Raw genomic sequence first — 72089 nt, forward strand, 5'->3', positions numbered from 1 at the left:
TTAATCCCAGGAATAATAGTAAGATATCCTACTATTGCTCTGAGGCGATGATACACAGATCATTTTATTTTGTGATGTTTGACAAATTGAAATTATTGCATTCTGATTAGAGATTTTAAAATATGAATTGAAACTACAGTGGCGGACATAATTATAAGGCATTTATCTAATTTGACAAAAAATAGTGAAAGAAAATATTCAGAGCTTAAACATGTTTTATCAAATACGTCAAAACCATAAATTTATTCTGTTATCACACGCAATTGTTTTACAGAAATGATACCTTTTTATGGAGTTTGTAAAAAAGTTAAAAATACCATGGACAAAATTACAAGACACCCAAGCATTTTAATTAAAACACCTGCTTTCTTTCGAAAATGATGTGCAATATACAAAATTTCTGCACACTGTTATGACGTCAGCAGTGACCTAAAACAGACGATAACCGATTTCACCTTCACGCATGTACAAAACATGCCATAAGGCGCAGAATTAAAGAAAGGGAAATTCGTGAACTTTGGGGATTAAATGGAACGGGTGCTTCAATTAGTAATATTTCAAAAGTTATTAAACGCTCTGCAATTAGAAATGTTTTGAAAAGGATCGGTGGGGGGAATGGGGACTAATGGATCGAGATAATTAAAAGATCTGGACGTACTCTTGCTTGTCCTCGACAGACAGACGCCATGTGCTTTTGCTCGTTACTCACTACAGATCCACTACAGGCATTAAAAATCCTAGGAAACTGAATTGTTCAAGCAGAACCATTCTCAGGCTGTTGAATAATGCTTCCTATGCGAAATATAAAAATTTGAAGAAAAAACTACTTCTTCTAAGCCGGCACAAAATAGATCGTCTAAACTTCGCTAAACAAACTATGGCCTGGACCTCCAAATGGTACTGTGTTATTTTCTGATGAAAAAAAGTTTAACCTGGATGGTCCTGACGGGTTTCAATATTATTGACAAAATTTACGGAAGTCTTCTCATGTACTAATGAGTCGCCAGATGGGTGGAGGCTCAGTAATGGTTTGAGTTGGTTTTCTGCTCAAGGGAATTCTAGAATCAATTTCGAAAAGGATAAGAGTCTTCTTAGAGATCAAATATCCATATACGGAAAACTATTTTAAGCGAACACTACACTTTCCATCACAATAAAGCGCCAATTCATGCATCACACTAAACAAAAATGTGGCTTTCTGAGCATCAATGTTCTCCCGTGGACTCGTGGCCTTCTCGCTCCCCAAACTTAAAGCCCATAGAAAACTAGTGGGGGATCTTAACTCATGTGGTTTACCGAAATGAGAAGCAGTTTATTTGTGTCGAAAACCTATAAACTCAAACTGTTTCTACTCGCGGCACCCTTTGAAGATTTAGAATTTTCTCACGGCACCATAGGCTATCTCTATTATAATTGTTTTGTGCGTCTGCCACCCTAAGGTTCGCAAATTGATATTTCGCTCATTTGTGATTGAATTGGCTCCAGCTTTTGCATATTTGTCAGGAAAACTCATTAAAAAAAGGAAAAAATACGAAACATTTTAGCTTTACTTATGTTTTTCATCAGTTTTAACACAGAAAGGCGATTTGGCCTTATTAAGAAGAAGGGTCTCAAATAAGACCAGCTCTGTGTAAGTATTACTTCACGCAGAGTTAAAAGCAAAAAAAAAAAAAAAAAAAGCGCCGAAAACAGTAGTATAAAAAATGGAAAATTCTTTAAAATCGTTATGAAACATATGAAATTACATTCGAGAACCTCAAAAACATTACCGAAAATTCCATCTTTACTCTCACAGTTACTTCCATGGAAAAGAGAAAAGGCAATCGTCACATTCGAGAAAATTCGTTATTCTGTGTCTGTTGTGTGTGTGTGTGTGTGTGTGTGTGTGTGGTTTTTTTTTTTTTTTTTGTCACTCCCGTGCGTAGCTCGTGCACTTATGTGCAACATATGCAGCGGATAATATTATCCTCCACCCGATATTCCGGTGACATACTATATATAAGGACACTGGAGTGCTAATACGACGAACTATGGTCATATTGGGAAACAACCTACTTTTCTAGGTTATCAAATCACAGAAATGAATGATGGTACACAAAGACATTTTTCTTTTTGAGTTCGCCAACTACATAAAGTAGACTTCAAGAACAACAACTTTTTTAACAATAATAATAATAATAATAATAATAATAATAATAATATATATATATATATATATATATATATATATATATATATATATATATATATATATATATATATATATATATATATATAACCTATATATACACACACACACATACAGTGGACTCTCTCTATTCTGAACACTCATGGGAGACTGGATAGTGCATGCATATGTATTCTATTGCGTTAGTAGACTATGCTCAGTACTTTGCCCTCAGTTTAGGTGTTGAATTTTGAATTGGTGGCTAGTGCAATGTCTAATTCAACTCGGTAGGACTTTAACTCTTGCATTTATTTATTTCTTTTTTAGTTTCAAAAGTTTATAACGTAGTATTCAACATTAAAGTGTTACAATTCAGCCCCCGTACAATACCTTTTAAGAAAAGTTATTTTTAATTTGCTTTTGCATTGCGTTTTCTCAAGCAAGGTATGCGTTATCATCCAAGTGAAAATACTTCCGGGTTATTCTCAGCCTCAGTTTGTTTGAAGGTAATCATACTTTAAAGGTCTTGAAAACAATTTGATACAATGGTTGGATTTTCGAAATATAGTTCAGTGGCAGAAACTTCAGGCTCATATTGCTCAGCTGAATGATTTCATATGACGCAGTAATATTCAGAAAAATAATTTTTCTTCTTCCTCTATCTGTTTTCTCTTTGTTGCCAATCAATAAGTGATAAAATCGTGAATGTGTTTTAGGCTTTAAAATTTGATTCATAGGAATTCCCGAGTACCGATTGTGAACATGTTCAGTATATAAAGAGATAGATAATTGAAGGGAATGGAAAATAGCGTTCATAATACTGGGGTGTTCATATTATAGGGTATACAGAGCACAGAGAGGTCGGCCTATGTTAAGTCCATGGATTTTCGACGGGACCATCAAAATATGTTCAGAATATCGGGGTGTTCACATTAGAGAGTGTTCAGATAGAGGGAGTCCACAGTATATATATGTAAGGTTGCATAACACATGTGTAGCGTAACATGGGTAAGAAGGTGTTTATAAATCAATATATAAATAATTATCCAAATAAAAATTATTTACTTTCCTGCCGGAAGTTGTGTTATATTCCAAATGACTGTAGCTTCAAAATAGTTATAAAAAATGTCTTCTGTTGCACTTATTGATAGTTCATGGTTTCGTGAAACATCAATTTAAAACTTTTCACTTTTAGGAAAACTTTTAGCAGCATGGAAAATATTAATATTCTAATTGGTAGACAAATTATTTTTTAAAAGGAAATATTCTTAAGCAGTGAATAAAATTGTCTTTTTTTTTTCTCTCGCTTTTAAAAGTGAATAAAATTGTCTCTTTTTTTTTCTCTCGCTTTTGAAAGTTTAAAAAAATAACTTTTGGTAGTTTTTTGCTTGATGTGGGACCAGTTGAAAATATTGTATAGTCGAAAGAGTTTAAATAAATAAAATGAAACTGATGCCATGTTTGCATCTTTTAAATAGAGCTTAATAGTGCTTAGTTGAGAATACAAAACTTGCCTAGCAAACACTGGAACTGGGGATAGGCACTTGCTGTTCTCCCACTCAGGAAAAAAATTATTTTTATGAATGAGGTTGCATAAAACATGTGTATCGTAACATGGGTAGGAAGGAGTTCATAAAACAATATATGAATAGATATTTCAATGAAAATTATTTACTTTCCTGCCGGCAGTCGTGTTATAATCCAAATTCTGTAGCTTCAAAATTGTTCGAAAAAATTTCTTCTGTTGTACTTGTTGATATTTCATGGTTTCATGAAATATCAATTTAAACTTTTGACTAACAAAACTTTTTGCTGGGAAACTTTTTAAAAGAAACAATGTTTTTTGAAGTTTACGACTGCTTCATGGAAAATATTAATATTCTAAATGGTAGACAAAATATTTTTTTCAAAAGAAATATTTTTAAGCAGAGAATAAAATTGCCTTTTTTTTTTCACGCTTTTAAAAGTTTTTAAAAATAACTTTTGGCAGTTTTATGCGTAATGTGGTACCAGTGGAAAATATTATGCACTTCAAAGAGTTTAAAAAAAATGAACAGAAACTGTTGCCATGTTTGCATCTTTTAAGCAGAGCTTAATAGTGTTTAGCTGAGATCACAAAACTTGCCTAGCAATCAGTTGTGAGACTGGGATAGGCACTCTGTTCTCCCACTCAGAAAAAGTTTATAAAAAGTGAAGTGTATATTTATGAATGAGGTTGCGTAAAACATATATCGTAACATGGGTAGGAAGGTGTTCATGAATCAATATAAAATTAATGAGCAAAATGAAAATTATTTACTTTCCTGCCGGCAGTCGTGTTATGTTCCAAATTCTGTAGCTTCAAAATTATTAGAAAAAAATTCTTCTGTTTTACTTATTGATAGTTCATGGTTTAGTGCAATATCAATTTTAAACTTTTCACTAGCAACAATTTTAGTAGGGAAACTTATTAAGAGAAAAAAATATTTCTTGAAGTTTATGACTGTCTCATGGAAAATATCAATTTTCTAATCGGTAAACAAAATATTTTTTTTAAAAGAACTATTTTTAAGCAGTGAATAAAATTGCCTTTTTTATTTTTCTCTCGCTTTTAAAAGTTAAAAAAAGAACTTTTGGTAGTTTTTTGTGTGATGTGGGACTAGTTGAAAATTTTGTATTCTGAAAAAAGTTTTTTTAAAAAATGAAATTTTTGCCATATTTGTATTTTTTTTTAAATATTTTTAACAGAGCTTTTTTAAGCTCTGAACTAAAGATTTTTATCTTTAGTTGGGAACACAAAACTGGTGCAGCAATCCCTTGTGAGACGCCTTACTGCGTTAAGCGTAGAACTTGGGATAGGCGCTGTCTGTTCTCTGATTCAGAATAAAAGAAAACATTTAAGAAGATGAGGTTGCACTTGTGAATAATAATCTGGTGAGTACGACATTTGGAAAATAACAAAATATACAAAAAAATTCAATTGAAAATTATTCATTTTCTTGCCGGCAATTGCGTTATGTTCCAGATTCTACTGCTTCAAAATTGATAGAATGAGTTTCTTCTGTTTTACTTAATTGTAGTTCATGATTTCGTGAATTATCAATTAAAATCTCTACATTAGCAGAATTTTTTTGTAGTAAATCTCATTAAAAGAAAAACCATTTCTTGAAGTTACCACTGCCTCATGTAAAATAATTGTTATCCAAAATGTTCTTTCAAAAGAAGTTTTTTTAAGCAGTGAATAAAATTGTCGATGCATTTCTTCCGTTGTGCCTGTTGATAGTATAGTTTTTAATTGATGCTTCATGTAACCATGAACTAACGGAATTTTTAGTTGGGGATCCTGTTAAAAGAGATATTATTTCTTGATGTTTACGACTGGAAAATATGCATTCTCTCATCAATAACTTCACTTCTTCTAAAGAATGGTTTTCAATTAGTGAAAGAACTTAACAATTTATTTATTTTTTGACTTATAAAAGTGTTTTAAATTTTGTTAGAAATTAAGGTATAAAATGATATGAAAGGTGTCCTTCAAAACAATATTAAGGGTGCAGTTATTTTATTGTGTGGTGTAGGACAAGTTTAAAATATTGTATTTAGCATAGAGGTTAAAATAAAATAAAATAAAACTTTTGTTATAAATGTTGAATTGATAGTTAATGATCTTATGAATTATCAGGTAAATGATATACTCTACCAGGATTTTTAGTAAAAAATCCTATTAAAAGAAACTTCAATTCTTGAAATTTTCTACTGCCTCATGATTTTTTTTTCTTCCAAGAAAAAAAAATGTTTTGAAGTTGGGGAAAAATACTTTTTTGTTTTGTTTCGAAAAGTCGTCATCTTAAAAATAAAAAAGAAAAAAAAAGGGGCAGATAATCTTTTGTGTGATTTTAGGTAGTTAAAAACAGTGTAAAAACATAGTATTCCGAACCCAGATTTTTAAAAATAATGAAGGGAGACTATTGCTTTATTTGTAGCTTTTAAATAGAATTTAGAAGATTTTAGCTGAGAACACAAAATTTGTGAGACATAGAACTGTTTCGTAGTTTCTTTTTCAACAGTTGAATAAATATTACCACAATATTATTTTAAAGTGTTGCGTAAATAATATTTGTGCAATGTTTTATAATCTTTTTTTTTTTTTTTTTTTTTTGAAAAAAGCAAGAAACCAGTGTGTAATGTAAAAACTGTTTCACATAAACGTTTTTAACTAGAGCGTAGATGTTATCACGATATTATTTTCAACTGGAATTTTTTCCAAAAATCAAGTCTGTAAAAAAATTTTTTATAAAAAATAAGAAGCAGAAACAGAGAAACGTAAAATAAAAAAATATTTATTTATTATTAATTTAACCCAATGATACAATGAGAGATTCCTTCCGTTCAAAATCTTCTGAATTGACATCTGCAAGAAAAAGAGAATATATTAGCTTAAAGGGGAGAGTGTTACATAAAGGCACAGTAAATTTTATTCATCTTTGCATCCTTTGCTCTTATTCTGCAAACATTATTAATTAAGTTCAGTGAAATTCCGATACAAAGAATACCGTTACAACGAGATACCCATTTCAGCGAAATAAATTTTCAGTCTTATTTTAAATTTTATTACATTGCTTGAATTCCGTTGCAGCGAAATTCTCGCCACAACGAATGAAATTTACGATCCTTTGAAGTTCATTGTAACGGGATTTCACTATATAATGAACTATTCTCATAGTGCAAAATATGCCCTCTGGATAGGTATGTTTTGTTTCCTTGCTGAATAGGAAGTAGGGTGACTGAGGTAATTCTTGAGCAAAAAATGCAAAAATACTTAAGTGAAAAAAAAAACTGTTCAAGGTTTAATTTTAGTGTGAAAGTTTGATCACTTATGAGGAAAGTCTTAGGTAATTTTCTTTCCCTTGAAAATTAAAATATAATTTAAAATATTTCAAACTTTCAGTATTCAGGAATTGCCCTTGATCTACATTTTTTGATCATTTTTGAGGAAGTAAATTATCAGTTTCTTTCTTTCTTTCTTTCTTTTTTTTTTTTTTTGAGTTTATACATTTTTGAAATGTTTATAGAACAGTAATTTATAAATCATACATTGGGTGAAATAAATATGCCAGCTAATCTTTGCTAAGCAGCAGCCAAGACGATTTTTTTAAATTTTTTATTTATTTCATTTAACCTCAACACTCTAAAATCTGATCTTCAATTTCCTTTGAATCCTATTCCTTAACATTATACTTCTTTTCCGAATTAACTCAGTATTGTTAGTGTTTTTGCAGTGCTTGCGGATATTAAATAGTCATCCAAAAGAACTAAAATAATGAACACGTTATCTTGAACGCCATCATATTTGCAAAAAATATACATGATCAGCAATTACCCCAGTGATCCATAATTACCCCACATATATAAAGAGCAATATTTGGTATTTGTCACTCACTGAAATTAGCTTTAATGTTTACAGAAGATGTGGAGATACAACGCTAATTTAAAGGTAACAATCTTTTTAAATACAAAGTAAAAATAACAAAAGATGGGGTGAGGAGGCTGAATTTGAAAAGAAGAGAAGATGAGCTCTGTAAATACGAGTATATGCATATATACTCGTCTTTGAAATAACAGCTAAGTGAGCAGTAAAAAAAAAACCTCAATTTTATAAAATACTAGTGGTACCCTCACGGCTTTGTCCGTAATAGAAAATTAAAGGGTCTTTTGGTTCGCCTGTATACTATACCATACAAATAATGTATGATGAATTTTCTCGCCAATTGGCTTGTGCCCATGTTACGGTTCCACATTATGATAATGTGGTAATTTACTCGTCCATCATATGATAATTGTGTTCTTAAAATTATAATAAAAAAAGAACTACATCGATTTTTCGAAAAATCGCTTCGAGGTGCACTCTCATGCTACAAACTAACTTTGTGCCAAATTTCATGAAAATCGGCCGAACGATCCAGGCGCTATGCACGTCAGAGATCCGGACAGAGAGAGATCCCGACAGACAGAGAGACTTTCAGCTTTATTATTAGTAAAGAAAAAGCACTTTACAAATGTGTTTAAATGTTGTCACACTGAAGTAAAGTGTTTCAGTATTCTAGGCGATAGTTCATATTAAATTAGAATCTTATGTTTTTGAATAAAAATTAAGTGGTTAATTTTTATCCCAGACATGTTTAGGAGTACATGGATTTTTCTACTACTTGCGAAGTAACTGAAATCCGTAGTATTATTTACTGCTTGAAAAAACAGTTGCATTAGAATTTTTAATTTAGTTGCAATAAAAAAATTTAGTTCTCCATTCAATGGGACGCTTTTGCTGTAAACACATGATGATTTTGAGGGGACATGCTGTAACGAGATTTCAATTTTCCCATCGAGAAAATGAAGCTATAAAATTTGCTAAGCAGGGCACGAAAATACCCTCATTGAAAACTTAAATATGTTTATCCTGTTTTAACCTACATTTCCCTAAAAGTAAAAAAAGAAAAAACATTGATGTCTTATATCTATCCTGAATAAATTTGTCTCAAAACAAATTTTTATTGCAGCGTAATGTGACTTATAAAGGAGGAAAAATGCTGTATTTATTTCAAGGGTTTCTTTCTGCCAAATTTGATTTTAATGTATTCAAAAATTCAGTTGTATTTTGAAATTGGCACTTGTAAATTAATCACGTTTATATTTCATAATCATTACACAGCATCGATTAATAATTTACAGTTTCATAAGGACTATGAAAATCTTAAAAATACTTTGTACTATTTGTTACATACAGTTTTTTGAGTAATTAGTTGCAAGAAAGTTTCAACTGCAATTTCTGCGGCATATGGAACCTCGAATCTCTTGTATAGTATTCTAAAATAACGATGAATTTCTTTTAAGTTTTTTTCCCCAGTGCACGTAGATTATGCTTAAAAAAAGCAAACACAATGTGCATCTATCACTGATTGTCTGTATCTAGTTTTGAAAGCAAACCTTTGTTTATTTTTTTTAATTTCATTGTTGCTGCTTCTAAGATTTTGGCACTAGCACTTTCATATCAATTCGACTTGACTATCTTACAAAACAGAAATGAAGGAGAAACAGAATGAGAAATCAAGACATATTTTTGTACCTTGGAACCAGAGATAAAAGCTTGTACAAAACTGACAACTTTTCATTTTCTTAGCTATACATTTTTGAGAGGTTTAGCAATTGATTATAGCGGAAAACTTTAAACGAAAAAATGAACGATATTTATGCAATTATAATAGTTATAATTAACATTTATACACGGTCATTAAAAACAAATAAAATACAAAAATGAAAAATATATATAAAATAGCACCCCGCAAAACCTTTTGAAAGCAAAAATTGATGAAAGTGCTAGTATTTGTTTAAAGTTGCTGGAATGAAGTAAGTTTGTTTAAAATTGTCTTTACATACTTGCCAACCTTCGAAGGAAAAAAAACAGGAGATTTTACTAGAGGTATATATATGATTTACCATCGACGTATCCTTGCTGCAGAATTATTAAATTATGCTTTTAAATAACATGAATACTAAATTTAAAGTGAAATGTGGATTTTTTGCAGATGTAAGCAAATTGGTAGCAGCAAGAAAAATATACTGTAAAGGAAAAACTAAATAATAAAGAGTGAATTTGCTTAAAAATTCGTACATTCTCCAATCTCTACCAGAAAAGTAGCTACAAAAATGTAATTACTAAAATCCGAAAAAAAAAGGAAATCAATGTATAATGAAAATACAATATAAATTAAGTAGGTATAGGGTAGCACATGTTAAAATAACTTCAAACATACAAAATAATTGAAATAATTTCAAGATGCAAAAGGATTGAAATCTGCTGCAATATTCGGCAAAGCACATGCTTCGTTGAACATGCAATGTGGAAAACTTCTAAAAAATTAATTTTTACTAAATGAGTTATTAATTGGAAAAATTCTTATGCCCTGACATTGGTAGACTAGAAAAAGGGCGCCATCTATTGAGAAGAAAGTGAAACTTTTTGATGATTGACTGAAAAAACTGCAAAAACGGGAAAAAATCGTAAAAAACGGGAAATCGGGTGATGGAAGCAAAAAACGGGAGTCTCCCGTTAAAAACAGTAGAGTTGGCAAGTTCTTAGCATTTTTCAAAGACATACTGTCCAAATTTTCGGCACAACAAACCTCTGATTCTAAAACATCAGTTTTCTATATTTTCACTACGATGAAATGTTAATATTTGTTTTAAATTCAGTGATTTTTAATTCCTTAAAAAGCAGGAGAAATTTCTCTGGCAGCAGAAGACCAGAAATTGAACACTAAGGCAGGAGTGATTGCACTCTGTTAACTGAATTATTGAAGTGGCCTGATTACTGAATAGGCCAACTTGACCATGGTCTAGGGACCCAGCTTATTAGGGACCCCCAAATGGCTAAAATTGTAAGGTTCTACTACAGGGGGCTCAGAAAAAGTTTTTGGCCTAGGGCCTTCTGTTATCCTTATCGGGCTCTGTCCCAAAGTGGTAGATGGAATTTTTCGAGGGGTAAAAATAAGTACAAGGATTGAGTCATTGTTCGGTCACAAAACAAAATTATTAGAAAACATATGTATAAAACCTAACTACCTAATCAGCAATCAATAGTTGAATGATTTATAACTTACAAAAAAGGCTATAAACTTGGAGCTCCACTTGTGATGTGCATTAGCCAAAACTAAACAATATCAACCGTCTCATTGACTACTTCTTGATTAAATAACAAATTGCAACAAAAACAGGTATTTTCTTTATCTGAATGATTATTATTATTATTATTATTTTGGTAGTTTGGTGAAAACATAATGCGTTAGCTTATTTGTTTTTATACTGATTTTTTCTTTTAGGGGGTAGTTGCTCAAATAAATTTTCGCTTTATGGGTAATTGCCTCAGAAAGACTGGGATCCGCTGACTTAGGGTAATAAAGGAAAAAGCATTGAAAGAAAATGGAAAGTGTGTCCTCCTGACCTTCGACGGGCGAATGGGTCGAAAGGATTAGTCATTGTTCTATTCAAGTTCAAGCCAACAGCTCCGAAACGTCTGCAAAATGTCTGCACGCACAAGGAAAATCCGCAGCCCCACTCATTAGATAACTGCCGCGCAAATTTGCATCCATTTAGAAAAGTAAATTTTAACAATCCATTGCTCCGGGTGTGGTATTTTTTCGTATAAATTTGCACTTTAGTCCAGTAATTTCATACTTCGGCATTTAAGTTTTACATATATTTAAATATAAGTTAACGTTTATTGCGTTAAACTTCTAAAAAAATATTTTTGCGTTCAAAGAATATTAATTTTTTATATTACGGGCGTGAGTTCCAAGACCACAATGAAATATTGCTAGCAGCCATGCAAGTTAACCTTTAGAAAAAACGTAAACGAGATGAAGACAAGAAGTGAAAAACAGCAATAATTTTTTGTCTTTACAAATGCCCCGAAGAGATCTGGATTTCTACTTATTTAACAAACACACACTTTGAAAAATAGGAAACTTTGTTGTTTTTTTTATACTATGGAAATGATAAACGGACATTGCTAATTATGTACTTATACTTTGTGCTATAAAAGCTGGGCTGACAGACAACGCGCGTGCTCCGGGTGGTGTATTTATAACCTCCTATCATATCACCAGTATTCATTAGTTATTTATGCAACCAACAACATATATAATGAGTAACAACCCTTATTACAGGCGGAGGTTGAAAGCTTTATGAAAACATCGTTCGGTGAATCTATGTTGCCTGCCCGTTTGGTCTTATGTAGGACTACATGACGTCTTAATTATGTTTCTACAAAAATATTATATTAACTGAAATTTTTTAAACTTATATTTCCTGTGCTTATTTACAAATTATGTATACTGCAAGAACATTTCAAAAAGTCACAAATTATTTCGGACCAACATTTCCGAGATTTCAAATTTTTACCAGTTTCTTGTGAAAAATAAGCGTATTTTCAAAAAAGTTTCCTGAAATACTACACGTTTTGTGAATGTCGGTTTCTCAATCTTATGAAAAGCATTTATAGCTATCAATGTAAAATATATTCAGTTTCTCTATTAGGTGTTACTCCTTCAGTTCCGTTACGTTCAGCTCCGGTAGTTCTAGATTCACTGAGCCTCAATTAAGGGCGAAATGCAGTTTCTGGATATTGTAGCTCTGAAGGAATTGCAGGCAAATAAGCTGTTCCGTATTTACTTGTAATTCTGTCTTAGTTTCAACTATTTTTGCTTTATGAGCTTTCTTGGAAAATCAGGAAGATGCCGATATATTACTATAATTATATTTGTGAAAGTTCCTGATTTAATCCCGAAAGATGGATGCATTTTAAAGAGAAAGTCTCTAAATGCTTTGAAGACTCCATGTTAATTTCAGGAAGGTTACTGATTTTTAGCGGGAAATTTTCCTGTTTTTTTACTTGATTAGGTACACTAGCTGCCCATCATTTCTCAGGAATTTTTCGGGGTTCTTTTTTTTTTTTTTTTTCATGCAATGTACTTTTTGAGCAAAATAAAACTTTAACTGTAAAAAATATGAGAGTATTGTGTATAATGGTTATAGTGCTATAAAAGTAAGAAATCTGGTAAATGTCAACATTCACGTACCAAAAGCGACGAAAGATAGAATATTTCTGATAAATATTTGATGAGAGTCGACATTCTCCAATTTTAGTCTTTCACGGTAGCATATATACTTTAAAAAGCGCTTATAGCAAGGATTTTCTTATCTTATGAGAAAAAAAAAGAAAGAAAGAAAGGGGAAAAAAATTTAACGCCAAAAATAAAAAATCGGGGAAATTCATTCTGATTATTTTTAGTTCCGCTTTAAGATACAGGGGTGAGAAAACCCTTGCTTGTATTATTAAACGCACTGCACAACTAAAGAGTTTCTAACTCTTAAAGAATTGCAATACTACTATTTTTTCAAACCAAAAAAAATTCGTTTACAGCATCTAAAGATTGCAGTTTCACGCTTATCAGCGATCATCAGTCCAGAACCACCATGACAGAGCTGAAGTTGAAAAAACCCTATCGGGATAGCTGTGATTCTCTTCATACTGGTAACTAAAAAGCTATTGGTGGTTATGGTAACTTTCAGCTCATTATTGATTTTATTATTCAAGTTAAACTCTTCGTGTTATGCTGTAAAATGTTCTGGCAGAACTAGATAAATTTAGCAGAACTTACGATTTCTGAAATGCCTGGCCTTTACCCCAATATCGCAGCAAGAATATTATCCTTTGTGGTATCCGCCTCTGTATCCGCCATGTCCTCCTTTGTAACCACCGTGGTAACCTCCTCTATAACCACCATGTCCACCTTTATAACCACCATGACCTCCTCCACCATATCCTCCTCTGTAGCCGCCGTGTCCACCGCCGCCACGTTTGTAACCTACGGTGGCAGTTACCGTTAGGAGAGCCAAAAACAAGACGAACTGGAAAAAAGAAAAGAAAGAAAATAAGGGGCCGAGACATTCCATTTCGTTTATTTTGTATATTTTTGGCTTCTTTTCTTTTAAGAAATTTTTTTAAGATGTATTAAGCCGTTTTTCATGCTTTTTCTTTTCTAATTTCTTTTACGTGGGAAAGGACAAAGTAAAAATAAAAAACATAAAAATGAATACATTTATCATAATAAAAAAAAAACTTTTGTTTCTCGTTCTTTTGGGCAAAAGAAGTCCCTCAGCCAGCCCCCCCCCTCGTTGCCACATATATATTTTTTTTATTCATATATATTAGAAACGTATATCAGAATTCAACACAAATCAAATATTAAAAGAATCTCAACTACAAGTAAACAACCTAGCTTCACGATGTTTTTTACGATTTCGTCATGCGGCTTTTTATGTATGTTGTGACGGGCCCCAAAATTTCTGTGCATGCCCCTGCGTGTACCGATCAGAAAATTTTCTTTTTTTTTTTTAAACGGTATACTTCCCCGGCGGTCTAATGCTAATCAATTTTGGATTTGATGAAATTGATTGAGGGAGCTCTTAAAATATCATACTCAGATTTAAAGCGATTTTTACTTTATTAACTTTGTATTATCGTCTCGCTTATTGAACCGTCTTTAAAGATTTCTTTTGTTTAGTGGATACGAGGTGGTCTAACCTTACACTAAGGTTCCAAATCTTTGATTTTCCCTATTTGTTCTTTAGAGAAAAGTAATGGGTAAAAAACAATAAATTTCATGTTATTTCCCTCACGAACGATTAAATATAAAACCCATTGTTTAAAAAAAATGCCATAAAACAAAGGTATGTGTTTTCTTTACCCATATAGTTAAAGAAAATTCTAAAAAACATTATTATTAAGAGTAATAGTAATGAAAATTATGAATCAAGGATTCTTTGAAGCAAACATAAAATTCATTCTAATGGAATTTTTTATCTTCATCTATAATGGGGGCGTTTGAAAAACCATGCGACTTTCATCACGAGTTACATGACACGTATTCTTGTGAAATATAAATAACAATTTAAAATTTAACAATTTATAATGTTACAATTTATAATTTACAATTTTTCGACTTGCAATTTACAGTTTATTTGTAGTTTGGGAAACTAAACATTTAAATGGTTCTAACTAAATACTAAATCCAGTCTATACTTTTCATCAGAAATAAATGAGATGTATCAATTGTTGCATTTCTACTAATGCTCGTTCTTCGTGAGGTTTAGTTAAAAGTTTAAAGGGTTCTAAATCAAATCGAGCTATTACTTCAAGTCTTGACTATGCTGAGAGAAACACAGAATCAAACACAGAAATCAGTGTATGTTTTATAGATCGGTGTTTAGTTTAGTTGATTTTTGTACTGGAATTGTAAAATGAACTTCATTTCTAATTTTGAGTAGGAAATATTATGTAAGTGTAATTGGTTATTTTTTGCCTTTTAGTTCCTTGGTGTTTTTTGAACGCGGTTTTTTTTTAATTTGAAAGTAATTTTTCTATCTCAAAATAAGTAATAATAAACAAATAATGATAAAATGTCTTCTTAAATAAATAAATAATTTTCGAAAAAAATTTCATCGTTTGTACAGCTCTTTCTTTCTGTTAAAAAATAAAACTTTCCGAACTTTATTTTAACCGTTGCCAAAAATAAGATTAATAAATTAGAACTTCAGAACGAAAATAAAAGCAATTCATCTCAACGATCAGTGCAGTCGGAGTTGGAGTCAGGGCCGGATTGATTTTGATGGAGTCTATAGCTACCAAGAATGCGGAGTCAGAATAGGAGTCGGACAGATTTTGGGGCGCAGAAACCGGAGTTGGACTCAAAAACCCTAAAATTCAGAGTCCGACTCCGCGGCCATGGTAAAAATATTTTCGCTTTGAATTCATTTTTTTTTTTTTTTATTCAGTTATATCTATCTCTGACTTGCGTCAATGAAAAGTCTACGAAAGACAGTATTCAATTTTTATTGATAACTTTTTTCCTACCACTTGAGATCCGCACAATGTTTTCAATATATTGGTACCTTCCCGTCCCCCATAGGTGTTAACCTTGAAAAATTTTATTTGTTCAAGAAATATCCTTAATAGTTAAATCAAAAACCTTTTTCATACATCTTCTTCCTGAAGAATTTTTCCCAACAAAGTTTGTTTGAAGCAAATCCGTGTAAGTTCGGGAACTACGTTTGCCTGTAATTTCTCAGAAGGATTTTTAAAGTGTCCAAAATTTACGAAATTGTTCAAATCAGAAAGTGAAATATAGGAACGAGGTGTCTGTTCAGTTCAAAAAACTGTTCATATCGACCGATCCATTCAAAAGTTTTTATGTTTATGTGAGGGGGATTGGGAGAGACAACATAACCAACTTTCCATTTTTTTTTAATTTTTCGATATTTTAAAAATTACTTCAGATTATTTTTGACTTTTCTTGATTTTTTTTTTCGTTTTTTTTTTTTTTGTTTTTAGCGATATATTTTAGAAGCATTAAATAAAATGTGTTGAATTAACCTACAAAAAAATAAATAAATAAATAAATAAAGACCATGACATTGTTTGGAATAAGAATTTAAATCACGGCTTCATGATGCCGCCTGGAATTAGCATCTAGGCGTCAAAATAAAATACCTATCTTCAGTTTCTTCACGTGAAATAAATATACGTGATAAAAAGGACATGTTATAAAAAGTGCATAAATAGAAACAATACGCGTACTTTCGTTGTAATCTAAATTTTTAACCCTCCAATTTCTACTCACCTTTTGAAAATAAGAATGATAAATTCGGTGTAAGTTTTCGTGTAAAAAAAGAAAAAGCATAAATTTTTAAAAGGTTTCTGCATAGAATAAGTTTTACATGATGTTTTGCCTTAAATTAGTTTTTTTAATGCATATTTTTAATGTAATACAGTCTGTAACGACAGTAAACGAAAACTACAGTAGTTTTAGTTTTTAGAAACAAATAATGGCATTTTTCTGAAGTAGATTGACAGTCATTTATTTTTAGATTATGAAATGGAGCCATACCATAGTCAAAAGAAGAAAATCCACACAAAGCTGTAAAAGAGTCTCAAACAAACATATTTTTCCTTCAAAAAAATTATGAATTGCACTATATTTTGAACACTTTCATTTGCACGCATGCATAAATACAGGAAAATTTGGTTACTATTATTCAAAAAAAAAAAAAAAACTCGTGCATACAAACTGAAAATTTTAATCAATAATTCAACTTCTATGTAACTAGATTAGAGTCAGATGCATTAATAAGTTATAAATATATGTACTTTAATGATCACGTTGAATAAATGTTCAATATAAAACATTTACTGTAATACATTTTATTCTGTTTTTGATGTTTTCTCACAAAATACGAACTCTCTAAAAATTCAGTTTTGGACACTTTCGGACAGTTTTGGGTTCAAAGGGAGGGTTTTTACTGTGGTTTTCACATTAGTGTCTGAAACTTTGTCAACCCTGATAAAAACGTATATCAAAATTCAACACAAATCAAATATTAAAAAAAATCTCAGCTACAAGTAAACAACCTAGCTTCACGATGTTTTTCTATCTCAAAAATGTATTTTACTGCAATGTATAAAGCAGAGCTCATATTTATTTTATACTAAGCATTTTCAAAAAAATTTTTTTTGAACTAGCAATAGCAAATAATACCACTGCTTACAGAATTCATTTTTTGGTGGTGACAAATCAGGTTTTCCTTTCAGTGTGCTTTTCTAACAAAGGTAGTCTCCCGGCAGCAAAACAAACATGCCGTAGATTCATCCGACTCAGAAATGGCGGATAGCAAAGATAAAACATTTCTGAGATTTTTTCCTTTTTCTTTTGCGTTATATTAGAACAAATCTTGCTCGAATGAGTTTCGGACAAGTCAGTCATTATTTTTAAACAATTAATGAAGTTCAAAAATCGCCGGGTCGGAAAAAAAATATGTATTTTACTACTCAACAACTGAAGAGATAAATTAGAAAATGCTGTATTGTTTTATTTTTTTTTCTGCTTATGTATCCATTTTTCTAGGTGCTAAAAAAACTACTCATCTCAGACTGGGGGGAGGGGGGTTTGTCGGTTAAAATTTTTCTGAATCAAATAATCAAATACGTTAAGTAGAATGTTTTTAAAAAAAGTGATTTAACTGAAAATATATTTTAAAGAATGGTTATCGCTATTATTCAGTTAGAGCAAGGGTGAAAGTTGCAAAAATGCTGAAAACACAAATATTTCAAATAAAAAAGGGGTAGTATATCCCAAATTTAGTTTTTAAGTAAATAAAACATTCTGTATGTCTGAATTCTTAAGATTGTTTGAGAAAGAAAATTGTAGGAAGTTATCTCCATTTATTTAAGAATAATTCATTTTTCATTACTAGGTATTGAGCAGAAGTTTTCTCTTTAATATGATTATGTAATTACAAATCAAATTTTAAAAAAAATCCCTGAACACTGAGATTTAACTCTGTCAGATTATTTAATACTTTCTAAATTTTATCGTGTTCCGTCTCACTCAATTTTAAGTTTTTTTCAAAGGACGAAAGTCCGCCAAATGACAGAAAACTTACACCCCCCGTGTTATAATTTGATTTTGATACGATTTACTACGCTGTTTTTTCATGTTACAAAAAAGAAGCGTATCCAAAAAATACATCACTTGGAAGTCATTTTTTTTAAATAAATATCTTTCTTCACAAATATAACAATTTTAACAAATAAAAAGTAATATGATTTAAATTAAATTTGTCTTTAGTCCAAAATGAATGAATTCATGTGAAAGCTAATATTTCTCTTTTTAAAGCAAACGATTCGTTGTCAATAATTGCAATTTTTTTAGTCGCTCAGAATCAATCGTTTCTTTCCCTAGCTCAATGATTTAATTTTCCAAATTTATCTGCTCTGCAGCAATTAACAGGGGACATTTTATCAATGTAAGCAAATTTAAAGTTCCATAAAGGAAAATAACAAAATTATTTTTAAATGGTCTTAATAAGTTCAAAGTAGTTATTTGAAGTTGTATAAAGTAGAGAATAATTTAGTTTTAAAAAATATTAAAATTAAAACGTTAAAACTGGAAAACTACGTCGAAAAAATACGTTAAATTATTGCTTAGAAAAAATACTGAAAAAGAAAAATATTTAATAGACTTTCGCATAAGACAAAACAAGACAGTAATAAAATGAATTTGACCAAGTGTACAAATTTTGATAAACAAATAAATATAAATCATAGCTTATGTATTACTTTTCGAAATTCTCTTAAGAATTTATTACTTTTCACAACAATTCTTAAGATTCAATGAAGAAATACAAATTCTAAGTTGAAAAATAAATATATAAATGCTCACCAAGAACTTCAAATTTAAGAATTTCATCTTTGAATTCCTTGCTTTACAAACCGAAGAGAGAATAGTTTTTCTGAATCAGAATCTCCTTCGTACTGCAGTCCACACCTTATATAGGGGTACTTGAACGCGATTTCCAAAACCGGGAATCCCTCCTTCTTTTCCAATCAGGATCAAGGTCAGCAATGGAGCAATGTGACCACCCCTCCAATGACGCAAATGGTACCTTCGTCAGATGCATTGAAGTGAAGTGACAAGTTTCAACTAGTTTGGCAAGAATTCTTTGGAACTCCAGAGGGGGGAACGGAAGAATGCACTCTCTGGGGAGGAGGAGGGACACTCATCCCTTGAATCTTTTCACGGCGATGTTACAATAGAATTTCTCGGCCTTGGATCATGTGAGGGGAAAATTTCCTCAAGCTTCGAATTTCCGAATTTTACAAAATGGCATTAGGAATGTAGCATGAGGAAGAAATATTTTGAAGTTGAGTTGAGTAATTATATCCCTTCAAAGGTTTCGATTTTATTGTGATAAGTTTCCTTTGTGAAGAAGACTTTTCAATGTCGAGGCTGAAGAGATAGTTTGCCCTTGCATCGCATCTTAAACTCATTTTCAAAACAATTTTAGAAAATAAATTTAAAAAAAAAGAAGAAAAGAAAGAGCTTTTTCTAAGAGGAACTTAATTTAGTTGATTTTTTTTTTTTTTTTTTTACATTTAATCCGTAAAACGAACAGCTGTAATACTGTCGCTCAGAGATACGAGTATAAACTACGTAATAAAATCAAAAAGGTGGGAATATTTGTATTAAAATGCAAAAAATTATGACGACGCTAGCGCAAAAATAAAAAGGTAGGATATTGTGTAACCCTATAATCGTTATCATTACTTGGAGATGACTCTGAGAAAAATTGTTTTCAAAGTTTAGTGATCTTTCATTTTCCTGTTTAGCATGTATGACTACAATTGAGAAGTAACAGGTTTCAAGTAGTTTTACTTTTGAGGAAGGTTACAAAAAACATTAAATTATGTTATACACCTTTCCAGCTATTTTTGATGCGCAATTTGTGTCTTTCCATTCTCCCCAGAAATCGTGTAGTTTTTAGGTGATAGAAACAATTAGGTTTTTCATTCTTTCAGTTTTTTTAAAGGATTAAATTTCGATGTAAATTACAACTTTGTGTGCAGTTTACATAAATTTAGTGCATAATTATAAATGTTGAGTTTTCTTTTTAAATGATGTCTAATTATGTATGGAATAATGTTGGATTGAGTAATGTTGGCAGCAGCATAGCGAGAAATTTTTCATAGGGGAGAAGGTTTGCACATGACATTTTTCGAAATTAAATGACGAAAAGCGCTATTTTAACCCCTTGCATGTGTGTTTTCGTGTATATAATTTTGTTGATTTTATGAGGTTAATTTATGTTGTTAAATGACCTCATCTATATCACATCCCACCCTTGCCCACGGCCATGCTACTGATTGATGAAATAGAACTTCTAAACATATGTATATTACGATTTTCTACTTTCATCTACTATATAATATCTGGGGTAAAACGAAAAGCTCTGGGGGAAAATACGATTTCATTCGCAAACATACATTTATAAAATCAAATCTTTCGTACCCGGTTTCTCTCAGAGAGTGTTCTGTAGGAGGCCGTGTACAAAATTATGTGTCTCTCAATTCATCCGATCTAATTTTAGCCATTGAAACTGTTTACCCCAACGGGAAAGAGTTAAATCTGTACCTCAGAGTCAGACTGACGCAAGTCCAAAAATAGCGATTTTCGGTTTTTTAAAGCATTGCATGTAAAGTCGATTCCGCATCAATCCATGTGAACGCAATTCTTTAAAAAAAAATCCTTTTCAAAGCCTCACTATCCCGTTTTACGGATTTTTTAGAAAAACACCAAAGGGGGAAAGAACCTCTATGTGAATTGCTGAGCACCAAAGATAATCTGTGTACAATTTGGCAAAGATCTGACGTAAACTGTGGATTTTTATTAGAAAATCCCCTTCAAATGTGTAATGCACGCGGTCACACACGAAACGCTAATAAAATATTTTTGTTCTATTGTATGAGCTTTAGAAAAAAATATTTGTGGAATACTTACTCAGTATACTTAGATACATGCATAAAAAATATTGTTCATTTACGGAAATGACAAAATAGTATGAGCTGTAGCTGATTTTCAGATTTTCTGAGTCACACACGTAACCCTGTATTTAAAATTTTATAAAAAATTTTTGAATTGTCCTATTTAAATAAAACTGACACCAAAAACCTCTTACATATATTCTGTTAATCCAATAAAAACTGCTAAGAAATATTTTAAAAACATCATATTGGTTTTTATTGTTATTTGCAACGAAATAGTGTCAAAAAGTCACGACGTAACGCTAGAATGGCCCATTAATGAGATTATAAAATATTCCCCATAAATAGAGATGATCTACTCGATGAGTAAATGTTGTCGAACCAGATGTTTAAATACCAAAAACTAGTTTGTATTTAAAATCCTGCAAAAGTACAGCAGTACTTGCATACCATTGAAGAGAAGAAGCAATAAAATTTTCAGGTGTTCCAAAACACTGGTTTTTCGTGCATCAATATTTCTAAAATAATTGAGTTTGCATCGTGTTGGGTCGGAACATTTGCCCCAATTTAGTGTTTTAATTTTGTTTAGGGAACACTTGGATTGTAGAAAGTAGTAGACCAGGCCTGTCATGTAAGGGGTCAGTGTGCAATTGCTCAACCCCTGGCTTTGGTGAACTAATGTATTTACTTATAAGAGGACGTGTTTTTTTTCTCTCTCTCTTTCTCGGTACAATTTACATTGAGTTTATAGTTTTTTCCACCCCTTCCCTTGGAAAAATGGGTAAGATGGCCTAAAGCAGACTTTTGATTCCTATTTAATATTTGCAAAATATTAAAAGCAATTCAGAATTGTTTAGTAAGTTTTATGATGAAGTAAACACTAATAAGCCTATTTTCTAAAAAAAAACATTGTCTGATTAAAACACCTGTATTTATCTTTATATTGTCAATCGCGTAATTGAAATTGATATATCATTATTAAATGATATGCAAACATAATACATTATTTTCGTTGCGTTGATTGTCACATATTAGGACATTCAATGCTAAGAGATGTTTTCTTTCCCATAATAAGAAAAAAAAACCGTGAAGTATTTCAGAAGTGAACAGCAACTTTATAAAAGTGAACTTCGTACTTAATTTCGATGACTTTCATGTGTATTTCATGTTTATATTGCGAAAAGAGCGTTTTAATGCTTTTCGTGGGGACAACGCTCCAACTCTGATTCTAAGTCACGTGCAGGTTGTAATGTGACAGAACCTGTAGAAAAAGTCGTCTGTCTTCGGTATCGAAAATCTTATCTTTGTGACTCGGTCAAGGTCGTCGTCGGTTATAGGGAACTTTACCTCTTTAGTTTAATAAAAGCTGCGTCTTCTTCTCCATTCCCCATCTTTGTTTTCTTAGTCTGTTTGTATGAAGGGTGCCTCAAAATTAACGCAAGACTTGAATTAGCCACTATTTTTACAGCAAATTGTTGACACCCTGAAAAAAAAAGAACAGTTTGATACCTGAGAGTTAGGGTTAGTAAAAATGGAGCGTACGATTTAAATGTGTTTTGTTTTCATTATTTGAAAATTGTTTCAAAAATAATGAAATTTGGGGCTGGAAAAGCAGTAACTGTAACTGTTGCTGGAATTCGATATCTCGACATGATAACACTCTTCTTTCTGAAAAAATTGGATGCTATTGATGTGGTCTCGTGGTCAATATGTGGTTTCAAGACTCGTTTCAGTGATCAGAATCGGCTCCCTAAGATCGTGTTCATGTGCTTTGAACACCATAAGATTTCTCCTTAAGGGTATTTGAAGTCTCAAAGATCTATGTCAAACTATAGCTAAAATTCATCGAAAAAAAAAGTAAAAATCTAGTATGTACCAAAAAAGAAAAAAAAATCGTAATATTATTTTCAATTGTTAAGTAATTATTATTACAATATTCTTTACAACTGATTTTTTCCCCCAATATTATGTTATAAGAAATTATTTGTAAAAAAGAAAGAAAGAAACTAAACTGTAGAAGCAAAACTATTTATTTCTACAAGTTTAAACCAATGATACAATGAGAGATGCCTTTCATTCGAAATCTTCTGAACTGATGTCTGAAAGAAAAAGAATTATGGATTAGATCTTATAGGATATAGTTACGCAAAGGCATATAATATTATGCGTCTCTCTCTGGTAACTTGGGGCTTTACCTCGGACGAGTTCATTTATGTTTGGGTTCAAAAAGAGGAGACATTCTTAAGATTAGCACAACGCCAACAACCGTTATCTTTACGAAAACCGGTTTTTCTCATCTTTATTTTAACAAATGGAATTTTTTGAGCTGCCGACCACGGGCGTCGTTGCAGATAACACCAGCGATGTTACGCCGTTTTTAAAGGAAAACACTGCTTTGATCGTGGTTTTTTCTGAACCAACTGAAAGCATACTACAGCTTCGTATCTTACTAGTAACTTGCATGCGGTAAATTCTTGATAGTCTTAGTAAATATGCTACATATGCAGGTGAAGTCAAAACTGACGTCAAAGGCGATTACTTGCATCGCTTTAATCTCGCAGGACCCGATTCTACTTTCCTTTTTTCTGCCTCTCAGAATAGAATGCGACCCAATAACCTTATGTAATTACCCCACTAGAAAAGATCTCAAAAACTTCTTCGAAAAAAAAAAGGTGAGAAAATCCGAAGCTAATTGACCAACTATATTCTAAGGAAATCTACAAACTCAAAATCTCTAGAACTTCTCTTTAAAAAACTGTTCAAATTTTTATTCGCAAACTTTTCTTAAAATATAGGCTTAAAAAGGGCCAAATAACTTGAGATTTTCTGAAGATGGACGCTTCCGCGGATTTTCTTAAAAATTGTACTTTTTACAATATAGGCTTAAAATGTGTTTCAATTAAAAATTTCAGGAGCATTTCAAATAAATTTCTCATTTCTGTCTACATACAATGAGATACTGTCACAAACAAAAATTTCTTTTCATAAGAAACTATGCTTTTAGATTCTTGAAAACCAATTATTGAATGTAATAGGTAAAAAATTTTCGTGTGAATTAACCTTAAAGTATTTTCTTATGTATTTATATTGCTTTTTTAATTTGATACATTATGTAAAAAGATTTACTTAATGGTCAAAAACAAATATTTATATTCCAAATGCTCCTGCACTTGTAAAATCAAAAAATTATGAATCTAGTACTTTTAAAATATTAGATTACTGTTGACGCAATTTTTTATTCTTCATTTATTTTGAAAAAGAATCTATGCAATATAAACAAGTATGTTTGCAAGAATTTCGTTTTCTTAATGTTATTATCCATTAAAAGAAAAATTATCCTTTACATAATTTTTTATAATGTCATTGTCATCAGAATGAGTACTATCACCCCATCTTAATTTGTTTAGAATCACCCCAAATAAAAAAAAATAATAAATCTACAAACACTGAAAGTAATTCTTCGAAAATAAGATTTAAATCAGAGGTTCCGAACTTTTTTTTTTTTTTTTTTGTGTCTTTCTTTCCGATAGTTTATGCTTTTCTTAAACCCACTACCTAAGGCTGAATCCAAGATTAAATATTCAATGCAATATTTATATTTGAGCGTTCCAAACCAGAATGCATTTAATTGTTAACATTTTTATCTACGTGCTTTAAAATCATCAGATGAAAGCATAAGATATAAAAATGTCGCGAGACAAATCAGAAATTTATCCATGGAATAAAAAAGTACGCTGAGGGTTTTGGAATACTCTCTTATATTTAATTTTGAAACAATGAATAACTTCGAAAACTTCTTCGACAACTGGAAAAGAGGCTAATTTTTACAGGGTTTACTCCATTATGGAAAATTAAGAGAAAAAACGTAATATTTTGATTTTTACTCTGATTAACTAAAATGGCACAAAATGCAAATCCGCTAAATTTACTACATAAAATGAGAATACAAAAACAAAAGATTTTTCAAGGGTGAATTTGATGCATTGACAATATATTTTCAAAGCTTAGCTTGAAATTTGTCAAGCTGAAGTGGTCACATTACCCCCAAAACAATTTTTGAAATAAATTGATAAATTTAAAAAAGAAGTCATGTTTTGAATCCTTTGTGTGCATCATATGCACACTGAGTTAGTAATCATTAATTTGTTTTCAAATATTAACAACAGTGCCCCCTTTTTTTTCTAATGCTAAAAAAATTAAAACTTTCCTTTTAAAAAAAAGTTTTAACCTTATTTTATTTTGCACACATTTTCAAAAGGTTCCTTGCTAAATGACCCCAAAAATTACCCCACAAATCTGTGCAATTATCTGCATATACTTTGGACAGAAAATAAATTGCTCTCAACTACGACGTAAAAACCAAGAAAATGCTGCATGTATTTTTTCTTAACACTCTCTAAAATTTAGTAAATTTTGCAGTTCCTAGTTTATAATTTATTACTTTTGTTATATTTTATTAATAATATCTAATATTACTTTGAGGCTATATCTGTAACAGAAAAAAGCCTAAGAAATTTGAAAATCATGTGTAAACACACAGACACGTATTCACATACACACTAGGGTGGTTCAAAAATACATGTGAAAAAACGTTTCTCTTAGATAACAGAACCCCCCCCCCCCTCAATATTTTTAGACTTGTGGAAAGTAATATACTGGAAGAATTTTAGCTTCCTATTTTAACTGAAAGAGGGTTCTCAACCCCCTCCCCCAGGGGCGGCAAATAGGGGGGGTCAAGAGGGGGCGGTCGCACCCCCAATTTTTTTCAGAGGAAAGATGAAAAATGAGCAAATTCAATTTAGATAAATCGCAAATAAATGCTCATGAAAAAATTTTGCTGGTTCTCTGTAATGGTTGATGAAACTCGACACATTTCCAGACATGAGCGTTTTCCGTTTTTTGAATGATTAATTAGAAATTCATCAAGCCTTTACTGACCTTTTCAGAACAGGAAAAACTGATGAAGAATCATGGTTAATTTTAACTGAAGACGTAATTTCCTCATATACGCTAAATATTTCATTCTTGTGTGCTCTGTAACTATGGTTATGAGAGGCCCGTGCAGTGGTGTAGCTGCATGGTTTTCACAAGAAAATGCTTTGATATTAAACTTTTATTGTTACGGTCATATTTTAAATGTGTTTGATTAATTAGTGTTCATCACTTTCTTCTGCTAGAGACACATTTCAACTACTCAATGCATATAGTATGCTTTCATAGATACTTCTTAAAAAATACATACTATTTTTGAAAAAAAAATTTCACATCAACAAATATCTTTTCTGAGGGCACTTAAACTATGCTATCTCGGAGTGACAGAAAGGGTTTTCAAGAGACAACACAATTTGTCTTTTAAAGCATAAAAACAATTCTCGATAATTTTAAAGCGGTGATTTTGGAAAACGACTCTTTCAATAGCTAAAAAGCTAATGTCTTTTAACATGTCATCGTTTGAATTTTTATTCGATTTGTTTGTATTGAGGAGAGTTTTGAACAATGCTTTCTTCAACCAGCTAATCTTAATTTTTGGATTGTTCAAGCTTCAGTTCAAGTTACAATTGAAACTATTAATACATTTCGCGTAGATGTATATTTCAACCAAGTGTGGATCTTTTCAAAAAAATTCTTGCTCCAAGACAATTGTAAAAAGGCACAAAGAATATTCAAAGGAATTTAGAAGAGGTGACCAAAATGCACATGATGATGTAAAGTCAAACATTGATTTAACATATTGTAAAAAAGAATAAATTCAGTTTCTAATGAAATTAACACAAGATTTGATGATAAATATTTTCCTTGTATTGTTATCTCTATATTCCTGTACCGTTGGCTTTATATAATCTGAATTAGATATTGAAAACAAAAAAAAAATGTTTCAATTATGAGTAAATTTTATAGCATGAGGCAAGAAGAATTGTTTAGAGACTAGTCTATTCAATGGTGAAAAATAAAGACCATCACAATTTTTAAAGTTACCTGGGTGATTTTGAAGCGTAAGATGTGAAAGGTGTGTTTTCATACGTAACTTAGTTACTTCAATTATTTTTCAATTATTCCAATCAGTTCATCTAGTAGAGAAAATTCATTTTCGTGTCTCAGGAGATTATGGAATTATTTTCGAAGCTCAGTGGAAAAAAAAAAATACTAAAAAAAAGGACACGACACTGGGCAGTGCTGCTGGATTAAGGAACAAGAGTTCCAGTTATTCTGTATTTTAAAAAGCAAGCATTAAAACTTTATGAAAAGAAGAAAACTGTAGTATCAAGATACTTTGCATGATAACATTGTATTATAAAATAAATGACAAATTTTGTCATAAAAATTTAAATTTTGTTTTTGAACACTAATTTTATTAATTCTAAACCCATATCATGATTACTTGCTGTTGGCCAATATGTGTTTTGTTCCATACTGAGGTGCAATTCATATTTAAGAAACTCGACCCCCCAAATGAAATGCTGAAATGCCGCCCCTGCCCTCCCCCAAACTTAATCAGTATGGAGAAGGGGTTAAAAAATACATTAAACTGAAAAAACAATTCTGCATATTATAATATACACGAGTAATACACATATTCATTGCAATAAAATGATTACTTACAAAAAAAAAAAAAAAAACAGCTGGGAAAATTTGATGTTTCTAAATTTGTGACATTTTCTATGCTACGACTAATGTTAAATTAAGGGGTCATTGAGCACCCACTAAAAATTTGAGTCAGAAACTAAAACTTTTAGAGCATAATACTATTAGTAAGTAGAAAAAAAAGGGGTGTCCTGGACTCTCGTTGTAAAAAAGTTTTTTAAACCACCCTAGTACACACAGCCAAAAAGAAAAAAAAATAAATGACTAAAAAACGATTACTGAGAAAAATCCCTCGAAAGTTTTCCTTTTGCTTTTCCTCAACTAATAACTTTTCAAGCAATCGAATTTTCTGAATGTTTGAAATAGTTTGAAGTTTTAAAATTAAGCAATAAAATTAATTTGATGGATATGTCATTAATACTTACCTTAAATCTCTTCCGTACTAATTGCAAATAGTCTGTCACAAAGGAAAATGCATATGATAGCAACAGTGGATATTCAATACAGAAAGAAAAGAGAAACAAGGTTTTTTTATTCTTTTTTTCTTTTCCTCTCTTTCTCCCCCCCCCCCGCTTTTTTTTCTTTGCACAAGAGAGAGGGGGGGGAGGGAGGGATGGAGAATTTTAATACTTATTTTGGAAGAGCTCGATTTTTTGTCATGAAAAATTATTCTTATTACATAAATTAACATCAGGTAATTACTAAGTTGAAATTTGTTTTTTGTACTCTATGTTAGCACTAAAGAATGCCTCAAATTTATGGAAAACTTGCTTGTATGAGATCTAGACTCGCGAACCTCTAGTTACATCTCATGCGCCCCCCCCCCCCATTTTTATTTTGTTGACGTGGATTCTTTGCAGACTTACGTGGACCTCTAAGCACAGCCCGATTAAGACATGGGAGGGGGGTGCAGGCCAAACACTTTTTCGGAGCCCTCTTGTTATCAAACATTACATTTTTTGCCATTTGCTAAAACAGAATTTACCATTAGGAGGCCCCGAAACATCAGGGGTTCTAGATCATGACCTAGTCGGCCTGATCATTAATCAGGCCCTGCCCGTGGGTCACTTTGGGAACCAATAATTTTAGTGCATCATATAAGGTTGTTTTTTAGGGGGAGGAGAGGGGGACCACAAGGTTAGTACGTTTTTAGGTGAGAGGGTCCGTTGCGACCTGGACTTTGAAAACCTCTGAACTAGAGTATTAATTTATGTAATATTAGGCATGTTTTGGTTTTAAATTTGAAGTACCATTTTTCATGTGCATTAGGGTGTTCGAAAAAAAAATCGATTTCTTTTTATTTCGGAATCGCGTTACTTCTCGAAAATTGTAGTTTGATATCCTCAATTGGGGAAAACAAAATAAAAAATAAAACAAATCTGAGTTGACATCTTCAGTTTGCGCATGAGGCTGAAAATTAGAAAAAAATATGTAAAAGTTTAAAAATTAGCTATTGTATTATTTTTTCAAATATTCTAATTTTGTTAATTTTTGAAATTTTCAATTTTTACCATATTGTTTTCAATTTTCAGCCTCATAGGCCGACTAAAGGTGTCACCTCAGATTTTTTTTTCCATTTCCCCCCAATTGAGAATACCAAACTGCAACTTTTGAGAGGTAATGCGATTCCGAAATAAAAATAAATGACTTTTTTTTTTTTTTTTTTTTTTGAACCACTCAGTTGATTTCATGTGCTTGTTCATTTATTTAGGCATTCATTAATACATAATCACTGATTTAATCTATCACTTATTTATTTATCATTCTCTAATTTACTCAAATAATTATTTAATAATTCATTAAATCATATATTTTTTTATTCATTCATTAATTCCATTTATATATTCATTTATTCGTTTATTCATTCTATTTGGTGTTCAATCTTTTGATAATCAAATAAAAATTTATTTCAACCGAAAAAATATTTGCATTAAAGAGATAATTTCTCTCCCTATTTCCTCCTCTTACTTTATATTTTTATACTTTAACACACTCGAAATTATTTTGAGTTTATTTTGTTGTAATCTTGTATACAAATTTATAATTTACTGTCGGACCCCGATTTCACGAACCCCTATTTAACGAATTTCGCGATTTAGCGAATTTTTCTTCTTCCCCGACCAAAATGAAGGCAAAAACCCCTATTCACCAAATAATAAACCCCAAAGTAACAAATTATTTTAACAGGCGAAAAATTTTTTTTTTGTTAATTTCAGTTCGGAAATATTGGATTCTTTTAAAAATGATATACCCATCTTGTCCGAAGCAGAAAAATACTTGGAATCAGCAATATTTGACAGGCGAGGGGGCAACCAAAGAGTAGCGACTCTGTTTCAGAAAGCGATAATGAAACTCGTTAAAGTTGTTACTTTCTCTAAAACTTTACATGTAATGGAAACTTTAAAAACATCTCAAGCAACAGGCTGTAAATGACACAGTAATTTCTTCTCTCCATAAAGTCGAAAGAGAACTATTTCGAGTCATGTATCAAGGAAATTGTCAAAATCTATTACTCAGCACAATGAAATTTCAACTTGTGTAATTAGTCGCGGAATACTAAATAAAAAGTGTACACATTCTAATTATAGATGTTTCTGTGCAGTTGCTTATTAGTAGACTTGCCAGATTTCTGAAATGTTCAACCGGGACACCGGAATGCCCCCCCCCCCTCGTCGCTAGTATACAAAGGGGTTCACACCCCTGGTTGATTTTGGGAGTGTTTTATTGGGCAGTTTAGTTCAATGCTATGAGTAAAAGGTTACTAATTATGAACATAAAAAGATGTAAAAAAATGAAATAAACAGATAAAATTTGAACATTTCACTTCCGAGATGTAAGTTTTTACAATTTATTTCAGTTAGAAAAAACACTTTGAATGAATAATAAAAAAAATTGAACAAAATTTAGATATAATTTTCATATTATAGGACTTTTTTTAGTCTTTCTTGGTTTTAATCTTGTTGTAAAAATCCTCACAAGCTACTCCTGAAGTTACTTTTTCAAGTGAATGATACAAATGATCAAGTAAGTATCCTAAATAATCATTCAATTAACTATTTGTAGACCTTTTTGGTCACTTGTGATCAAATTTATCTTTTTCGGGACATGAAGCAAACCAGCAGGGACGCCGGGATTTTGTTTAAACACCGGGACGTCTGGCAAGCCTACTTGTTAGGACCTTTGATAAAGTAAGTGCAATTAAAAAAAAAATCGCACCCCGATATTACGAATAACCCCGATTCAACGTAAAAAAGTATCGGTCGCGATAAATTCGTTAAATTGGTGCCCGACTGTATAAGATGAAATGGGTCGGGTAAAACTATACTAAGTTAGCAAAACTTACCTGAATGCAGGCTTTTGTCCAAATATCGCAGCAAGAATACTATCCTCTGTGGTATTTATATCGAGGGTAATAGTATACTCTTTTGTAATAATGACCACCCCCACCATATCTGCGATATCCATAGTAGCGTTTGTAAGCTACAGTTGCAGATACCGTCAAGAGAGCCAGAAGCAAAACGAACTGAAAAAAAAAAAGCGTATGTGGTCATTTAGAAAAAAAAAAAAGGTCAATAGATTAATAATACTTTATTTGTTTATTTATTTTCACGACTACATGTTTTTTTTTTTTTTTTTTCACAACTTACCTTTAATTTTGCAGTTTTCGACTCACGTTAATTATAAAGGAAATACAGTCAACTCTGGATAACTCGAAGTACCAAGGAACCGGCTACTGAGAATATATTACCTTTACTGAGAATATATTTTATTAATAGACTTCAAAAAAAAGTAAGTTTCTTTTGACAGCTTAAATTTTTTTATCGCATTTTAAAACTTTATTAAGTTTGAGAACACAATTCGACCAATCCACGTTAATTTCCAGGTACTGTAGTGAAATATTTGCAAAGTTTGATACTTACTGATTAGTTGAAGGTGGTAAAAAAATTTCTCAATTCACCTAGTCCACATCAACAAAGATTTCAAAAAGATCCTATTCGTCGGTCACTTTAGCTTCAATATCAATGCTGTTTATGAAATCACAGCTCTTAAAGCAGGTTTAAGTAGTTTCTGTCTTTAGCAAAACTTCTTCTCTCTTGACTTAAGTTCGCATGACTTTTAAGCGTCTTTTTGTCGAAAGCCACGATTACTTTCAGTCATCCAGAAAATAATCGATCAAGAGTTTCCCAATCGGCTACTTTCCATGCAATCTTTCACCATTGTGAGCATTAAGGAACAATATCGTAAATTAATTATCCCCTTCATACAAGCTAATAAGAAAAAAGTTTTTTTTTTTCTTATTTTGACTGCATTTTTGTGCATAAATTAAAATGAAACTTCCGTAAAATTCTTCGACTAAAAAAGAGCACATTCGAGATACAAATACAACTTTCCATTGAAAAAACTAAATTAGTTTGAGATCGAATGAAAACTTCGAGATAAAGAAAACATTTGAGTTTTAAGACTTTCGAGTTATCGAGACCTCAACAGTACAGAAAAGTAGACAAAATCCAGGCCTCATTCACCATCTTCGCGATCAGCGTATCATATTAATCACCTTCGCGAGCAGCGTATGGCCAAGTTGGGCACCACTGATTTGAAATGAAATATTACGAGTTCTAAACGTTAACAATCGTGTCTGCTGAAAACAGTAAATGACAGTAACCAACCGTAGTGTCTCCAATTAAAATTAGTGTCCTATTAAAATAATTTGATGTCAAAGGATAAAAATTGATTTGTATCAATCGTTAAAAAGTTGTTCACTTTGGAAAAGAATTGTGAAGAAACTTCCGGTTCAGATTTGACAAGAAAAAAAAAAAAAAAAAAAACCTTTTGATTGAAAATATGCTAAATATTAAGAGTAATAATAAGAATAATAGTTTAAAAATCATTTCTAATGGCCTTTTTTGCATTTTGTCGTCATTAAAGTTCAAAAAGAATGAATTATTTTCTATTGAAAAGTTTTCATGCGTGTAAGTGCATAAAGTAAAACATATGCACATAGGCTTTCAATAAATTTCGCACATGTAATTGCTATGTTTTTTGTTTTAAAATTTTCCGTGATACAGATTTAAATGACAGCAAACATCTCATAAATGGATGCATTTACAAAAAAGTAACTCACACTAAAAATTTACATACTTTATCATGTAAGACCCCCTTACCCCTTTTTTTTTAGATATGCTTAGTTTAAATTTAAATAAAAGGGGGGGGGGGGCTCCCACTCACCCCTTACCGTTAGGTAAGTGGGACACCAATCCGATTTTTTTTTAAATATAGTCGTTAATAACATTCAAAGTATCATTTTAGAAAATAATGATGAACTTTTGTTCATTAATAATGTCCAAGATAAAATAAGATAGTAAGTTTAAGTTTTTTTGTTTCAAAAATTTTGTATAAGGTTTCAAAAACGAACTATTCTCAAAAGAGGGCCCACTAACCTCAACCAACCCTACATCCCTTTTTTATTTATTGGCTAAAAATGTAAGACAAAGAATTTATCTGAGGAATACAATTTTTTTACTGCTATTTAAATAATCTAAAACTCCTGGAGCAAAAATGGAATAAAATCTTTCTGCCATTGATTTATCCGCAGGTAGTTGAAAAGCGCGATTTTTCCAAATAAGCGATATAGTGAGGAGCGATGTAACAAGGAGCTACTATATAATATAGTGAAAATAGAGTTTAAAAATAATGGAATGTGATAATCACTTGGCACTTTAAAGATCACAAAACAAAAAACTGTAATGCAATAGAATGGATTCGCCTCACTGTAGATATGGATACATAAATAAATACATTAGTTCAAGACATTGTAAGAAGAGGATAGCTGTACTTTTTGTCCCTTTTGGGCGTTACACTGAAACACATGAAGAAATCTTTTATTCCTTACAAGAACAACACGTCTTCAACCGATAACCCACATGATATTAAAGGAAATGAGATGTAACAGGCTGCGTTTCAGAAAAAAAAAGTGAAAATAAATTTTACTTACTTTGTTGTATTATTTTGGAAGTACAGTAGATACTCGATTATCCGCACCCCAATTATCCGAGTTCGTTCCACGGAGCTAACTATTATTTCAAGGGTTTTTTTCTGATTCATTCATATGGAAAACTCTCATTCGAATGAACTAAAAGCTACTGAATATAAATAACAATAGAATAAGCAAGAAGAGGCGATATCAGCCCTCCTGTTATCCCTTAAAAACTGACAAAACATTGCTGCAACAAAGTGCCAAAGCAATGTAAAACGAAAAACGATTAAAGACTTCTTAAAGTATAAGCTCTCGCAAAGTATGTCTCGTAAAATGGCATGCAGAAATTAGCCAACAGCGAAGATTAAACATTCATATGGATATTATTATTTTTAAAATCAACATGCATCTGATTTTTTAAGAGTTTTTAAGTAAGTTTTTTAATAATAGTAGGAATTATAATAGGTGGGCTCGAAATTTTTTTAATTTGTTACATATATAATATTTATACCTACGTTTTTTCTATAATTTTTACTCGTCGCGTTAACCGAGTTTTTCGGTTATCCGACATCCGAGTTAATCGTGGCCCACATTAACTCGGATAGTCGGGATTCTACTGTAAATTGTTTTTTTGACGTAAGAGAGTTATTGTTTTCTTTTTAGAACAAGATATTAGTTAGGCTTTTGTTTAAAATCCGACACTTATTTGTGTTGCTACTTATGTTTGAAGCCAGCACGAGATAGTTCCAAAATAACAATTAATTATTAAGTTTTTTTAAAATGTCATTGAAGTTTGTTTATGCAAGCAAAATTTAACACAAATATGAATTTTAAGACAATATCTCTTTAAAAATGATTTTTTTTTTTCGTTTTGTAATAGTTTTCAAAAAATGTAGATGTTTCCTTTTTGCCACCGAGGCCTCCAATTATAAATGAGGCAGTTAGAAGCAAAGGGAAGATGGTGAACTTTTTAAAGTTCTAAGTAAAACGCGTTTAAAATTCAGATCCTAGGTAGACTTTCATTGATTTTTTTTCTAAATCTTGCTATATAACAGCACATATCGGAGCTACTAGTATCATTTCTTCCCCCGTAACAGAAGAGCGATTCGCCTTACATTTGCCCAAGTTATCTCGAAATCTTTAGTTTTGCCACTTACATCCCTTTGCTTTTCAGTGCCTCAAATGTGTTATTTTTAAAAATTGTCCGTAGAAATATTTTTGATATTAATTCTTAAAACCTATTTAAGAAGTACGAATTCGAGTTCGAGAAAATAAATACATAAATGCTTACCAAGAACTTCAAATTAAAGAATTTCATCTTGGAACTCCTTGGTGGCACAACGATGAGAAGAGAATAATTTCTTAGAACCAAAGTCAACGCCGTACTGCAGTGTGCAGTTCATACCTTATATGGGGCTATCTGACTGGGATTTCCCAAACGCGGTCGGGATTCCCTCCTCTTTTTTCCAGTCAGGATCAAGGTCAACGATGCCCCCCCCCCCGTAATGACGCAAATGGTATCTTTGTATATGTAGAGAGGTGACCAGTTTCAACAAAGAAATAAATAATAAGAAATAAAAAAATAGGGGAAAAAAAGTCTCATACGTGATTGCAACAGAAATGAAAGCGAAAGGAAAATGGAGCGACCCTCCTGGCATCCCTGAAGAATATAGGGTCATTGACGTGCACAGGGGGGTGGATGAGAAGGCACACCTGTTGGCCCTTTAGACCGGGGGCCCGGGCCCGAGATTTTTAAAATGAGGGGTGTAATATATATAGAGACGTAGAGGTGAACAATATGGAGCGGGAGGGTGGTGTGTTAACGTCATTTATGACGAACGCCAAAAGCTCTGTGCACGCACCTGGTGGGGGTTAATTAAATTTAATCGTCCTACTTCGTTCACCGATCAATATGGAGAAAACGATAGAGTCGATTGAAAAATGATGCGACCACGATTAATACGAAATCGACAAACATGTCAACTGTTCAACAAACCTTTTTATCGCTTAGTCTAGCTATTTAATTACATTAAAAAAATCGCGCATAATTCGCACAATAAAATGCAAGTTTCGGTAGAAACGAACAAAAATTTCTGAGTTAATCACGAAAAATCTTCATAATTGAAAGCTAAAACTGTTGTTTTAGAAATAATTCAGTATTTTATGTAGCTGATGAAAGCCTTTTATAGGTATTGAAAAATGTGGAGTATTTTTTTTTTCATGCAGACTATAGACAGTACATCTATTTACAAGCGGGCATTTAAATTTGGTTAGAGGTTTTTGAATGTATCTTTCATTCTGCACTGGAGTATAACTTTAGTGCGATTTATGCGAAACGGCCAGAATGTGTCGATATAAAGTGGTTCTAGAAGTTTTACGCTGAGATATGTGAATGGTGAAATATATAAGACCTGAAAACAACTAAATATAAAGTAATTTTTTTTCTGGAAAAGGTCAAATATTTAAAAAGTTACATTTTTTCTCAATCATTAGCTTTCAAGGTGTGTATTTGTAGTATAGTACAAAGTACTTTTAGAATATAGATAGATTCTTTTTTTTTCTTTTTTTTTAAGTAGTCATCATCTTTCAGTATAGCCTTGACAAAATACTTCATTATGCCTAGTTTTATATGCTGTGACAAAACAAAACTTTTTTTTGACTCAACTAAGCTTTTTCAAATAGCATTCTTCGTTTCGGGTTCCAGATTTTGTCTTTTCGATCAATCTTTTTTGACCCAATGTTGATCCTTATCGCGGCTGTCCCATTCACAAATGATGCACATCAGGTACTTGGTGCATCCGTCTTGTTGAATGACTAAGAAGCATGGAGCCTTCAAATCCCCGCAATTGATCCAACTAAGATCAGGCACGGCCTCCTAAACTAGGATCACCAGTGGAACAGCATACTTGATTTTAGTGCGAACGAGAGTCAAGTTTTCGTGACGCTCTTTTTTAATGTACGGAGTGTCCAATTGGTAGAGGGAGGACGGAAGGGATTGGAAAATGTCTCAGAGGGGTATACTGTAGGTTTTGTATTTTACTAGTTCAGAAAATGGTCAGGGAAGTAAAGAAGAAATCCAAGGCTAAAAGTTTAAAAAAAAGAAAGAAAGAAAAGGAGAAAAAAAAATAATGGTAAATGTACATAAAATTCGACATAAAAGTGAATTTTTGACAAAAATGTGGCACGATGGAATTTTTTCATTATTTTTCCCGAAATCAGCACCCGAAAATACTCCAAGTTCAGCCATTACTCATCTTGTATTTTTTCCCGTTGCAGGCCCGTGTAATTTGTTAAATTTATTAACAAACCAATTTTATTATTTTTCATAGTTTTGACATCAATTAAAAAACGAAAGTGTTTTAACTTTATAATTACTATTATTTTTATTTGTTTATGACAGCAGTTAAAAAACAATTACGCCCCTTCCGTCACATAAAAACGTTGCAGATTAAAATTTCAAAACCCTCGCACAGAAAATTTCACTTCAAAATCATTACAAAATTATTTTAGCCCTTTTAGGACTTACGATGCCACAATCAGAAGCCAATATGACACACGTCAAACTTATGACCCTCTTCCTTTTGCGTCGCGGAGGTTAAAAAGTTTTATTTTTTGTAAAAAGCCGTTTTTCTCTAGTCTTAAATGACTATTTTCTCAAGCTCACTTACATCACATGACTGTATGATATAAGTATGAGGAAGTACTCTTAATAGCCATATTATTATCTGTGAGTGAAAAAAAAAGTACATAATTGCAAGGTTTCAGAACGTTTTTGAACACCGCATAGGTAAAATGACAACTCTACCTGTCACATTTGTATTCATGAACAGAATTCTAATTCGTAAAAGTCTTGCTGAGCATTCAATCATCATTCTTCTTCTCCCTTTAGGGGTGCTCTTGCAAGGACATCTACATGGCCATCGCTTTTAACGTATTCCTCACAAGGTTAGTTGAGGGGGAGGATAGGCCCTTTAATGTACGCAGTAGATGTTATGTCAAAGAATTTTGTTAATAATTAGCATAGATTTGATCATGATGCAGATAAACTAACTTCCAGTTTTACTTAACCACTTGGCGCATTTTCCCGTGTCTTGCACGGTGACACGGGCGAAAGCTACAAGCACATTTTCACATGAAAATGTTCCACACGGGCGTCTTGTATCGCATTATTTATTTCTAGTGTCCGTCTGACATCCGTTCTAGTAAAAATAGATGGACTAAGTTACAGTTGAACTTAGAGACCACAAGACTCCTCCGTCGAGAAAATGCACCGTTCACGGCAAAACCACGTGGCCTGTGCCTGCCACGCTCAGCTAACGTAAGCTAGTCTACGTAGCCACAACGTATGAAATTTAAAGTTTCTTAGATTTCTCCCGGAACCCTCATCAGATTCAGACAAAATTACCATGGAACCATCTGGAAAGTAAAACCTTTCAAACAAAGAAAAGAATTTTTCAAATCGATCCAGGCGTATTCGAGTAATCAGAGAACATACATAAAAAGCCGCAGACGAATACAGAACCTCCTTTTTGAAATCGGTTAAAAAGGTGGCTCGTGTATGTAAAAAATTAAACTCAGTGGCAGAACATTTTAAAGGCTAAAACCTACCGTGCCTTCGTCCGTTTTCTTGCCAGAGGGCTCTGGGGTACAAATCAGATGTTCCGATTAGGTGGTCATCCAAACGTGGAACCACCCGGGTTTATTTCCCAAGCACGCTTGGTACTCATTTTATTGACCAACTGATGAGATGAAAGGCTGAGTCTACCATGCCCAACCGGAGAATCGAACCCGGATCTGCGGTGTGGACGCGCAAAGCACTACCAATGAGCACCTGGATTTTCAAGCTGTGTTACCACAGTGATCTAAGAGTGGGATCAATTCCCAATATAATCTATGATATCCTCAACATGCAATCTTCACTGGGTTATTAAAACTAGTACAACGTACACAGGGTCACTCCAAAGAGAGGTCACGGAAGGTCAGTGATCTTCCAATAATTTCCTTACTCGGCAAAAATATCATCATTCGACAAAATTTGGAATTCTATCCGATAAAATTATCACCATTCAACGAAATTTGGAGTTCCATTCGGTAAATTGAGAATTTCCAAAAATTTAATTTCGGGGATCCCCTGTATATACATCTAGAGTAAATCATGTTATGCATTTTGATGATTAACTATAAGTTTGTTTGGAATTATTTGTAAGAAGCAATTTTTTGGTGTGGAAAAGTTTATGATGTTCATTCTTAATGTGGCGCTCCTAAATAAGACAATTTGACTCAAATTCATTTTCATATTTTGATTTTATAAATAAACATTTGCACTCTATTTCGATAACATTTTAAAAATACCTTTTGCCCTATTCCCTAGTCACCCCCCTGTTCATCTGAAATTGCGAGAAAAAAATTACACCATACCTAAAACTTCACTTCGTGTTAAATCGATTATGTTTTACCATTTTTTTCGTAAAAACTCTTATTCTATTCTGATGAAATAATTTAAAATAAACGTACGTTAAAAAAAAAAAAAAACATACATAATTAACGACCTTTCACAAATACGAGGGTTGATCCAAAAGTAAGGTTCCCATCAATTTTACAAATCTACATCACTGTCTATTCTCATTGAAATTTACATCGTTGGAAAGAAAAAACGTTTCTCTATTTTTATATCTAATCGCCATATTTGTCGTGCATTATTGTCGACGGTGCCCTAACTTCTGTATCGATTGTCACAGAATTCCACCGCCCGCCAACTCGTTGAGGAAGCGTCACTGCAATCAAGAACGAAGTGGTTTGTTGACTGTAGTGTCCCGCTCTCCTTGCAGTCCGGAGCTCGAGCCTAGTGATTATCACTTGTTTCCTACTCGCAAGTTAAAAGAAAATTTTGATGGCCAACGTTTCCAGAGCGACGACGAAGTAAAAAAAGGGGTGAAACGCTTCCTCAACGGGTTGGTGGTGGAATTCTGTGACACTCGATAGAGAAGTTAGGGCACCGTCGACAATAATGCACAGAAAAAGTTGGCGATTATGTATAAAAGTAGAGAAACGTTTTCTTTTCCCAACGATGTAAATTTCAATGAGAATAGAAAGAAGATAGAAATGAGAAATAGAAAGTTCTCTAATCTTTTCAAAAGTTAGAATATTTAAAAGCTGAAGACAAAAGGAGAAGCGCTAAATGAAAATGAAACTCCAACTACTGTACCCCCGTCCCCTTAAATTCCATGAAGACCCTGAAGAACAAGAGCTCGCCCCCAGAAAAACAAGAAAGAACTCCTGAAAACTACACCTGTAAAAAACTCAACGGCTTATTCTGCATCATGACTGCTTCTACATTTGAACGAAGCAATTGCTTGTTTGGTGATATTTTGATAGTTGAAATTTCAACCCTAACGCCAATGGATTAACACTGAACTCCAGTAGATAGCGTTCATTGTTGACCACTTTTTTGTTTCTTCATTCTCCTGAAATGACAGTCTTACCAGTAAAGCAGTTAAGTTACCGGATCCAGTTCAGCCTTGTCACAATAAAGCCTTTCCCTGCATGTTAAACGTTACCAAAACATATTATCAAATTATCATGCCGTGGCGCGAGTTTCATTGTTGATGGCGTCAGGGGCGTTGCTCGATCATTGGCTATTAGAAACATGAGGATTTAGCACATGATCTAAGGTTTCAAATTCGAGAGAATTACAAATTAGTGTAGCTGTACGTGAAAGTAGACTCCTTTATTTCTAGGCAATTTTCATGTTCCCTTTTTAATAATGCTTACCTAGTGTTTGGTATGAGCTAACTTTAAATAAACTATAGTCTAAAGGGGCAATTTTTCGTACTGTACGGGAGACAGGGGCGTATACAGATTACCATTTTTGGATGGGGGTCATACTAACGAATGTCAGCCCCCTCCCTCACCTAGGCCCGGCTCCTGGGGTAAGAAACCTGTGCCACCACTTAGGGTGGCAAATTTTAGGGGAGGCAAATTTCATGAGAGCAAAATGTAAGAAGGCAAAAAAGGATTAAAAAATAATGAGAAACTAAAATTTTTTTCTCTAGTTTCTTTTTTTTTTTTTTTTTTGTTTTCATTATTATTTGCAGCTCAAATTGCAGCATTACGTGATAGTAAACTCGATGATTTAAAACGTATATTATATATTATTAAGAAGAAGAGGGGGGGGGTGCACATGTCAACATCGCCTTGATTGGCAAAACAACTAGTACCGGCCCTGCCCCCCATCCATGAACGAACCTTCGGTTTTGGATACGAAAAATTTCTGAAACTGCTTGAGTGTCAATAAAAAGCACCAAATCGGGCAGGAATAAAGAACCTATTTGGGCATAAACGTCACAAATTAATTTCATAAGCAATAGAATGAAGTAGTACAGTAGACCCTCGTTTTACGCAGGAGTTACGTTCCTCGGAAATGCCGCGTAAATAAAAACCGCGTAAATTAAAACTAAATATTAGTGTTAAAATAGGAGTTAGGTTCCGTAGAAAAAAATACTTCATTCTAATGATGACTAATTGTATAATAAGTTTAATGTGTACTTATATCGATTTCTATGCACAACTTGCACAAAGAAAACACAAATTAATTTAGTGTTTCGAAAAGGAGCTGAATATGATAGTCTTCGGCAGTCAAAAAATTTTCTCTATAGTTCTTTGCAAGGCATTAACGCATCCATGAACATTTCCATGATAGAATCTTCCATGATAGAATCTTCTTTCTATGATAGAATCTTCCTTCACTAACATATCAAAAAAAATCATTTCCATTGTCAAGGAATGATTAAAAATTTTCAACTATAGCGTTTTTGGTTCTGTGTCATCGATGTCAGTAACCTTGTTGCTTTTGGGCTCCTTTATCACTCTTAAAAGCTCTTCTTCCAGTGAGGTCTGAACTGTGTGGGTTTAATAACTTTACTTCTGGAAAGAGCTCTGGAACCAATCGCATAAAATGTCTCCAATGGCTTAAGCTCTGTTATTAGCACGCCAAAATGCAATTTACTGCACATAATCTGAAATCTTTATAAGTTTAGATTTTGAAAGGGGGGAGAATTGTATCTTTTTCCATTGCCACATACGCGTAAAGCCGAAACTTATCCGTGTAAAATAGAATAAAGGTGTCAAATCTTAAACCGCGTATAATCGAAACCGCATAAAACGAGGATCTACTGTATTACATTCAAAAAATAGTTAATGAATTGAAAAGACTACTGAAATCGTTTACATTTTTTTCATAAAATGTTTGAACACGATGTGGACGGACATTATTGTCACCAGTGAAGGGGGGGGGGGGGGGGTCATGACCCCCCTGACCCTGCCCTGTGTCCGCCCCCGGGGGTAGGGGGACGTTTTGAACCGGATAAGGTCAGTGACAGCAACAGCCTAAAGAACTGGGAATTTTTTTCTGATAAATCAGATAAATACTGTGGATTTTCATCATGGCAAATACTGCTGTTTCAGATTACTCCATTGAGTTGAGAGATGGAGTCAGAATTGACTCATTCCTTGCTTCTTCCTTCTTGTAGAGTCATTTGTACGGTTAACATGCTTCAAGTGTATTTGCTTTCTGCTAACAATGCAAATGATAAGGCGATTTGGAAAGGCAAATCACGTTCAAACATTTTTAAACTAAAATGTGGTGGAATATTCATATGTAAATTAACTGGCTGTTATTTTTTTTAAAAAAACAATTGTTGTCATTCAAGGGTTGGATAAGAATAGCAATTACTTCTGAAATGCCCTAAGCAAAAGGAATCATTTATTTCATTTTTTGTCTGTGCTAATTTAGGAATTTTGCCATGTCTTTTCGTTCTAAAGTGAAACTAAGTTACTATTTCACGTAAAGTAAGACTGAGCTACGACCACTCGCTACCGATGAAAAATAAATAAATAAATAAACAAAATGTAAATAAAAGCTAAAAATATTACGAAATAATCAATGTCATTATTACAGTAATTTTCCCGTTTCTAAAACTGCCTGCGGCGAAATTAGAGCAAAATTAATCAACAACTGCAATTTTTTGTACGATTTTTGCGTGTGTGTTCTGTAATAATAAATATGCATCTAAATGTGAATCAAGGATGTTATACTGAAAAAGCAACAATATTAACAGATTTTTTAAAAAAATACTAAGCACTTTTCCTAGCGCACTCAAAAGGACAAAGTAACCATTCTGGGTCAGAAAGGACAATTTAAGCATTCCTGTAGTTTTCGAAAATTCCAAGAAAATGACACCACAAAAGAAAGTGCGGCTCAAGTCATGAAGAGAGTTTCTTATCATTATCTAGCTTTCAATCATAGCTTTGAGTGTTGAAACATGCATATTTTTCTTATTGGGAAAGTTAGGTTTGAAATGACTAGAACCGCACTTTTCTTCGTTTGTAGTGTTATTTTCTTGGAATTTTCGAAAACTACAGGAATGCCTAAATTGTCCTTTCTGACCCAGAAAGGTTATTTTGTCCTTTTGAGTGCGCTATGAAAAGTGCTTAGTATTTTTTAAAGCATTCTGTTATTTTATTCTTTTTAGTGTAAATGTATTTCACAAATAGAATAATTTTATCATCACGAAACTTCACCTTATTTTTTCATATAAATGCTCGGTACTAAAAGAAAAAATTATATACGTATCTAAAACTTTAAGCAGTTTTCACTAAAGTTTAATCCTTGTTCCTCGCTTGCTAATTTCATGCTTGCTTCAGAGAAACCTTGATTCAAAATTTTCGTTATGATTGTTTTTAACATTACTGTTGCAAGGCAACAAATTTTGTAACAATGGGCTTTATATTTAAGCATTTAATAGGGAAATTACATGAAATTTGCTGTTTTCCATCCTAACTGAAACAATAATTTTATTTTAGAATTTTTATTTTTCAGCGCTAAGTTGTACCTTAAGATTAAGCAAATCATTTAGTGAAATCCCGAAGTCTCTAAATAGTCTAGTTGCAGAGATATAAGCAAACCCAGGTCTCAGATTTCTGCGTGGCAATTAGGTCAAGTATAATAAAAGTGTTTAATAAAAATGCCAATAATGAAAAACTTAAAGCTACACAATACTTGAATTTCCAGGGTTTCTTTTGGCAAATCGCAAGGAAATGGGGCCAATAATTTACACTTCAAAAACTTCGCTCTTTGACGGGATAGGTTTCAGCCTAATATCCTTTAAAAGTAAAAGAAAGACGAAAAAAGCATGAAGGAAGGTATAATACATCTTGAATATACCGTCAAACAAAAAAATGAATAAATGAATAAATAAAATAAATTAATTTGAATTATGGCTTTTCGAATTCAAATTATGTTTTTCGCAATCACGAGTGTGTGTGTTTGTGTCGAGGCATGAGTGTGTGGGTATGTGTGTGTGCATAGGTATGTGTATGTATGCGTGTATGTTTGTGTCTGTATGCAGGCATAAATGTGCGTGTGTGTGTATGTATGCGTGGGTGTTTGTGTCTGTGCAGGCATAAGTGTGTGTATGTGTGTGTGTTTGTGTCTGTGTGCAGGCATGAGTGTGTGTATGTATGTGTGTATGTGTAGGTGTGTGTATGTATACGTGTGTGTAGGATATGGACGCAACATGGGGAGACGGTTTTCACTAGAGGAGCAGCATCGTGAGACCGGTAGACGGTGGTGCTGCAGAGGGAGGCGGGGGGAAAATAAAATCAGCGTAACGCCAAGGACAGTCAAATGAGAACAGTAAGCAATCGTGATTGCTCAAAAAAAAGTCGAAAATAAACAAAATAATTAAATAAATATCAAAAAGTTGGAAAGTAGAGTATCGAGATGGAGAAAATGCGTCTCTGTCTCTCTGTCCATCCATCCATCCACTAGTCTGTCTGTCCTGTTACTTTTTGATTTGAACAATTTTTCGTTAAACTTTGAACAGTTCAAAAAAACTTAACATTAGCGCATAAATTTAAGGTAGATATATATCCCAAACTGAAAGACGGATTTGCTTCAGACAAAACTTAGTTGGAAATAGATCTTGATGAACATGTATAGAGCAGATTCTTTCGATTTAGCTATTTCAAGGGTATTTTTTGAACAATTCAAAAAGTTTTAACATTAACGTGACAATAAGAAAAATTATTTTTTGGCGCCAAAGATTTGAAAATATTGTGTAGATTCTGAATATATTCTTAATTTTCGATTTTTTTTTTAAAGAAATTAAAATAATGCTATCAATAAATATGAAAATACAATATTTCGCAGACTTAACATTAACGCGAGTGAGAGATCAATCTGAGCGAATCAAAATAAAATGAATTTAAAGCGCAAATGTTTTTACTAGGGCTGTGGAGTCGCTGGGACTCCACCAACTCCTGACTCCAACTTCTAGAATTTAAGGGTCTTCGACTCCGCAGCTTCGGATGAAATTTAGACTCTGAGAGGAAACGACGAACTCCGACTCTTGTAATATATAAGTCTTCAACTCTTGACTCCAATTCCGACTCCTGTATCCAAAAATCAGTCCGACGCCAGAAATTTTGGCAGAGTTGCGGACTTTGATGAAAAAAAACCGACTCAGACTCCTTTACCCCAAAATCAGATCGACTCTCTGATACTTCGGTTTTACTCAAAAAAAATAATAATAATAATAATAATAATAAAAAAATCCGAAAGAAAAAGATCGTTTTTGATGGTCTTTAAAATATTTTAGGGGCGATTACTCCGTTGGGTCTTCCTCCTTGCTAAAAATAACCTTGTTTTTGTACGTTTCACATGTCTATCCCCCCAAAAGAATGTTAACGGTCAATATAATGCTTTCTTCCTCTCCAAATAAATATAATGGCTATGAAACTGTGGAAAACTGAGGAGGGGGGTATATTGTTGCATTGTGTTCCCCTCCCCCCAAAAAAGGGAGCAGGGGAACAAACAATAGTTTTAGTTGCATTTAGTTTAGAACAGGAATTAGTAACTTAGTAACTGGAGGGAGCAAAATCAATCATTGGATTGGGAAATGATGAGGCAAAGATCTCAAGTCACATGGTTCAACTTCGGCGAATGAGAGACACATTTTACGTGAAAGAAACTTGACTGCTTCCTTTATTTTCAAATGTAACACGTGGCTTGGGATATTTGCTTCAAGAACTGAAAGTTTCACTCTTTCCACCTTTTATTCCTTCTCGGGATTCAGGGAATTTCTTTTTACATAAGCATAGGCAAGAACGTTGTCAGGACACTTTTGAGAGGTTTTTCCCCTGATGCGCAATGAAAATGCTTATTAGAGAGATTAATAGCAGATTTCGATGTTAACGTATTATTAAGACGATGACAAAAGAAGAAGAAGAAAAAAGCTTCCCGATTAAACAACTAATTTTTGACAATGAAATGTCTATCTTTTGATGTCTGATCTTTTCCCCACTTAAACCCTACTATTATATTATTCTCGCATGCAATAGAATGCTTGTTAAGTGGGAATTAACGTATTCGTTTTAATAGTAGGTTTTAAAGTTTATTTTATTTCTGAGAATCCGCTTTCACTTTCAAGTCGCCTTGACAGCGCTTGTATAGTAACGTGACAACCTATTTCTAAAAATGCTTTCATTTTCGAAGCGCATTCACAGAGCGTCGATTATAGCGAGATTAAATATCCTTGAAATTTAAAATTTTGTATGCTAAATAGCTGAATAATTTGGTCGTAAATTACGAATTACTCACATAGCTTTTGCCGAATCGTTCTTGACAAGTAATGGAATTAGTTTTTCTTTAAAATTAGCTATTACTTTCCTAATAGTTAAAATGATACGCCAACAGAAATCTCCTATTTTTTCAGTTCTAAATTTAAAAGGAAGGGTAGGAAACTTCTATCATTCGAATTGCACCTGGTCGTCAGAAATGTGCATAAAAAATTTGTACGTTTGTTTTTAAAATTGGTTTTGGGGGTTTCACTTTTCATGAAAAGACCACAAACATTTCCAAATTGGAAGGTAAGAAATCCTCTCACGCTTTTTATAACCGATTTTTGTACCAATCAAAAGGCCTATTTTTTTTCATGTGAGGTGAATTTCGTTTGAAATTTCGAATTTGTTCCGAACTAACGTAACATATAGGAAATTTTTTTAAAAAAAAGTGACTCTTTTTTAAATTCCCTATATGTTACGTCATTATAATAGTATATGTTACATACAGTCTGAGTAAAAGCTTTAAGGCCAGTAAACTTTTTTGAGAAATTGGACACATCTTAAACTTCGGATCAAAAAATCATTTGAATGATAATTATTAGCCTTAAATATAAGTAAAAAATGCAAAAAATTTCGTTTGTAAGTATTTCTTTATCAGAAAATATTACAAATCAATATTTGAGCCTGAGTAAAATCTTTAAGGTCAACATGATTAAGGCCAAAATGATTATTTTGAAGTGAAAACCATTAGGGCAAGCATATAAATGAAAATGTAGGCTAAACCAACCTTTCTTGACTTTTGATCCCCTTATGGGCACCAAAATCTGACACGCCCCCCATGTGTAGCATATATATGTATGTAATAATACACTCCCACTCCCACAGACAACAGATGTATGTGCGTTGTCTGTTCAAGGAAATTTTGAGTTTGTTTATTTGCCATGCATGAGAAATCTGTATTTGCAGTTCATTTTGTAAATATCAAATAAGATATTACTTTTCACACGATTAACATCGGTTTGGTAACATGTGCTCTACACCCTATACACATACCAAAATTTACAATATTTTGCTTCAATTCAATTCTGTTCATTCTTTGTAAAACAAGTAAAAAACAGTTCTTCTTAATACGTTTTTTATCTTCCAGACGCAAATGAAATAGATCCCCGCCAACCCACTTGACCGCGCGCAATTTCTAAGATAAAATATCGACTTGGAAAATATTACGTACGAATGGGTTTGACCCCCCTCCCCCCTCCCGAAGTAAGTGTATTTAGCGATTTTCCACCCCCTTCCCCTCGGGACCCTTAAGTAAATAATGAATGGCCCCTAAGTAGAAACTTCTAAATTGCGCAAGAAAAATAACTGGGAAGATGAAATTCGCAACCAAGTGTTTTTAGTAAACTTCCACTTTGTTCCCATCCCTACTTTGCATTTATAGACCTCCAGGAGAAGAAAATATAAAATCACTAAACTTACAAAAAAAAAAAAAAAAAAAAAAAAAAAAAAACCTTTTTCACATTATCATTTTCAAACAATGATGACGCCTACACAATTATTTGAAGACTCACGAAACTCTCAAAATCTCTTTTACTTATAGGTTTTATTCGCATACTGTTTAGTTTCAAAAAATACCTCTAGTGTGGCAAAAGTTTGTTTCCCTTTACATCACTTTTTTTTTTTTTTTTTTTTTTTGCCGGAACTGACCCTAAGTGGATGTTTTAAAGTTTTGAGTAAAACACGTTTTAATTTCAGGTCCTAGGCAAATATCATTGATTTTTTTTTCTAAAGCATGATGTACAGCTGCACTTACCTGGGCTACAAGATATATTGCCTAAAAACAGAGGAGAGGATCCTCTACCGTTTGTACACGTTATCTGCAAATTTTGTTTTCTGGAACTTACATATCCTTGCTTCTCAGCTACCTCATTTGTTAAAATTTAATTATTTTTCTCACTCATTTATTTATTTATTTACTTTTCCTTGCTCCTGAGCTTTGGTGTCTTGTCTTTTGAGTGATTTATTTTGAATATATATTTTTTAATAATATTTTTTATAAGTTAGCAATTCTTGCATGAATTTACATTGCAGAATATCTTATGATTGGATACCAATACTATTATAATTTATCAATATTAATGAGAATACAGAAATACTGAATAAAAAATCCAATTCTTCACTATGTGGAAAACACTAGAAACTTAAAAGATGAATTTAGTATCGTGTGAGAAATGTTAGAAACTTAAACAAAGAATACAGTACCATGTGGGATATCTTAAAAACTTAAAAACCGTGAATATATCACGGGGAAATAATTTAGAATACTAAAAGATGAATTGCGTACAGTGACTGAACTGGTAGAAACTTAAAAAGAAAATACGATACCTTTTGAAAAATGTTGAAAACATAAAAAAGCTGAATACCGTACCATGCGCTTTAAAGCTAAGTATCGCACCGTGCATAAAATGTTAAAAACTTAAAACTTGAGTATCGTACCACGTGGAAAATGCTAGATATTTAAAAGGAAATTACCGTACCATATGTCAAATGCTAAGAAACGTAAAAACGGGCTATGGCAACACATGGAAAATGTTAAAATGACCTTCATTCGGTAGTATTATTGTCTATAACAATTTGCAACTTGATTCGTCAAACATACATTAAAAGATCGGCCAAATCTGAAGGATTTGAATGATTCTTCTAAACGCAAAATAAAACTACATAAGTACAAAAAATAAGCATTTTATTTTGGTGTAAACTGTGTAAAAATATGAAATTTACATGACTATGCAAAATAAAAATCATCAACTATTTCTTTCGATTGTTCTAACTTTACAATTCTTCATTTAAAGTAACAAAAGCTGGTAATTTACTTTTTCATTTGTATATGATAAGCAACTTTAATGGCATGGACTTTTTAAAAATGGATAAAAACTATACAATATACGTTGAGTTCTAAAAATATCACTTTGCGAAAAGAAGGCTGGCCGTAGAAGATCACATAGATCTTTTCTCCACCGTGTAGCCGTTGAACATCTGGAAAATAAATGCGTAAACATAATTAATTCAAACTAACTATAAAAACATTCAAGTACTAATCAGTTTATTGATGTGGTTGAATACTATTCATACACAAATTGCTTGGTACTCATGATATTGAGGTGGGCCTGAATCAGAGGCGGATACAAGGAAGAGTAATGGGGGTCATGACGCCCCCTTCCCTCCTAAACTGTCGACAATATTATCCGTCCACACTGTGTTCAAAGACTTATGGATAAAATTTAAACGATTTCAGTAATCTTTTCAATTTATTAATTATTTTTAAAAGTAAATATTTGAAATGTTACTTCTTTTCATTGCTTATAAAATTAATAAGTAACTTTTATGCTCTACTAAGTGCCTTATTCCTGGCCGATGTGGTGCTTTTTATTGACAATCAAGCAGTTTCAGAAATTTTTTGTACCTAAAACCGTGCAGATCCCGGCTGTGCAGAAATGAGTAAAAGTATTAAATGCAGTGCTGTAAGATTAGCGTTTACACCAGGGTTCCCGTGAGCTCTAATGCAAGTTACACCCGGGTTTACACAAAAAATCAGTACTTATGAACATTATTATGAAAGTTTTATTATGAACGCATTTTATACTGCGTGTCCCTGTTTAACCTGCAATACCTCTATTTTCGCAACAGTTAGTTGTTAGTCCTAGATGCATATTTTCCAATTGCAAAAATGGTCGATATAAGGTGCAGAGTTAGGATAATGAAAGTTTGAGGCAAAAAGAGAAAAATTGCAAAGAAATACGAAATCTATTTTTTATATGGGCCCCAAGTCCCCTACATTGCCTTTAGGTAAATCAAAATCATGAAAAAACAATTCAAACACAAAACGTTAGCACAACTATAGTGCTGGCCAAATTATTAGACTAAGACTTTTAAAAGCATATTCTTTATTGATTACATAACTATAGACACATTAACGAACAGTGAAATAATTATCTAATATTTAGTATGCATTCCCTTGTTCTTGATGAGCATTTTAAGTCTCTTTGGCATACTTGTCACAAGGTTTACACCGTTTCTTAACTTTATTAAAAAAGGAGGTAAAAAAAATTTTATACTCTCTATTATATATACTCACATACACATACTCACTAATTACCTAAAACTAACTTTAAATATAACAGAACACACTAATAAAAAGAACTAGTGAACTGTTTAAGCTGGTTGAGGTTATGTTCCTGGTAGGTAGATAAACAAAGAACATAAACAAAGCATACAGTGCTGCCACCTGCAAACAAAGAATTATGCTAAAATACGTAATAGTCATTGTACAATATGTACTGTACTTTAACAGTAAAATAAATAGTAGTTTAGTACAACTAGTGCACAAAAAAAAAAAAAAAAAAAGCTCTTTAGTCTAATAATTTGGCCAGCACTGTATTATTTACCGTGATCTAAAGTGCAGCTACACCACTTTACACTCGCAGTCTATAACATCTTTTGGGGGAAAATATAGCGGCTAGCAAGGGTTTAAAATTATATGTGTGCATGGCGTCATTTTTCAAATTGTACGAGCTTTTGTAATGTGTTTTTGCGATCATAGCATAACAATTGCATTTATTTTTCAGTAACGATGAAAAAAATGAATATTTTGTTTTTCTTTGTTTCGACAACCTGTCATTCTTCTGAAAGGGTGATAAGTTGCAATTTCATCTTCTGCACAGTCCGTTGAAATTTATATTTCACAAATAGCACATGATTACGCCATAATTAAATTCCAATCAAAAAAGGGAAGATATTATTTCACTTTATCATTGCGTTCTATGAGGCAAAGCGAGTTATATGTCTCCCATTAATTGAAACCTTAAGAGTTTTTGGAAAAGAAATGTACCCAATTACCTAACATATGCATCTAACATAAACATTATGGCATGTAGTACCACAGAATATAGCTGAGTAAAAACAAGAAGGAAAATGTTGGTTTAGTAAGAAAATTAATCTATTTTAATGTATTATTTCCATTAAAATACTGAGTGGCGGTCAGATGTTCGGTTACACGGATTTTTTTCATTTGTATTCTACATTTTTTTATCGTTATTTACTCGTTTAATCCGATTCCACGCTCCCAACTAAAGAAAAAGCTCAGTTTGAACACTTTACCTGGATAGTAATCTCAGCATACGGTTGTTGCTAAATCATAATTAATGTTCTTTATGAGGGGTATATAAATCGACTCTGAAAGAAAAATAAAATGAGACAAGGAATACACTGACCTTAAATATTTGGCCTCTTACGTCATAACAATGACGCACTTCATTATCCCTTGTATCCTCCGCCACCTCCACGATGTCCTCCACCTCCACCGCCGTGTTTTCCTCCTCCGCCGTATCCTCCTCGTCCGCCACCCATGTGTCCACGCATGCCACCGCCGCCGTATTTTCCGCCTCCGCCATATCCTCCTCTTCCGCCACCCATGTGTCCACCCATGCCACCGCCGCGATATTTTCCTCCTCCTCCGCCACCTCCGCCGTATTTTCCACCTCCTCCATATCCTCCTCGTCCGCCACCCATGTGACCACCGCCGCCTCTATATCCTCCCATTCCTCCTTTATATCCTCCCATTCCTCCTCTGTATCCTCCCATTCCTCCTTTATATCCACCACCGCCGCCACCGCCTCCGCTGTATTTCGTTGCGGCAGTCAGCGCTAAAAGCGCTAGGAATAGGAAAACCTGCAACAGAGGGAAAAAAAGTGAACATTTTTGACTAGTTAAAGCTAAACAACAGTAGCTCATTGTATGAAACACATCAAGCATTCTTATCTGGTTATTAAAAGCTTGTATTGCTTTTAGCTTACATCATACTTTGTCACTGGTGGGTGAGACAATCGTTGCCAAAAAAAAAAAAAAAAGAATAATAGTAATTATAGATGTACAATTAGTTAACACACAAATTTTTGTAGATTTTGGGCTTTTGAAAATTTTCAAATAACACAATTTTTCGAGTTGGTTTAAAAGTATTTATCCTTAGCACTTATCCTTAGTCTTGGTGTCAGTTTGATTCGGTGCGGGGTGGGGTAAGCTTTTTAACCGTTACCCCCCGCCCCCAAGAATGATAGATTTTAATTAATACTGTTAATTAAGTTAGTAAATTCATTTCAAAGCTGAGGTTCGGTTAGAATTTATTGTATATTACGGACTCATGAACCACCACCAGCCGTAGGCGGCTAATCCAACCGCCCTAACAGCTAGTACATTTTTAAAAACTGCAGCAATAGATTCAGAGGGTACTTTACTAGAATTGAGAAGCTTGAAACTAATATCCAAAAGTGATAACAAATTAAAAAAAGTATTTAAGAAAAAAATGTTTTGCTTAACAAATCAGTCAAGTTTTTTTTTTCACTAGGTCGAAAAATATTTTACTTTTGACCTTAAATAATTTCTGTGTATGAGCAAAAATGTAAGGAACAATTGAGTCCGATTATTCCCATACGTGACGGTTGAATCACCATTTTACAATTTTATACCCAAGTGATTTAAATTAAAATGAGTCTGTGGAAAAAAAGTGATATTGTATAACTGAGATACTTATTTAAAAATGGCAATACGTAAGACAAGGAATTTGATTCTTAAAACTAATTTTAGTAGCAATATTCGGTGGTGACGAATAAACAAACATATTACCACATAAATTAAAGCTCGAATTTAATTAGAAATGTTTCAAAATAAATTATAACATGAATAACAACAACAACAAAATCAGTTAATGGTATTGATAACAATAATTAAAACTAAAAATATAAATAAATTTGACTTAGATACATTTTACAAATAAAAATATTTTCATGTTTAACAATGTGTATTAGTTTTGGCTAGTCGTATTAGGTTACGCAGTGGCGCACACAAGGGGAAGGTCCAGGGGATCCGGACCCCTCCCATGGACTTTGAATTTTTTGAATTGACTATAATCTTATGCATGTGGTACGTAAAATAATTCTCAAGCAAAGATTACAATATCTTCAGATTTAGTAAGTGGAAAAATTAAAATTTATTTTCTCTCTTTCTTCCCCTACAAAATCGATCCTGCATGTGAACATAAATTGTGCTAGGATGATGATTTTGTTTCGTTGTTTTTATTATGCGTGTTGAAGTATGATATGAGAAAGGTGGACCTTAGATCCTGGACCCTTCTTTTGAGAAATTCCTGTGTGCGCCACTGAGTGGCGATGTAGCTATTGGCTGAAACTAATAAATAGTTTAAATTGAACAGCTTTTAATTTAACTTATTAGGTATCTAATTTTATTTTAAAATGACATTTCTTTTTCCGTGATACAGTATCAAAATAAAGCTATTGATAAAAAAAAAATTGACTTGAAAAGCAAGATTTAATAGAATACCATTAAATTAAAGTAGCGAAATGATTTTAAAATGATATTTCCATTACTAGGAGGGGAGATGAATATCACTTTCGCTAGCTTATGTGCACCATATTTTTATTTTTTCCATTTCCGTGCTCATTCACTTGCTCTTTTGTGGAAGTTAATTTCAAGTGTAATTAAGAATGTATTTATCCTATGAATAATTTATTCCGACCAACCATTGCAGTGATACTTTATTTTTTCCAATATTTGTCTCAACTGAACTGAATGGGGTTGTTTCCTTCAGTCAAAAGTAGTACTTTTTGTCACTGAAATTGATAGAATAAGAAAAAAAAAATAATACATGGACTCAGAAAATACTTTTATTTTCCCAACAGTTATTTTTTAATTATTTTTTTAAAATGTCCGATTCTTCAAACAAGGCGTGGTCTTTATGACGTCATAAACGAATCACTATGGCGCTTCTTTCTACCGCATTTCCACGTTATGATAATCAAGAAGCGAATTACATTTGCGCTTTACGCTTGCTATCAACCATATCGTTGCCAATACACGTGAGTAAAGATGCGAATTAAATATTTTGGACCGTGAATGGCAACACTGAATGGCATTTCATCATTTGTGATGCCATCGGCAGAAGCGTGCACCGATTTAAGTAGTCTTTCAAAAATATTAAACAAATTATTTAAAAAATGGTCAGATTCTATGTTTTTAAGCATGCTCTTTCAGAAGAAAATACTTTTAAAATTTTGGAAACGACCCCATATTTACAAAACCTTTTTCTTGTTAGTATTACAAATGGCTAATTTCTTGTGAACAGTATTGGTTTGTTGTCCTGGTTCGCTGTTTAGCTTTATACTTGGCAAAATAATGTTTAGAAATTATATAGTGCCTGGAAAATTTTCGTAGAGGTACGGCATCATCAACTGGAACATATTTCCAGATATTTACATAATTAAAATTCTAAAGAATTTTGAAAAGAAAACGATTTAAAGAAACTAACAAGATTAAATTGCTCATCGTAAATTTCGAACCGGACTAATAAAAAGCAAACACAAACCTATCCTGATCAATGGGAAGTCGTTGAAGAGGATGTTAATATTGGAAAAGTATCGTCTCTCGAATAGAAATTAGGACTAGCTATTAATTCAAATAATAATAATAATAATGATAATGCACACAATACAAAAGAAACACACACACAAAAGGATTTATTCAAATGTAATACTAAAGTGACCGAATCATTTGAAGATGAATGACTTCGAGGTAATTAGAGATGTTTCGCGCATTGTTTAATTATCACCGACCCGCCTGCATTCAGAAACAGTTTTTTCAACTGCAGGAAGTTTGTGCACTGAATTGAGTTCCAGAATTAGAGACAATTCAATAGATACATTGCATTTCTAACTATTATTGATCTTTTATTACATTCGTTCCTTCGTTTAAAAATATGATCATAATTTGTTTTCTTAAATAATACAATTAATTACGATTAATAATAATACAATAATACAATTAACAAAATTATGAAATATGTCCACGAAATAATCATTAGTTTTAGATAAGCTCTTGAGAAATTTCTAATACCTGTATTACGGTATCACGCTTTAAAAATACAGAATACCGGAATTGCAATTCCTATTCTAAAGCCTACTTATTCATGTTTTTTGTTGCATACATTTTTTTTAGAGGACTTAGCTCATTCACAGATCAAGTGATGAGAGGGTAGGATAAGAACTACTCTTAAAAACTGGGATGATAAAAATAGGAAACTTGGTAAAGTTATAACCTGGGCTACGGAGTCGGAGTGAAAATCACAGACTCGAACTCCAACCATTTCAAAGCCTCCAAGTTCCGACTCCTTTACCATAAAATCAGTCCAACTCCAAAACTACGACTGAGAAACCTTGGTTATGACATGAGCTTTCTCCAGAGGCATATATTAGGGTAAATAAATCCCCTCCCCCGGAAACTCAGAAGCTCCTATAACCATAGATAAGGACGAAAAATAGCCATATCGCCCTCCTCCCCAAATTTAACAATATCATCCTCCAACTTTCTTTTCTGGCAGCGCCACTGACATTCACGATATCAATAAAACAATCTTTAATCAAATAATGCAATAGATTCTCATTCATACGAACGTATATTTAACATATTTCTGTATTTGAGGAAATTGTTTTGGTGGACATAACTAAGTTAATTTGTGAGTAGAATCTCTAAAAAGTGACAGCAAAGTACCCTGATCACAAAAGGGGCTGCCGACAAATGATGTTACCTTTTGAGGAGGGAGGTAGGAGTGAAATTTGACAGTTTGTAACAAGAGGGAGTGAGAGGGTTACAAAAAGTGTGACATCACGCATTTTTAAAAGAATAGGCTTATGAAAATAGCGTGACATGTGACAAGGAGGGAGGGGGTATGGTGAAGTGTGACACTTTGTGAAAAGGGGGAGGGGTAGGTCAAAAATGCTGATTAAAAGTGGCATCATTTATGAACAACCCCAAAGCATTCTTATTACTATATGCAATTCTTTCTAACTTTAAAATAACTTTTTATCTTCGTAACATTCCATACGTACCTTGGAATAATAGCACCTTGTCCTTTGTTTTTAACAAATCTTGAAGAAGCCAAACATTTAAATATGCGCAGAAAAGATAATTGGCGAAAAGAGCAAGGCTAAATTTGAGATTTGTAAAAATATTGAATTTAAATATTTTGGGCTGACAAGGCTTTGTTATTTTTAATAGCATAATTAGATCGTCAACTTGATTAACGTTTAATTGAATATTTCGGAAGTCATAGAAAGATAATTTAATAGCAAAATATAAACGAACTTCAACAACCGTGCTCATTTATTTGGTACTTTTCCTTTAAAGACACGCAGGGCACACCCCATTGGGATGTCACTGTAATCTCCCAATTATTTCCTCATTTGGAAAATTTTGTCTGACGATTCAGGAAATTGTAAACATAGTTAGAATACTGCTATTTTTAATGACGTCTTTTATCAGATGTGCGATGTACGTATGTGCGCATATCCACATCGCAAATAATTATTTTATCAAAAGGCAAAACTTCCTTTCGGTTCCAGAGTTATATTCGACCAAGGAGATTAATTAAGGATTTCGATTGCCAAAAATTTCAGTGAAATAGCAGCTAAATATATCTTTGCCTACTTATCTTTGTTGTAACACTGTATCCCATTTTCTATTAAAAACCATTTTTAGAACGATTTTTTTTAAAGTTAAAATAGGAACCGAATTATAATTCCAGTCACGGATGAAGATTCTCTAGTAGGACTTACCAAAAGCTTCATTCCGGTAGCAGTCTATGGAATACCAACTCACTTGTTGATACCCAGCTTATATAGGGTCTCCTCGAAATTGGGTTCTCTGTGTCGAAAGCAGGGATTCCCTCCTCCCCAATCACGCACGAGGTCGTCTGACGTCATCTCTACCCTCCGTCGTGATGCAAGAAAGAATCGCCAAGAGCCGCATCGGATCGCATCCAATTTTCCTCTTGTTTTTGTTTTCCTTTCACCTGAGCTGCAACAAGTTTTAAACGGCAATCACCTCTTTCCGCCGGATGGTCATCGCGCGTCAATAAGAACAAAGGCGAGGGGATGATGGAACGCTCATTCGAATTAATCTCTCCCCCGCATACTCGCTGCGAGGTTGCAGCCTTGGTTCCTCGAATGGAAGCGAAATTAAGTGAAGGTTTTGAGGCGGGTCGAAACATTAATTCCATACTGTTCTACATCAATAATCCCTCTGCATGCGATGTTAGCTTTTGTTGCTAGTTAGGTCTAAATGTTTCTGCTTGTTAAGGTTGGTTTTTGCTTTTTACGTGATGACAACTCAACAATGATTGATATTGGATAACTTGAAATGTGTAGTTAGACTATTTTAAAGCATTCAAAACATTATGCAACATTTTTAAATTATATCTTTTCGTGCCAACTGTGCACATCAACAAATGAAGTGCCCAGTGAAAGAACAACCTAAGTCAATTTTAAATTAAGCAAATTTTTGATGAAATCTTTGCTTTACGTTTTACTGATTCATTCTGTAACATGAACCTCACTAATGTATTATTTGTAATATTGAACTCAATTTTATCAAAAAACAGTTTTTAAAACTTATTTTCTTTGACATTATCCTTTTATGAGTACGTTGCATTTTCGTTTAATTCGTAAATTGAACGTTGGCCGTTTTTACAGTGGCCCCTTCAAACCTAACGATATGTGGCATGTATTTCTAATAATCTTTGCACACAAGAAAAATAAAAGGACTCGAAGTTACAAGGATCAATTTGCTGCTATGTGAGAAAAATAACAAAATTATGTTTCCACTGAAGAGTTTAATCTCAGAAATATTTTTCTTCTATGGGGGGAAAAAATAGTTTCTTGACTTTAAATTTACAAAATGTTAATTTACAAAATTTTTTTGGAAGTTAAAGAAAAAAAAATATTTTGAGACTGTAAGTTCGGCTTGGGTTTTCACAGGAAGACGGATTTCCATCCCAATGATGACAGCTCTGGATGTAAAGAAAGCATCCCTTTACAATATGAGTCATGCACAGTTTGCAATTTTTCCCTCCAAGAAAGACGTGAAAAATAATATTTAAATCAAAGGTGCTAAACCTTCCCTTACCCGAGGGGCCGTACCTCATATTCATATGAACTTACGGTCCAGAACACGTATAAAATTTGCATTTATTTTTTTTTTTCCTTCTAGATAACATGGGAAAATACAGAAAAGGAGAGAAAATCACAAACCAAATTTTGTTGCTATCATTGCTATGTGTTCTTTTTATAATAACGAAGTTTCCATATCCATATGTTTTTCGCATATCAATTTTTGACTGTTTGGCTTAAAATTTGGAACAATCGCTATTACCGATCCAATGCCGAGTGCAGTGGATCGGTTGCGTTGGAAGATTCCAGAACGCAGTTTTCGGTTCGTAATATCAAACATAACAGCCGGCCACATATGGATGGCTTTCGTGGGCGCAGGTTAGACACCACTAGGGGTGGATTGCGCCCTCTAACATGTGCGACTTTTCCTTTTTTTTTTTTGCTCCTTTGAACGCGTGAGCCTTCGTGTGTTTTTTTTTTTTTTTGCTTATTATCATCCTCACTTGACTTGAAGAGGAGAAATTTTCGTCGCCATGGTTACAACGTTTACGTTCACTCTCGGCTTAACTTACGCAAATTTTACTTCTAAAAGGGGGAGGGGGTGGAATTCAGGATTTTCAGGAAGAACATCAAGATTAATGAACATAAAAAGCATTCCGTTTACGCTATAAATATTCTTGATTATAAGTGTTTTGATGGTCATAAAATCTTCATCTTTGACTACCGCATCTTAATCACCATTTCTTTTTTTATGGACATGCCTCGTATTACCTATTCTAGAAAATCATTCATAGTATGACGGATGTAAGTCTCTTTGCCATTTCCATTCCATTTGTAGAAACAAGAAACTAGACGAATAGGGTCCTATCGCAGTTCGTGATTGCGAAAAACACCATTTGAATTTAAGACGTCAAAACTCAAAAATTCAAATTAATGCTGGAGGCTTCCCCCCCCCCTTTCCTTTCCTGCCCTCGAACCCAATGTCAAATTACCAATTCATGCACATTTACCTCTGCTAAATGGGAGCAGTTAACTAAAGCGGCAGTTTGACCTTGGAGTTTTTAAACATCTCTTCGAACGTCGTAATTTTTGACATTATCGTTCTGCAAATAGTAGTTAAAACCCTAGGCGTTTCGAATTCGTTTGAATGTCGAAGTAAGAATAACAGCATTTATAGACTCAACAAAATAATAAACGTGTATTTAAAGCCTCAAATCATTCTGAACATAAAATCAGAGAGTAAAAACGTTTTCTTTAAACCCCCGAATGAGAAAATGACAGCAATAAGAAAAGTAAATAGCAATTTCCTTTTTTTTTTTCAAATTTTTATCGTTTGACATAATTTTTAAAAAATGAAAAAGAACAATATCGAATTGCGAGAGAGATTTCATTTCTAGCCACAAAATGCATTGAAAAGGGGAAAAACAGAAATCCAAAATTTCATGCACAAAAATTGTCATCTTTAAAACACATTTTAATTGTTTATCATTACTGTATTAAAAAAAAAAAAAACTTACAATCACTAATTGCGACATTGATTGAAGTTGTGGCTGTAAATGGTCTTATTCGACTAAAATTTTACTGCAATCCCAGATTTTTTGTCTTTGACTTGATAGTTTCGTCCAGTCTTTTTCGTTATACTTATTGATAAAATATTAAACTTGCCCATTGTAAAGCTGCATTTTAGTTGTTTTAAAGAATTTAGGAGTTATATTGAATTTAGAACTATTTTGTCAGTTATTCATCTTTACCAAAATACTTTAAACTTGGAAAAGTTATATATTAAGCAAACAAGAGCCTCCCCCCTCCAAAAGGAAAAATACCCCTAAAAACACCCCCCCTCCTTTAAAAATTTTAATGGCGCAGTCTGCGCCATGACCTCCCCCTAGGTGGGCACCCCTGTTTTACTGTATAGTGGAAGAAAAAAATCAACTTTCCTTTACCGTTATTCAAGGCCGAATTTCGCAACAACACCTTCCCCTTGAAAGAAGCAAAAACTTAAAAACACGCAAAGAAGTGTGTTTCCGAAATTTTAACTGTCAATCTTATCAATTAATGATGACGTTTCACATTCAGAGGCTTCCCGATGGGAGATCGCAGCGATCTCCCAAAAAAATTCCTTATTCGATAAATTTTTCTGACGCTTCGGCAAATTTGGAGGTAATATTGCAACATATTCCTTTTTCTTCTTTTAAAGTTTTAAAATTGTTTTTTAATTATATCTAACGCTACTTCCCATTTGATTCTTTTCATTTCCGCTTTTGAAAACTGCCCATTCGAAATAAATATATCACGTCAAAAAAATTTTTGAATACTCTTTATTGTTCTTCGATTTTTAATTTAGCATGTTTCCGTTACTTAAAATCGTTCAGCCTTTTTCACTTGTCACTCATTTTTATTTGCCTCCGAGACTTAATATTAACATAAAACGATTTTTAATGTTTCAATATTGTAAAAAGGAAAATAAACGTAAATCACTCAAGAAACCAGTACTGAATAAACTTTGGTACAGCACTAAAAATCTTATTCGAACTCCAATCTTGTTGCTACTTATGGTCAAATGCAATGACACTTTCTGAAATTGACAACCGCTTTTCGTCTTCACTTACTGTTTTACGCTGATCAATGGGATCGTTTCCAAAATTTTATAAGTATTTTTTTCTGAAAGAGCATGCTTAAAAACATAGGATCAGATATTTTTTAAAATAATTTATTTAAGTTTAATATTTAAAAAAAAATTACTTAAATCGGTGCGCGTTCATCATTTACACTTCTGTCGTGTGACATCACAAATGATGAAATGCCATTCAATGTTGCCATTCACAGAACAAAATATTTAATTCGCATCTTTATTCACGTGCATTGGCAACGATATGGTTGATAGCAAGCGTAGAGCGAAATTTTAATTCGCTGCTTGATTATCATAACGTGGAAACGTAGTAGAAAGATGCATTTGTGACCTCATAAAGACCACGCCTTGTTTGAAAAATCGGACATTTAAAAAAAATAATTAAAAAAAAAAAACTGTTGGGAAAATGAAAGTATTTTCTGCGTCCATGGGTTTTTTACTTCCTTTTACAAAAAAGGAAGTATTGTATTCGCGAAAAAATTTTCACTCAAAAATCGCCCATAATTTCCATTTTGCTCACCCCCAAATGAATGTTGAGTTTTTTTTTCGATTCGACCACATGCGGAAAAGTGCCTAAGAATGTATAGACACGCGAAATATCCATTTTGACCATCACCGAGGTAATTACGACGACATTTCTCGTGACGTCTGTATGTATGTGCGTATGTGTGTATGTGCGTATGTGCGTATGTATCTCGCATAACTCAAAAATGGTATGTCCTAGAAAGTTGAAATTTGGTACATAGACTCGTAGCAGTGGCGTAGCTAGACCCGACTTTCGGGGGGGGTTACTTCTTTTATTTTATATATATATATATATATATATATATATATATATATATATATATATATATATATATATATATATATATATATATATATATATATATATATATATATATATATATATATATATATATATATATATATATATATCAGTGGCGCCGACTCCATGGGGCTTGAGGGGGCCCGAGCCCCCTCAAAAATATTTTTGAGGGGACAGAGCCCCCCCAATAAATCAAGAAAATTATAAGTTACTTTATGCTTTCTAAACTCATAAATTTATCTTTTATTTTCCTTGTTTGAAGATAGTTTACCTTGTAAAATATATTCAGTAATGAGCTAAAACAAATAATTATTACGGTTGTGTAAGCAGGTTAACTGAAAACGAGTGGTGCGAATGATGATAGTGTTACAGTGCTGCGAGTACTGTAAAAATTTGTCCCAGTGCGCGAACTTACGGGTCAAGTCTGTTGCCGGTGGGCAGCGCTGCAACGCGCTCACCTAAGTGCTGCTGATCTGGAAAAATATATATGAGAGTTTGATTTGTATATAAAATGGGAGGCGTGATAGTTTTGAATACTTTTGGGAATCGTGTTTAAAAGAAAACCTTCACAAAATGATGATCCTTCCCTTCCTCGGAATCGACGTGTACGAAAGAAGTATGAAAACAATGAAGGCAGCTCACCGCACACTTTCAAAATCCCAAAGGAAAACATTTGACTCGCGCTACTTATGCGAAATAGCTATAACACGATTTTTTCTCCAGTATTCAGAGCTAACGCGAATTCCTCACCGCAACACGAAAATTCTCGGAAGGGAATCGTGGTGTGTTCGTATCAGCTTTGTTATTGGTACTAAAAAATTTTTTTTCATGAATGTATCTTTATCCTTTTACCATCGCTGAGAGTAGAAGTTCCCTTTTCATTTTAAATGCGAAAGTTAATGAAATATAATGACACCTAAGAGCGCTGTTTCATCTAAAGTTTGTGAAGATAAAAAGAGAAAGTTTCATGACAATTAAAGAAAAGCTAGAGCTTCTTGAAAAGCTGATGGTCAACTAAAAAATGCGTTGAAAGTAGCACGAGAATTAGGTATGAGTGATTCTTCCGTACATACAATTACAAGTCAAGAAAAGGAAATCCGTAAAAATTCACCGAGTAGTGTCTTGCAAAAATTTATGAAAATGGAAACTGCTCATGTATTGTGTACGAATATCATTAATTGATCGACTGTACAGTACAACTAAAGGTGCATTTGCTTTTCTTACTATATACTGTGTCTACCGTATACCGGTTTATTTTTTCTTTCTTTCTCATTAATCATTGATTTTGTACATCGTAGCAGTATTTTATGTTGAATAAAACGTTTTTTTTTAAATACAAGTAAACATTCAGTTCTTTATGTAAGAGACAGTAATGTACAGTTAGTTAAGAGATGGTTTTTAACAGTTTGAGGGGGTGTTTACAAGTGTCTAAAATAATTGGGTACGTTTATAAAAAATTTTACACATACCCTTTTCCACAACGCGAAAATTCGACCTATGCGAGAGGTCTTGGAATGCATCCCTCGCGTAAGACGGGAGTTGACTGTACTACAAGGCAATATACATTGAGGTTTGTAAAATGGTGCAATTTTGCATTATTGGGCGATTTACATCAACTGGACGCACACAGGTCATTGCAGTTGAACAAGAGTGCTTGCTTTTATTAAACAGAGGTGAAAGAGAAGAGAACATTTTGAAAAATCAACTGAGTTTTTCAAAAATGACCTAGACATTGAGAGACTGCGTTTACACTTGAATATGTTAGCCGATGTCACTAGTGTAAAAACAACTGGTCTTAAAAAGCATGCGTAAATTAAATTTCCTTTTTACAAAAATACTGTGTGTGTTTGTATTTATTTCTTCCGTTTTTCGAAGCCAAAAAATATGTGTCGGGTTTGTCGAGTTTTCGAGGTTCTAATGTTGATTATATGATTTTAAAAAAACTTTAAAACTCACTATTTTTCATCTCAAATTTAGAAAATTTCCTGCGGCATGCCCCCTTTCCCCCGATATTTTTTAAGTCGGCGTCTCTGGCAGTGCCCTTCAATGCAAGTCAAGCGCCCTACCTTTTCCATGCCTAACTACGGCACTGCATGACTCCCCATAAAATAGAACAAAAAAATGTCTCTTACTAAGACAAGTGACATGATCTAGTTGAACCAGAAAAATTTGTATACCTATTTTTGGATTGTTTTACTTTGAAAACGCCATGCCACTTGTTTTTTAAATTATACACACCAGAAAATATGTAAATTGGCATTTTCAAGGCACAACAATCGACCTTTATTTGGGGGGGGGGAACCTCCATGGGATTACATAACCCCTAAACCCCCCGTGATGACTGGGCCAGCCCCCCCAATGATTTTTGCAAGTCGGCGCCCCTGATATATATATATATATATATTGTAACGGATTCGGTGCGACTTCCACTTTCTTGAAATGAAGACACAGTTCTTGATAAAAACACAGGAAATTTATTTACACTATGTACAGGAGAAACCGTTAACAACTGCTAAATTATTCATCAGCAATTATCACACAACACCGTAAACTCAACGTTTACACACGTATTTACTTCCAAATACGAAAACAACACAGCGAAATGCCTCGCTATAAACAGAGCTAATACACACACTCAGTTCGAAATCTGAATCGAAACTCACTGTTTATCCATCGCTAACGGCTTAAATACACCGAAAAGAATTTTCTCAAATATTCCACACGCTTCTCGAAATGCGTTGACCGTTATCAAATTTTATCAATGAACAGAAAGGGAATAGGGGTCGTATATTTTAGCCATATGAAAAAGGGGTTGTATATTCATTACGGGAAACTATTTACAGGTTACGTTACTACAATAATTACTATTTACAGGATTTGTAACATTGCCCCCTTCCTAAGGACTGCACGTCCCGGGCAGTACAATCCCCAGAAAGAGTGCCAAACTTCTATCACATGTTCACAAATATACACATTAATTAATAACTAACAGATACAGAAAATACAATAATAACAAGAAATATTACTAAACATTAAAAGCAAAAATTATCTACAACTTTTATGTTATCAACCATGGTTGTTTACGTAATACTCATGAACTATGGCCATAGTATGGGGCTAACCGATCATAATGTACAACCCTAGGTTTTGCATTAGGTGATTTTTGGATCCTCACTACGACGTCATTTAGTCGGTTAACGACTTTGTAGGGTCCATCCCAATGCGACTGCAATTTGGGTGAAAGACCTTTCCGTCGGATGGGATTCCATAACCAAACCTTGTCGCCTTCGTTGAATTCATGTCCAGTAGACCTTGTGTCGTATCGGGTCTTCATCTTCTCCGCCGTGATGTTGATTCGCTCTCGTGCGAAGTTATGAACGTCTTCCAACCGGGCCTGGAGATCCTGGATGTACTCCTCAGGCGATGAAGGCGCATCCGGAGGACGACCGAAGACGAGATCACAAGGTAGCCGAAGCTCTCGTCCGAAGAGCATCTGGGATGGGGCAAATCCGGTAGTCTCGTGGACAGCACTGCGGTAGGCCAGCAGGAACAAAGGTAGCTTCTTGTCCCAATCCTGTTGATTTCTGGATACCATAAGTGAGAGATTGTTCAGGATTGTGCGGTTAAATCTCTCCACCATGCCGTCCGATTGTGGGTGTAGTGGTGTTGTCCTAGTTTTCTCAATTCCGAGAATTTGACATAGGTCCTTAAACACAGCAGAGATGAAATTCCTCCCTTGATCGGAATGAATCTGCAAAGGTGTTCCATATCTCGAGATCCAATGTTGGACTAGAGTCTCTGCTACGGTGGTAGCCTCTTGATCTGGAATGGGATATGCTTCCGGCCATTTGGTGAAGTAGTCGATGGAAACAAGAATGTATTTGTTCCCATCAGCAGTTCTTGGTAGAGGACCCAGGATGTCGATCCCAATTCGTTCGAAAGGAGCTCCAACGTTGTACAGATGTAGCTTCCCTCTGCTTCTCTTCTTCGGTCCTTTACGAGCAGCACAGGCGTCACAAGAATGGCACCACTTCTCCACGTCATCCTTCGCCTTGCTCCAGAAGAAGCGCTCCCGAACTTTATTGAGGGTTTTCAAGACACCAAAGTGTCCTCCAGTCGCACTACTATGTATTTCTTTCAAAACATCTGAAATCCTTGATCGGGGAAGTAGTAACTGCCACCTAGATGTTTTACCGTCGTCAGATTCCCATTTCCGGTGTAACACGCCGTTCCGTAAATGGAGTGAGTTCCATAAAGCCCAGTATCTTTTTGTTGCAGGACTGAAGATGGAAACGTCCTGCCAGCTAGGGCGTCGACTGTCACTTTCCATGAACTCTAAAATTGGTTTTATGTCGGGGTCTTCAAGTTGATCTTTTCGAACTTGGTCATCACTCCATGGATCAGGTTCTGATGATGTTGGAGTCACTGTCACCTGATAGGCGGTAGGGCTAGTCGTTCCATACTGCTTCTCGATTCGGGAACAATAGTGGCAGTTCTCAGGACAGGGTCTCCTTGATAAAGCGTCAGCATTACCGTGAGATAACCCTTTTCGATGCTTGATCTCCATGTCATATTCCTGGAGCCGCTGTATCCATCTGGCTATCTGGCCTTCCGGATTTTTGAAGTTCAAAAGCCAAGTTAATGAGGCATGATCTGTCCGAAGCAGAAATTTTCGGCCGTAGAGGTAATGATGGAAGTGTTCTACAGCTTTCACTATGGCCAGTAACTCCTTTCTGGTGACGCAGTAATTTCGCTCCGACTTTGATAAGCATTTGCTCCAGTAAGCGATGACATGTTCATTTCCGTCAATTTCTTGGGATAAAACAGCTCCGATGCCCTCGTTGCTCGCATCAGTGTCTAGGATGAAGGATTTTTCAGGCTGAGGATAGGCGAGGATAGGCGTTGATGTTAAAGCCTCCTTCAGTCGTAGAAATGCATCTTCGCATTCTTTGGACCATTCAAACTTTTGCTTGCTCTCCGTCAGCTTATGCAAAGGTCGTGCAATGTTGGAAAAACCCTTCACAAACTTCCTGTAGTACGTGCAGAGCCCCAGGAAACTTCGCAGCTGATGGATGTTTTCGGGACGACTCCAACTCTTGACAGCAGACACCTTTTCTGGATCGGTTTGTACACCTTCAGAAGAGATGATGTGACCAAGGTAGTTCACTTCCCGGCGGAACAAATTACATTTGGACGGGCTTAACTTCAGATTGGCTTCCTTAAGCTTTTGCAGCACCTTCGTAAGATTTGCCAGATGTTCTTCGAAGCTGCGTCCCACGATGATGATATCGTCTAAGTAGACCAGACAGGATTCGTAAGAGAGTCCTCTTAACACTGTCTCCATAAGACGCTCGAACGTAGCTGGTGCATTGCAGAGGCCGAAGGGCATCACTTTGAACTGCCATAAGCCTTGTCCAGTTGTAAACGCTGTCTTCTCTCGGTCATCAGGGTGTATCTCAACCTGCCAGTAGCCGCTCTTCAAGTCCAGGGTCGAAAACCACTTGTGTCCGGAAAGAGTGTCCAAGGTGTCGTCTATCCGTGGAAGAGGGTAACTGTCTTTCTTGGTGATTTCATTCAGTCGTCGGTAATCGACACAAAATCTGGTGGAGCCATCTTTCTTTCGGACCAAGACGATGGGAGAGGCCCAAGGACTGGATGAGGGTTCGATTACATCATTCTCCTTCATCTCTTTCAGAAGGGTTTCAACCTCTTCCTTCTTAGCGAATGGTAGTCGTCTTGGATGCTGTTTAATAGGGGGGTGTTCTCCAGTGTAAATCCTATGCTGCGTTAAATTCGTACGGCCAACATCCTCCGATGTAGATGAAAACAGATGCTTGAAGTCGTCCACCAATTGTTCCGCAGCAGTTCTTTGATCCTTCGATAAGGGTGCACTCCCAATTAACTTCGATGTCAAGGACTCAGAAGACACAGTCTCGGGGGAATTGATTCTTCTAATGATGCAGTTTACGGGAGTACAAGTTGCTAACACTTCGCCTTTCCGGATATTCCTTGGCCTTTCACTCACGTTGGCGACTCTCACAGGAATTACATCCTTAGAAAGGTCCACAAGCGTAGATGCTACCAGTACTCCTTTTAGGCTATTGCTTAGGTTAGGGTATTCAATGAGTCCAAATCGAAAACTATTGCTTTCTTCAAGGGAGCCAGGTATTAATGATTCTGACCTTGAGGGAATCGATAAATCTGTTTGAGCTATTATTTGATGAGCGGATTTTACATCACTCTCTGCAGGGAAAACGGCTATGTCTTCTCTCATCGAGTGCAGCTCATTAGTCTTGAAGTCAAGAGTGAAGTCATATTTCTTCAAAAAGTCCAATCCGAGAATGAAGGGGTCCGTGATATTAGCGACGAATGCCGTATGATGGTAGGTGGCATTCCCAAACACTATTTCCAAGTCCACTTTACCGTCAATCTCAATTTTGTCACCTGTCACAGTCCGGAGACTTACGCGTGGCGATGTCCACAGCAGTTTCAATCCAAATTCACGAGCCACATCTGTCCTAATGATTGTCACATTGGCTCCAGTGTCAACAATCAGTCTGCAGGGGTTCCCATTTACATGTGCGTAAATGAAAAGTCCATCACTGCCACTACTAGAAGAGGAAATCTGCAGAGCTTTAGTGGTGGTGGTTTCCTTCCCTCGCGTAGCTTGGCGAGCCGGACAACTCCTTCGCAGGTGTCCTTCACTACCGCATTTCCAGCACTTCTGCTCTTGTTTCTTTTGGGCTGTTATGCTGCTCAACTGTCTTGTCAAGTCACCGAGTTGTCTCTCAAGTTCAGCGAGGTGGGACGACCTGGAATCAGACTCATCAGCTTCCAGAGTTCGGATGGGATGGCGATTCACACGGGTTGCTTGCTGGGCGGCCTCGTATCTCATCGCATACACAGCAGCAGAATTCAGGTCTTTGACATCCGCCATCCGTAGAGCTTTCTGGATTTCCGGATCTCGAACCCCGTCAATGTAATAGTTGAGTGCCAGGTTGTCTCGAACATCCGCAGGACAGTCGCAAAAAGCAAGATGAGACAGTCTCTCGATGTCCGCCGCAAGCTCTTGCAGGGTTTCCCCAGTTTTCTGGAAACGGGACTTCAACTGGAGTCGGCTCAAATCTTTCTGGCACTTCTCACCGAAGCGAAGCTCCAACGCAGATGTGAGGGCGGCGAAATCCAGGCGCTGGCCGTCCGGAAGGTTCTGAAGAATGTCCGCTGCGTCACCTCTCAGGGATGCTGCAAGATGGCAGGCCTTGGTAGCAGAGTCCCATCCGTTCGCTTCCGCCACTATCATGAACTGAGTTTTGTAAACCTGCCACGAAGTTTTCCCATCAAATGTGGCAAGTTTAATGGACGGTCGAGCAACCGATGTGGGAGCGCCAAACTGTACAGAGCTGCTTTCCGCGGTCGCCAATCTCCTTTCCAGGTCTTTAAAGATGTCTTCTTTAAGTTGATGAAATTTTCTATCTTCTTCTTCCAGTTTATTTTCTACAGCATTGCATCGGCCTTCCACGGAACTTAATTTTTCTTCAAATTTCTCTTCGATAGCATCAACTCGATGCTCTATCTCATTAAATTTATTTTCCATCACAGTCTTTACCGAAGTAAGATCGTTTTTAATTTCCTCTTGGTTAGAAACTAGGTCATTTTTCAGCACCGTTAAATCACTTTTCAATTGGTTTTGATTAGCCGCCATATCATTTTTTAATTGTTCTTGATTAGCTGCCATATCATTTTTTAATTGTTCTTGATTAGCTGCCATATCATTTTTTAATTGTTCTTGATTAGCTGCCATATCATTTTTTAATTGTTCTTGATTAGCTGTAAAACTTGCAGTCAAGTCACTTTTTAATTGTTCTTGATTGGCTGTAAAACTTGCAGTCAAGTCACTTTTTAATTGTTCTTGATTAGCCGCCATATCACTCTTCACAGAGGTGATTGCGTCAAGAAGTTGTTTTAATTGTTCATCCATTGCGCGAGTAATCACCATAAAAATAAAGTCCTAATTCAAAAAAAGTCTTTATGAAAAAAATGTCCAAAGTCACACTTACTCCAAGAAAGTCCAGAAGAAGCCCCACGTTGGGCGCCAATTGTAACGGATTCGGTGCGACTTCCACTTTCTTGAAATGAAGACACAGTTCTTGATAAAAACACAGGAAATTTATTTACACTATGTACAGGAGAAACCGTTAACAACTGCTAAATTATTCATCAGCAATTATCACACAACACCGTAAACTCAACGTTTACACACGTATTTACTTCCAAATACGAAAACAACACAGCGAAATGCCTCGCTATAAACAGAGCTAATACACACTCAGTTCGAAATCTGAATCGAAACTCACTGTTTATCCATCGCTAACGGCTTAAATACACCGAAAAGAATTTTCTCAAATATTCCACACGCTTCTCGAAATGCGTTGACCGTTATCAAATTTTATCAATGAACAGAAAGGGAATAGGGGTCGTATATTTTAGCCATATGAAAAAGGGGTTGTATATTCATTACGGGAAACTATTTACAGGTTACGTTACTACAATAATTACTATTTACAGGATTTGTAACAATATATAGATATAGATATATATATATATGTATGTATGTATATATATTTATATATATATATATATATATATATATATATATATATATATATATATATATATATATATATATATATATATATATATATATATATATATATATATATATATATAATCGCTTGGAATTTTTTCCTTTTCTTCTTTTTTTTCTTTCTTTTTCTTCTCGCTTCTTTTTCTCTTTTTTTTTGAGACAAACTTTTCGGGGGGGGTTTTGTCCCCAAAACCCCCCCCTTAGCTACGCCCCTGACTCGTAGTGGGGTCTAGTTGTGCACCTCCCCTTTTGGTTGCTTTCGGATGTTCCTAAGGGGGTCTTTTGCACCTTTTTGGGGGGAAATCATTGTTAATATCAATGCAAACTTAAGTGGTGTTATAATTTGGTAAACACTTGGTGACGTATCGCCAAGCTTTTGGTCGCCAAGTTTTTTCGCCAACTTGGCGACGATTTTTTTTTTTTTTTAAATAACTTGGTATTAACTTGGCCACCGATGGAAATATTTAGAGAGTTAATCATTGAATCACATTATTACTTCCTTTTACAAAAAAGGAAGTATTGTATTCGCGAAAAAATTTTCACTCAAAAATCGCCCGTAATTTCCATTTTGCTCACCCCCAAATGAATGTTGAGTTTTTTTTTCGATTCGACCACATGCGGAAAAGTGCCTAAGAATGTATAGACACGCGAAATATCCATTTTGACCATCACCGAGGTAATTACAACGACTTTTCTCGTGACGTCTGTATGTATGTGCGTATGTGTGTATGTGCGTATGTGCGTATGTATCTCGCATAACTCAAAAATGGTATGTCCTAGAAAGTTGAAATTTGGTACATAGACTCGTAGTGGGGTCTAGTTGTGCACCTCCCCTTTTGGTTGCTTTCGGATGTTCCTAAGGGGGTCTTTTGCACCTTTTTGGGGGGAAATCATTGTTAATATCAATGCAAACTTAAGTGGTGTTACAATTTGGCGGACACTTGGCGATATATCGCCAGTCTTTTGGTCGCCAAGTTTTGTCGCCAACTTGGCGGAAAATTTGGCGATTTTTTTTTATCTGGTTTTAATTTGGCCATCGTTTTTAATATTTAGAGATTAAACTATTGAATCACATTAAAATTGCCAATAATGGGAAAATGACATTAAAATGGAGTAAAAGGAAGTCATGTGAGGCACACATCAGCTCGTTTTTTCCCCATTCTATCCATTTTAATGACTAAAAGTAGTACTTTTGACTTAAGGAAACCACCCCATCATCATGATTGAAATACATTTGATTTTCGCAAGATGTGTGAAAGTAATCATTATTAAATTACAAGAAAAAATTGTCTCTGAAAAATGAAAGAATGTTAATATTTTACGTTCAAGAATAAAAAATTAATTTTAAAGATATTTAGTAAAGCAAAAAAATTTTTTAGCCGCCTCTGAAAATTTTGGCGCCCTAGGCAGCTGCCTACTCTGCCTCTTGGGAAATTGGGCCCTGCCGTTATTGCTCCTCGATAATCTTCAAAGAAGAAATCGTGTATTTTATAACCATGAATTTAAAAAAAGTAAAGTAACTGAAACCAAACAGAAGACGAGGAAAAATAAAAATATAAAGAAAGAGCTTTCTAGGTGAAGGTTACAGTTTGGTCTAGAGGCGAGATAAAAATCACATTCACACAATGAAAAATGATGTTTCTTTGACACGGAAATTACAAAACCGAAAGCATAAGAATCGTCTGCGTTATCTCTCAGCAGGAATCATGTGATCACCTATCCAAA

General features: G+C 33.9%; 1 protein-coding gene and 1 long non-coding RNA gene across 2 annotated transcripts; both read right to left on the minus strand.

The window, feature by feature from the left end:
- Positions 1-23089: 23089 nt before the first annotated feature.
- LOC129219681 (uncharacterized) lies at positions 23090-35058 on the minus strand. The gene is made up of 3 exons (XR_008580431.1): positions 34925-35058; positions 31003-31182; positions 23090-23176 (listed from the first exon to the last, which is right to left on the minus strand). It is a non-coding gene; the product is annotated as an uncharacterized LOC129219681 (long non-coding RNA).
- Positions 35059-48980: 13922 nt separating this feature from the next.
- Positions 48981-57078, minus strand: LOC129221305 (uncharacterized). Its single transcript, XM_054855764.1, has 3 exons — positions 56934-57078; positions 51525-51981; positions 48981-49290 (listed from the first exon to the last, which is right to left on the minus strand). The coding sequence occupies exons 2-3, from the start codon at positions 51798-51800 to the stop codon at positions 49252-49254; spliced, it is 315 nt and encodes a 104-aa protein (XP_054711739.1). The 5' UTR covers positions 51801-51981; positions 56934-57078; the 3' UTR covers positions 48981-49251.
- Between the last annotated feature and the right edge of the window lie 15011 nt (positions 57079-72089).

This window comes from Uloborus diversus, chromosome 4 (genome assembly GCF_026930045.1).
Source record: "Uloborus diversus isolate 005 chromosome 4, Udiv.v.3.1, whole genome shotgun sequence".
NCBI lineage: Eukaryota > Metazoa > Arthropoda > Arachnida > Araneae > Uloboridae > Uloborus > Uloborus diversus.

Excerpts from the sequence above, each read along its gene's own strand:
- LOC129221305 (XM_054855764.1), bottom strand. The coding sequence starts at position 51,800 with ATGGAGGAGGTGGAAAATACGGCGGAGGTGGCGGAGGAGGAGGAAAAT. Across the intron at positions 49,291-51,524 it reads TAAGAGGCCAAATATTTAAG|ATGTTCAACGGCTACACGGT; the intron begins GTCAGTGTATTC and ends TTTATTTTCCAG.